Below are 72,089 nucleotides of genomic sequence, written 5' to 3'. Positions count from 1 at the left end.
ATTGCAGCAATGGGTGGATGCAGCCTAAGCTTCAAGAATATCCTGGAACCCAGGAAACTTGGCATCATGGCCATAACATCTTTCTCTGAAAAGCTATGTTCAATCGTCATCTATACACTAATAGTGAAGTCGGCCAAATGTGAGGATACTTAAATCTGTTGATTAGAGCTGTGAACGGGCAAAATGGATCTTTCTACAAACCTGAAAAATGGCCCAAGTTTACAGAAAAATGTGAAACCTAAAAAAAATACATTGGAGGGTTAAAAAAACCAACATGATAACTGGAGCTGGAGCTTTAAGCAACAGATTCCTACAATGGCCGTTGCAAGGCAACTACAGATTCCAGGTTTGGTTATGTCAGTAAATGGCAGGGGGAGAGGCAGGGCCCTTTTCAGGCCTATTTTAACTTTTGAGGGAAGACTCATTGGGGCCAGGTGTTGTGATTCTTGGAGATCTCCAGACCCCACCTGGCAACCCCAGAAGGAGAGAAGGAAACAGGAAAGGGGGAGAGGCTACAGGAGCTTTCAGAAAAGGTAAACGGGTAATAGTGGGGGAAGGGAAATGAGATTCCTCCCACAAGTCCTTGCAAGTTCCAGCTTTTTTATTACTAATTATGTGTTCATGTTATTGAACCCAACCTTTGACTGCCCCTTGTACGGTCACCTGACCTCCAGGAGCAGCAATTCAGGGGGTGTTTGGGGCTGAGGGTTGCCAGCTCCAGGTTGGGAAATACCTGAAGATTTTGGGGGCAGAGCCTGAGGAGGGTGGAGTTTGGGGAGGGGAAGGACTTCAATGCCATAAAGTACAATTGCCAAAGCAGCCATTTTCTCCAGGTGAACTGATCTCTATTAGCAGGAGATCGCCAGCTAATACCTGGAGGCTGGCAACCCTATCTCCAGGTGTACGGATCTCTATCGCCTGGAGATCAGTTGTAATAGGGGGAGACCTCCAGCCACCATCTGTAGGTTGGCAACCCTATTGGGGCTGCAGCAAGACTAGGGAGCTGACACAGTTGCACACCACTGACATTTTCGGCAGGATCCAAGCCACTATGCTTCTATATCACAAATATTTACAAAACTCCTTAGGGACATATGCACATCTCTGGGTTTCAGAAGTGAAACTATGACTGGAGTCATTCAGACTTTTGTCATTCATCTTATCCAAAGACAGTCACTTGAATCAGTCTTCAGTAAATACTAGAAATCTGACCCCATCAAGAGAACTGTACAAAGCAACAACACTCATTTTGATTCTCAGGGACTGTATCTCCTGGGACAAATGCTACATAACCATCAAGTTAATCCTATTACTGTTACATGGTTGGGCTTATTGTATAACTATATTTTCTCACTGCAAACCACGTAGTACCAAGTTTAATATAGCATGACTTTAACTCATCTGAGCCAAAAAGTTAATGAAATAATTGCAAACCAACTTGGCTTAATGCCTCAATTAAATTTTGCATGTTGAAAGTCTTTAAAAAATAAACCCCAGTACAGACATGTCAATACAAAAAAGCTTTTGCTTTCATTTCTGATTTACAGTGCTGTACAAGCCAAGTTCAACCATTCACTAAATAATTTGAGCTTGGAGGCAACGTGAAAAAAATAGATATATCAAACTTACAAACAGTATAGTTTCCCTTTCTGCAGTAAAAATCCTGTTCCCACATCCCTCACAGGAAGACTAGGTAGGTGCTATAGGTGCTATTCAGGCCTATGCTAGTATAGTGCAAATAGTAAAATTAGCTTGGAATGGATATCGAGTATTTTTCTTTAACCTAAGTAATGTTACCTATTCAGAATCTAGCAGGCTACAGAGCAAATGCAAAACTCAAATGAGACAAGTCCAAGTCCAGCCTGATATCTTTAGCTCATGAACAAAGTACACAGCTGTATACCTGGCAGTCTGCCTGTTCTTTGACCTCCATGGGGCCCTTTATCCTTACCATGAAAACCAGCCCCAGAATACTAGTTCAAGTCTTTAATCTCTTTTTCCAGTATCAAACGGAAGTTTCAGTCAGTGCCTAAGAGAGTTGCTGGAGTGCCAACATGCGAGAAAAATATAGCTCCTCTCTTGTTCAGAACTCGATTACGGCATTTGTCGTGAGTGACAAGGCAGGCCATCTGTATGACAACCATGCAGCAGCGTGGGGTGTGTGTGTGACAAAAGTGAAAGCAGAGAACAGAGATCTTGAACTCTGTAAACAATCTGGCAGATGAAGCTACAAAGTCCTCATCCAGATGTTAGGGTTATAGGGGAGGATTTCTTTCTTTTCTTTCTTTTATGGGTAGACAGCAGATAGGTGAGAAGGCATGATCCATTCTTTTTCACTATTAACATAAGATCAGAAGTTAGGCAGAATGCAAGATGATTTTGCATGTTCTCCCATCCTGTTCTCTGTGTTGGTTCAGACATCATGTGAAAACATGACTTAATTAAACTAACTATGGTTAGTATGACCATCCAAACATAGGCCACTCTGATAACTGGTTTGTTAGGATATGCCAAATCAGGATCTGATACAGTGGTTTGAAATTGGTTTATTAGCCGCAGTTAGGGTTGTGAAACTCCAGGTGTGGGGTGATCTACCAGAATTACAACTGATCTCCAGACTAAAGAGATCAGTTCTCCTGGAGAAAATGGCTGCTGTGAAGGATAGACTCTATGGTATGGGGTTGCCAACTTTGGGTTGGGAAATACCTGCAGAGTTTGTGGGTGGAAACTGAGGAGGGTAGGTTTAGAGAAGGGAGGGATTTCAATGCCATAGAGTCAAAATAGTGAAAGAAACAAATAATCTGATTAATAGTAAAGTGAAAAGAAAACCATTATTTTGTTTACTGGGAATACCCACAAACGATATTCATGATCGGGACAGGATCATTTGCCAATATAGTTTTGCTGCTGCAAGGATTGTGATAGCTAAAGTTTGGAAACAAACAAGTAAACCTTCAATTATAGAATGGAGAGAGAAATTGTGGTTATATATGAGGATGGCCAGATTAACGGAAATTCTGCACAGAAATGATTTGGATGAATTTAAGCTAACATGGTCTAAGGCCACCTCATATTGGGATAAGTTGGCAAAAATGGATTTTACTTTGTTATTTAGTGAGCTATAGAAAATTATCTTTTAAGTAATATTAGAATTTAGATAACTAATAAATAAAGCTACCGGACACTTCTACGGAAGTCATGGTGATGGGTCACTTTTGGTGGGTGGGGGGAAAGGGTATTTTTTTTTTGATGAGTGTATTAAAAAATGAAATGTATTCAATATGTTATGTGAATACCCTTTTATATCTATATCTATATATATATTTCTTTTTTTTCTTTTTTGTATTGTAAAATTCAATAAAAAAATTATTAAAAAAATGCCATAGAGTCCAATTGCCAAAGTGGCCATTTTCTCCAGAAATCAGTTGTAATAGTAGATCTCCAGATACCACCTGGAGGTTGGCAACTGTACTATGGTATCATACCCCATTGAGGTCCCTCTTCTCCCCAAACCCCACATTCCCCAGGCTCCACCCCCAAATTTCCAGGAATTTCTCAGCCCAGAGATGGCAAGGCAACTAGGGCTGTCGATTCGGTTTGTCTCAAACCGAAAAACAGCTGAATTTTCCCTGATTCGGCGGTTTCTGGTTCGGATGGAACCAAATTCAAACAAAGCGGGAAAACGAGCCGAATTTGGCAAGTTCGGAGCGATCACTGAATAAATTCAGCAAATCCGGGGGCTCCGAATCAGCAGCATAACCATAAAGGCATTAAAAACACATCCGCACCTTTCCGCGGCTCTGGGGGGGCATGTTTGGAGGTAGAGGTCCCAAACCTTCAGCGTAGCTTGAGGTGACCCTTCTTGCAAGAACCCCCAAGTTTGGTGATGATTGGGGCAGGGGGGTCCCGAGTTATGGGGCCCGGAAGGGGTCCCCCACCCATCTGCCCATTACAGCCTTTAAAAACACATTCGAGTTGGGCCGTACCATTACCCCAGCCCGGGGGTCTGGTCTGGTGGTTGCCTCGGCAGTTGGGCCATACCATTACCCCGGCCTGGTGGTCTGGTTGCCTCGGCAGTTGGGCCGTACCATTACCCCGGCCCGGGGGTCTGACTAAAAAGCAATTAATCCCGAGTTATGGGGTCCCCCCCAACCCACCCATTGGAATGAATGGGAGCAGGCAATCCTTAATGTGCATCTAGAGAGGGGCAAATCCAAGGCAAAACCTTCCGTGCCAGAGAGTATGTGTGTGTGAGTCTGCTAGAATCGTATTGGATAGGATTACTCCTGAGTCCTCCCTGGTCCTGATAGAAGAGAAGACATCCACAGTAAGACCCATTTGGGGGCTTTTCTCTATAATTCTCTATAATTTTTTTCCTCTGTGTGTGTATGTGGGGGGGGGAGATTTTGTGTGAGAGAGAGAGGGGGGGAGGGGGGAGCCAAAGGGGGGTGGGTTTACCTGTTCTGCTGGGGGAAAGGCTTGATTGCCTCTGTGTGGGACTGTGCTTTCTACTGTTTTCACTGGTTGCCAACTTCGTGTGGAGTTAACTGTGGGTCAGTGAGTCTCTCTCTGGCTAGTTCCTATTGTTTCCAATGGGCTGTGCAGCCGCTCCTGTTGTTTCAAATGGGCTAGCCTGTCATTCGTTTTAGTACATCCCCTGTAATGTATTTCAGTGGAGTCAATGCAAGTCAACTGACATTCCCCTCTCCCATTATCTTCAATGGGCTGGGCAGCCTCTCCCATTGCTTCCAATGGGCTGACTTGTCATTCATTTTAGTACATCCGTTTTAATGGCTTTATTCCAATGGGAAAATGGGGGGACCCCTTCCGGGCCCCATAATTCAGGGCCCCCTGACCCAATCTTTACAAAAGTTGGGGGTTCTTGCAAGAAGGGCATCCTCAAGGTACGCTGAGATTTTGGGACCTCTACGTCCAAACATGCCCCCCCCCAGAGCAGCAGAAAGGCGCGAATGTGTTTTTAATGCCTTTATTCCTGTGGGTGGTTTGGGGGGACCCCTTCCGGGCACCATATCTCAGGACCCCCTGACCCAATCTTTACAAAGCTTGGGGGTTCTTGCAAGAAGGGCCCTCTCAAGTTACACTAAAATTTTGGGACCTCTACCTCCAAAAATGTCCCCCCCCCGAGCCGCGGAAAGGAGCGAATGTGTTTTTAATGGCTTTATTCGGCCGAATTTTTTCCCGAACTCGGAAGTTGGCGCTGAATTCCACAGATCTGAATTGGGGGAGTTTGGACTTTGACATTTCCTGAATCAAAACGGGCCGAATTTTGCCGAATCTGAATTTTACCCCAAAAAAAATTGTCAACAGCCTTAAAGGCAACCCTGTTTATGTTAGCTGATGTTACTCATATTTAAACATGGACAGCGTGGCTTGACTCCTGGTGTCTCTGTCTCCACAGTGCAAAAGAGGGGGGGAAGCAAAGATAATGAAATCAACATTTGTTGAGGCAAACCATGGTTTGAATGATCATCTGCAAGGAAAATCCTGGTTTCCCAAATCAACCATAGTTATGGCTTTTCAGAGAACTGCAGAAGGAAAAGGTAGGTAGCAAGTGTCTCTTCCTCAAACTCATTCCATGATGATGAGTATGATACTATTCTGTTGGCAGTTGTTTTTCCATGGATACAAATAACTATCTAAAAACTTTATTTTTGCAAAACACTGGATTTAACCATGCAAAAGAAGGAGGAGTATCTTTTCATGAGACTTCACTTACAATGTTTACATGGTTACCATCCCGTTTGGATTCTACTGACCTAGTGCATTGCCCTAAAATTAATCTCCAAGCATTGTGAATATAAGGACCTCCAAAGAGGTCTCTAATACATTTTGAAATTTGTCTTACACCATTGCCATGTAATTTAATTAGTCTGCAACACCTCCAGCTTGATGTAGTGGTTAAAAGCGGTGGTGTGGAGTGGTGGATTCTAATCTGGAGTACCGAGTTTGATTGCCCACTCCTCCACATGAGTGGCAGACCCTAATCTGGTGAACCAGATTGGTTTCCGCACTCCTACACATGAAGCCAGCTGGATGATCTTGAGCTAGTCACAGCTCTCTTAGAGTTCTCTCAGCCCCACCTACCTCACAGGGCGTTTGTTGTGGGGAGAGGAAGGGAAGGTGATTGTAAGCCAGTTTGATTCTTCCTTAAGGAGAAAGTCAGCATATAAAAACCACTTCTTCTTCTCCTTCTCCTTCTCCTTAAGAATTTAAGAAAGCTACAGACTACATACACTTACAACATTCTCTGAAACAATTTATTTTCTTCCCCCTTTATTTACCACCTGATCTGGTGAAATGTTTAATGCTTAGACATCGGACCTTAAAGGTTGAAGCATCAAATATGCATTACAGTAAAATATCCCTCTCTTTTTTAAAGAGCAAAGCAACTTCACAGAATTAGATTGGCTCAAGTGGGTCCCTTAAATCTTTTTAATATAATACTCTCTGCATTGGACTACAGCAACTCTGTGGCACAGCACAGATGTTTCTGAGTCACTGTACCTGCCGCTTGTACTCACATGGAAGAAAATGCACCTAAACACTCTAATTGAACGGCTCATGCTTGAACTGCAAGCAACCCCTTTACATGAGTTTGGGATTAACCTCCCTTCACTCCCCTCCCCACCCATGTTTTTGGCCGCCTTCCCAACTGCGCTCATTTCTTTCCTCACCCCAGTTGACTTAGGTAAGCAATGTCCTCTATGTGTAAGCAGCCTTGGGCCACACACCTAGGTAGCATTTCACAAGCATTGAAAGCCACAAGTTCTCTAGGTATGGCAAACTGGGGTGTTTCTTTTTTAATGAAATCTGAGAAACAGATTGCGGATAATTCTGGACTGAGGCCTCTGATCTCAGGTGCAATAGGCTCAATTGGGAATGAGCATTGCCCCGCCCCCCCGCTAATGCATATCCTCTTCAAAGTAAAGGCTGGCCATTGGGTTGTTCCTTGGATTGTCTTCTTCTCCAAACTTTATGAGGCCTCTCACTAGATTGTGGCTTCAATCCTAAACACTGTCCTGGGAGTAAGCCCCGTTAAATAAAATGGGACTCTCTTCTGAGCAGGCCATGCTTACGATTGTTCCCAGTGTAAAGTTAGGTCTAAATGCACACAATGGTAGATTAAAATTACTTTTAATATGAAATTGTATTGGATAGTTAAACTTGTGAATCACAATGGTTCAGATGCATTTCCTCTTAACAGAGTTGTGTTGAAAAATGGCAGTGTGAGCAAGCTGGTGTTTTCAAACATTGCCAGCCAAGTTTCATTGTTATATGTCAGTGGCCAAGGCTTATATTGTGTTACAGTGTATTCTACACCATTCCTGGCCCCCTTAAAAACAGGTGTGGAGATCATGATGGAATTCAAACCTGAAACATATAATTGTGTCTAGAAAGTGCATAATACTTGTTTTGCCAATACCTCACTCTTCAAAGAAGATATCCTATTACCAGATATTTGCATTCTCCTTTCCCTCCCTTTTGAAAACAGGTGAGTGAATCAAGCTGCTATTTGAACTTGAGAAAGCAAATTGTGTCTTGAATATGTACACTAACTTTCACTTCAGTATCTCATGTTCAACAGAGAGATCATAAGAAAGGCCATACTGGATCAGACCAAAGTCCATCAAGTCCAGCAGTCTGTTCACACAGTGGCAAAGCAGGTGCCGCTAGGAAGCCCACAAACAAGACAACTGCAGAAGCATTGTCCTGCCTGTGTCCCAAAGCACCTAATATAATAGGCATGCTCCTCTGATCCTGGAGAGAATAGGTATGCATCATGACTAGTATCCATTTTACTAGTAGCCATGAATAGCTCTCTCCTCCATGAACATGTATACTTCCCTCTTAAAGCCTACCAAGTTGGCAGCCATCACCACATCCTGGGGCAGGAAGTTCCACAATTCAACTATGTGTTGTGTGAAGAAATGCTTCATTTTATCTGTTTTGAATCTCTCACCCTCCAGCTTCAGCAGATGACCCCTCATTCTAGTATTGAGAGGAGAAAAGCCTCTCCCTGTCCACTCTCTCCATACCATGCATATTTTATAGACCTCTATCATGTCTCCTCTTAACCGCCTCCTTTCCAAGCTAAACAGCCCTGTTAGAAGAAAACACACAAACCTGGAAACAGAGAATGCTGACATGTGAAGTCAAACTAAGCACACACCCAGTCAATTTTTAGGGCTGCCAGTCCCTTTGTGGAGGACTTAGAGTGGTGGTGGGAGAAAAATAAAAGTTGCCATCGTGCCGTTGCATTTTACCAGAGAGTTTCTGGTGATTCTAGGGAGAAGGGACATCACTTCCATGGGTTTCCATTGCAGATGGGTATGCCCTCATGTCCCTCCCCCCAGTCTCCCACTGGTTACCAGGCCTGGTCAGGCCTGGCTACCCTACTAAGTTATGCTAAACCATAACAATTACAGAAACAAATGTCCAGAAATAACAGCATACTTTATCTTTGTTAAGGATACTTGGCTGCCTAAAACCAATGGGCCTTTTGCCTTGTATCTAACAACACCCTACAGTATATTATTAGACAGTAACAAAGCAGTACAGTCCTAAGGAGAGCTACACCCTTCTAAGATCACTGAGATTCATGGCTTGGAAGGGTGTGACTCTGCTTAGGACTGCACTGTAAGTCATTTTGAATCTATTAAGAGAGTCATGCAAAGATTATTACTAAGGGTGATTAACTTGAGTGTCTTTATGAAATGGTCACAGCCATGGGACAATCTGAGACAGCTGACTTATTCGTATATGTTATATATTATGTTATAGGTTCAGGAGTCAAGGACCACTTTCTCCAGTACAAACGGACTTGTACTCAAAAAAAGCAGCTGTAAGTAGCTCTGCTTAGAATCCTACCCAATTCTCCCAGGAAAGTGTTCTTAGCATTGCACTGTAAATTCTTCTTTGGGAGTTCTGGCCTGTGTTTCCCCACTGCCTGAAATGTGATGAGAGTTACATAGGATGGGGGTCTTCTCAGTGATGGTACCAAAATGATGAAGCTACATTATTATTTATTTTAAGTGCTTATGTCCCAGCTTTGGACGCATCCATCTTCAAGGCAGCTTACAATGATAAAGGATCTTCAACTTTCAAAACAATGCAAGAGCCGTGTCTTCTTCCGGACAGTGATTCTTAGCTCTTCTCTTGGAGGTGAAGAGAGAAATTGGGAGCTCAGCGTCTGAAAGCCTTTCCCCTCTGGTGCTCCTGCTGCTCTCTTTATCAGAACACAATGAGACGGGGTGGGGGAGAATAGCCCCTCCAAGAAGTCTGCTGACAAGCAACACCAGTTACAGTTGTCACTAGTGGGCAGAGTTTCTCACTTGAGCGATCTAGATGGAACATGGGTCCCAGTTCTTCTCTTGGTGATAAAGAAAGATGTTGTGGCCATGTGATCTTAAAGCCTTTCCTCAGATCCCTGGTATTGCTGCAGCTGTTTTTTTAAAGATCACTACTCACGTTTTTGAAACAACAGTAGACCCAAATCCAACTTCTTTTTTTGCTTATCCAGACTACAGAATGCCAACAAGAAGGAAAAGCATTGATGAGAATGTTGTATAAACTGAACAACTGTGAGCTGAACAAATAACCTCCATGCTATTATATTCCGTTTCAGTCCGTATGATGGATAATTGCTTCCTTTATTTTTTTTTATCAGCTCTGCTTGGTTTGTTTTATAATAAATGTATTCTGCGTCTGAATACCGAGCCATGGCAATGCTGTGTTTCTGTTTGTTCAGGTTTCTATTAGTTCTCACCCACCTATCCACCCATTTTTGCAGACAAGAAGTCATTAGGATTGAAGCGTATGACTTTTTAAAAACGTGTCTTCTGTTTATCCAGGCCAGTTCCAAAGTAATATTTCCCACATGGGTTTTTTCGCCTTCTTTTCCTATAGTATATTTGAATATTTGCCTACAAATATCAAACGTGCAAGCACCGCATGATGAACCCTTTTGACTGACATCACCCCATCAATTCTTGACAAACAGAAGAAGAAGTAATTTTGTAGATAGCTTTCAGTGGCATTTTATTCTATTTCAGATGTGCTGTAAAGCCCTATTTCACTTGTTCTGGACCCTAGGCAGAGGATGTGATGCAGACTGGGGGGAGGATGAAAAGTTGGCTGTTAAATGTTTAAAGGGACCTGTGAGATCTCTCTTATAAGGCACATGTGGGGCACTCTGAGGGTAGTAGGCTAGAGGTTTGCCGGCAGTGTGGTTGTTTGGTGGCACAGAAGAAACATGTGATAGCCTCCCTCAATGACCATGAAGGCAATAGATCTGTGACTCTATATACGCCAGTAGCTCTAGATCAGCGGTTCCCAAAGTACCACCCCCTGGGGGCAGTGGGATTACCTAGGGGGGGCCCTAAGAGGCAAGGGGGCAGCAGGGGGGCATTAGAGGTGGGCCCCTTCAACTGTGTTCTTCACTAATTTACAATAGATCAAGCTATGGCACCGTGCTGGCAAATTTGGTGGAAACTATTGAACTTTTCCCCCCAGACTTTGAAGAGCTGGTACCACTGGTATCAAGTTCATCAGTTTTGTTGAATAAATTTCAGCTAAAGAAGTTTTAACTTGATTTTGAATAGATGTGCAATTAATTGTTACTGTTTTGAACGGTTACTGTTATTATCTTCTTCAGTGAGTCATGTAATCCCCTATTTTGAACAATGCTTTTTATAGGGTAGGGGGCGCTGGGGTTGAGTTTGTAGAACCAAGGGGAAGGTGGCCCGAAAAGTTTGGGAACAACTGCTCTAGATGAATCCTCTAGGGTCACATGATTTCCCTGGCCAGGAAAATTATGGGCTACTGTGCAAATGTTTCAGCAGGCATTCATCCTCTTACCAGTGGAGCAGGGAGGCAGTGTCCATTCCACAGGGCTCCCACTTAGAATCCCATAATGTGTGACACTATTACACCAAGAACACTAACATGGTATGTTGGACTATGCATCCCTGTGAAAATAGTGCTTTCACCGTGCCCACAATAACACATTCCAGGAGAATGCCAGTTTTTATGGCACTTGCTTGCTCCACCTGTAAAAATATAGGTGTCTGTCAGAGTGCTCCTAAGCAGAGTCTCACCCTTCTATTGAAGTCAGTGGGGCTATAATGGTAGAACTCTGTTCAGGATTACACCACAAATCCCCTCCGATTTCTCAATGAATGACAGTTTATTGTCTGAGTTGTCTAACACAGTAATATTCCCCATTCTCTCTTTGGCTAAACCACCTCCATCGCCAAAGCTACAAACGAATGTACCCCCAGAACACCAGATCCCAGCTGGAGGAGTACCAGTGAACTGTTACTGAAGAAGGCTAAGCTGTCAAAATACACCCAGCACATAACAATATTTCTCTGAAACTGACATGATTAATCACATCTTGGTTTTTTTTAGCTTCTGTGTTCATATCACATTGTCCTTATGTACAACTCAAGTGATTTTAAAATCATTAGATGGCCGCTAATATTATTGGAAAGAGGAAAGGAAGGATATAAATGTTTTAATAAATAAATGAAATGAATAAAAATAATAGAAACCAACTCTCCAAAGCTTATTCTAATGCATTAAGGATCAACAGACAGTGAAAAGATAATATTATGTACAGTGGCAATACATGCTGTGCTGGAAGCTTTAGTTGCCATAGAGTCAAACGGATATTGGATATACCCCTCTGGGTTGAAGCAATAGAAGATTTCAGCCGCATGTGTTTTACTGCTCCTTCCATAGCTCTACAATAGAAAGAATACTGGATGTGTATCTTACTATTAAGACAGAGTAGATGGCAACATTGGAATTGCGTTGGTGAGTGACGCCAATAACTTGTGAAGCAACATTATTTAGAAAGGGAATATCTAAGATCTCAAATGGTGAATAATAAATTGGCAAACTTCAAATAAGAAGTGATTAACAGAACCGATAGTGGGTTTTAATGTGTTTTTAATGTAACAGTGGATTATATCTGGGCAAAAATGCTTGGATATTTTTCATATACTGTAAAGCAATGTTGTTGCTCTGCAATAAATTAGCTGATATGAATGAATTTATTTACACCAAAAGCCAGAATAAAACAACCAAATACAACCTGTGAGAGATTAGGATCTTTCTTGTTTAAAAAATATCACAATTTAAAAACAGTTAAAACCAATAATTTACCAGATAAAATTAGTTGATATTAGATCACAGATATCCAGTGCCAAAACATACCTTCTTGGTCTCATTAGTTAGCTCCGCTAGTGGATACTTATCTTTCTTTCCTAACATAGGAAACATATACAGAGCTCGGCTTTATCTTTTGCTGCAAGCATGGTATTTTAAAAATTCAAAATGCCCATGATCAACAAATGTCAAAAACAGAGGCTATTTTAAATAGGAGTATATTGGAATTGTATCGCCTTTCCACAACTGAAGAAGAATTGGTTTTTATATGCCAACTTTCTCTACCACTTAAGGGAGACTCAAGCCAGCTTACAATCACCTTCCCTTCCCCACAACAGACACCCTGTGAGGTAGGTGGGGCTGAGAGAGCTCTAACAGAGCTGTAACTTGCCTAAGGTCCCCCAGCTGGTTTTGTGTGTAGGAGTTAACCTATATGTAGATTATATGGTGTTTCTTTTAAGAAGACAGAAAGTTTGTTAAATCTACTACTATTTATAAAGGGGACAAAGAGTTTCTTTGCAAAATCAATGTCAGTGAAATTATTCAGGGTTGTAATGGAATATAATTCCAGTGGCATAAATACATTACAATACCTTTATTGGCATCTTAAAATAATAAAAAACACGCAGAACAGCCAGCAAGGATAGGTTAAGATCGTTCATATAATTCATTAATACTGATAATTTATTGATTAACATTACAGATTAAAATACAATACTTGAGCTCTCTTGAACCCGATGATCTTTGGGGGCATAAATTCACTTCTTCCCTGATTCTTGTATTAGTATAAACTCAGACCCTTCTTTCTGTATTTGTAAGGCTCTCAGGCAACTGAGCAAAAACCAACCAGGATGTACAACTTACATCATTTTCATGTTTATTGTCTTAAGCAGAACTTTCATAAGGTCAACCCTTGTGATTCAGGGCCAACCTGGGGTCAGTTATGAAGGTATCAGATGGACGAGGGCTGTGGGAACAGAATTTCCTCTTTCACATGCCCCCCCTGTTTGAATTCTATTTCTGCCAAACATCAGAAAAGCAATATTAGGAGTGACCGGAAGAGAAGCAGCAGACAGGGAAGGGAAGATTAACTTTTCTCCTGTCCTACTTCTCTTCCCCCAGCTGATTTTCCCCCCAGCTGCGTCTCAGATGGACATAAAAAGATTCCCTTTGTTCCCAACACTAATATCATTTGAAAGCAAATTGCTAGTCCAGTTCCATGAAGCCCTGGGTGACCAGCCCTTGGCATTTTTGTTCCACATTCCTGTAATATATTGAATGTGCTCAGGCCAATTAAAAAATCTTTATATGTCACTGAAAGATTAGGCCTATGTTTGGCCAACCCAGTACTGATTTTCTTGGTGTTAATCACCTGTATTGTAACCTGAGGGAAGGCAGCATGGTATAGCCCAATCTTATCAGATCACAGAAGCTAAGCAGGGTCAGCCCTGATTGTATTTGGATAGGAGGCCACCAAGGGATACCAGGGTTGCTATGCAGAAGAAGGCACTGGCAAACCACTTCTGTTAGTCCCTTGCCTTGGAAACTTCATAAGGGATCACCATAAGTCAGCTGCAACTTGACGGCACTTTACACACACACACATTCTAATCTGATGGTCAGCATATATCCAGGGATGATACAACATACTCACAAACCTCAGCGTCAATTCTTACAAAATGTTCAGTTGTGTGCCAAAGCAGATATATGATCACCAGCTGTGGTTTGATAGGAGGTGTGGAGGAGCCAGGGATAACGTGACACCAAGGATTATGGGAGGGAGACATTACTTCCAGTTCAATAAGATTGGTCTAATAGCTGGGTTGCTTCTATAGCTATAATTACACTGATGGGAATTCTTCCAGCTATTTTGAAGTCTATCGAAGCACTAAGTTATAAAAAATGTACAGGCTGTTTTTCCCCCTTTTCCTCACTACTTCTGATGACCAGCCTTTGATGACCGGCCTTTGATGACAAAAGCATCTACCCTTCTTATAGCACTGTTTCTGCCCATGATTGTCAAATATATCTGGGACCATCTTTTAACATTTTTTTCTTATTTGTCAGATCACTGGATGAAAATTTAACTTCAAAAAATGCATCCAATCCAACCTTATGTTTGCTCTTCTGCAATGTTGGGCCTTAAGAATAATTTTGGCAGTACGCCCCATTATTTTTATAATCTGGATATCCCTATCCTTCATAGAGTATTCTCTCTTGCTAGAGTTAATGCTTTTCCATCAAGGATGCTTCGTGGAAGGTACCATCAAATTCCAAAACAGGAACGGATTTGTCCTTGTGGTTCCAATTCCCTGGATACAATTGAATATATAATGTTTGATTGTTCTTTATATGAAACATCCCGTGGGAAATGGTTAAAAACCTGGTTATATTCAAAATGTCACTTGTCTAATCAAATAAAATGTCAATTTTTATTGAATGATTCAATTCTAGAGATTACTGAGGATGTTGCCAATTTTTTAGCGGATGTGCTGAGAGTGCAAAAACTTGGAAGTCCTGATCTTTGATCATATTGTTCATTGTTTTCTTTTCTTTTCTGAATCTAGTTTTAAATTATTGTTATTAAGTTTTATGATCCCATTCTTTTGTAATAACTGTTATGCCATTAAAGGTCAATGAAGATGATGATGATTCTCTTCCTTCATGCAATTCTTAATGTTAAAAGGGAGAGAAGAGGTTGATTTCTCCCAGGAAGAAGCTGCGACGGTGTCCCGTCCCGTCCCCCCGCCGGTGTCCGGACTACTTATGCCACCATAAGTGGCCCCAAAGCCGGTGGGGAGGCCTGAACGCTGGCCTCCTGGCGCTGCCATGGCAGTGTCACCCCGGGACACTGGCAGGGCCTTCCACCAGCGTCCCATTGGCATAAAGGCCCGCACCGGCGTCCCAGGGGGGCATTCCAGCATGCCAGGGGAGTTCCTGGGGCGTTCCAGCCTCCTGTCCCCTTTTGTCCCGGGTAGGCTGGCGGGGAGAAAAGCGAGGCTGCAACTGCTTTTTAGCAGGCACAGCCTCGCTATTCTCAATGGGGCAAAAAGCCCCATTTTAAAAGAAAAAAAGCCGCAAAAAGGCTTTTTTCAAGGTTTTGGCGGTTGGGGAACTGCTTAGGAGGCATTGCGGCGGCGCCTCTGCCACACTGTCCCAGCACATTGAAAGCTCAGGAATGAACTGTAAATCATCTAATTGGTGGTTGCAACCATGGACTGTGGGGGATGGGGCTTACAATGGGGCTTACGCTACATTTACACTGTAGCGATATAAAATAAAAGGCAACCTAACCAGTAACCTCAGGTATACATCCAATCTATTTGATCATTCAACCCATAAGGTGCAAGTGTTTTAAAGGACATCCCTGCTTGGTTCCTCTAGCCAAAGGGAAGTTTCCAGAATCAAATCCATTTACTTGCACTCTAGCTTTAGATTTTTGATAGACTGACTGTATTGCAGTCATGAAATATTGCCCAATATGTAATTTTTTTCAGGAGTCCAAAAATAAAGCCCCATTCCAAATGATCAACTGCTTTCTGTGCATCAAGGGATAAAATTGCTAATGGCATCACTTTCTTTATTAAAAGAAAAGAAAATGGCCCCATTTAAAACAGAGAGGCTGCACCACCAAAAATGGTGCAGCGGCAATGCCGTAGTGCAAGAGGGCATTACCGGGGTGAAAGGGGTTAGGAAGCTGCCTAAAGGTAGCTTGGCCCCCAGGAACGCCCTGGGAAATTCCCCCCATCCAATATATGTCAGTCAGAAGAGAGTGGGGACAGGAGAGTTCAGGAAGTGATCCTTAGAATGAAAATTTGCATACTACAAGCATGTTTCTACCTATTAAATATCTGAAGGTACGGCACAACAAGTAGGATCATGTTTTAAGAAGAAGTTGGTTTTTATATGCCGACTTTCTCTACCACTTAAGGAAGAATCAAACTGGCTTACAATCACCTTCCTTTCCCCTCCCCACAACAGACACCCTGTGCGGAAGGTGGGACTGGGAGAGTGTGACTAGCCCAAAGTCACCCAGCTGGCTTCGTGTGGAGGAGTGGGGAAACCAACACGGTTCACCAGATTAGCCTCCATCGCTCCTGTGGAGGAGTGGGGAATCAAACCCAGTTCTCCAGATCAGACTCCACCGCTCCAAACCACCGCTGTTAACCACTACACCAAGCTGGCTCTTTCAGGGAACAAGTGCCAGCATCATACCAGACATAGTAGGTTTGTGCCAGCTAAGTCTGGAAAGGGAGAAAAGCCACCTCTTTGCTCCTCTCAGCAACATCCTAAAGGCCTTTCATGCCCCTTTATGGCAAAAGGGGTCTCATACAGAGGTTTTCCTGCCGTTTGTGTATTAAATTGCCATTATATTTCGCCAAGCTTCCTGACAATATGGTTTCTTCCATTGTTAATCTGTGCTTTCTCCAGCCATCTTTGAACCAGTTTGAGAAAGCATGGGGAAATGATGAAAGACCACAAAGAGAAAAAGGACATTCTGCGGAAGCTAGCAGAGAAAAAACTGCAACTCAGCACCTACATTTATTCATTTAATTTATACCCTGCCTTTCTCCTTAATGGGACCCAAAGCAGCTTCACCTTGTTCTCCTATCTCCCATTTTATCTTCACAACAGCCCTGTGAGGTAGTCTAGGCTGAAAGTATATGACTGGCCCTAGGTCACCCAGTGTGCTTCTATGGCAGAATGGGGATTCAACCCAGGCCCTATCAGATCCTAGTCTGACCCTCCAACCACTATACCAGACTGGAAAACCTCAATGTGAAAAGACCCCAAATCACACAACTCTCTCTAGCCTTGTAATAAAATGTCATTAGCATAAGGCTTGAAACACCATTTAAAAAAATCTATTGGCAGTATATATCTGCAATACATACTTTCTCAAATCCCTTAAACGTGCGTTTGAGACAAGATCGTAATTAGTGTTGTAAATTATTTTTAAGTAGTCTTTCCTGTGATGTAAGTCACTGAAGCAGTTAGTTGAAATGTGTGCCATCCCGGTCTCCTGTTCCTTTTTTCCATTTATTGGCTGCGATAAATAACAGTTCTGTGAATGCCTTGTAAAAGTTTAGTTACTGCAAGTCATCCTCGGGGTCACACGAGGACACAACCCTATGGATTTTCCTCTGGCTCATTTTCAAAGGTCACTTCACACACGGCATTCCTTTCGCTATACTTTCTCACTGGCCCTGAGAGCCATATTTAGCTTGACAGAATGTAACAAGGTAATGAATGCCAAGTAATCTAAGGCTGCAATGCTAGGCACACTTTCCTGGGAGCAAGCCCCATTGAACTCAGTGGGACTTGCTTCCAAATAAACATGGTTAGGATCTAGCTGCTAGATAAAGGGAAGACAGGCAGCAAACAAACTGGGGAGAAATCAACCTCTTCTCTCCCTTTTAACATTAAGAATTGCACGAAGGAAGAGAATCAAACACACAGCAAGAGAGGGGTGGATGACCCAGCAGACCAAAGGAGGACACATTAAAACCCTTCCTTACTTGTAATAGCACAATGCACATTGATGGGGTTGTGTTAGGGTTGCGTGAGATTTTTGGGCGGAATCTGATGAGGGAGGGGTTTGGGGAGGGGAGGGACTTCAATGCCATAGAGTCCAATTGCCACAGAGGCCATTTTCTCCAGGTGAACTGGTCTCTATCGGCTGGAGATCAGTTGTAACCAGCAGGAGCTCTCCAGCTAGTACCGGGAGGTTGGCAGCCCTAGGTTGTGTAAATAATCAAAATGACCGGTAGTTCAATGCAAGCAATTGTGTGGATGAAATCTCAGCGCAGTATTTTCTGGACAGAATATTAACCCTTGCACCTTCATTGCTCTTCGGCTTGTCTTTTCTTTCTTTTTTTCCTTTTTTTTTTTTTTTTTGATGTAGCATTAAGATATGAACAGGAGAATGTTAGGAGGGACAGTGAAGTGGCCAGACTGTTGGACTAGGATTTGGGAGACCAAGGTTCAAGACCCCATTCTGCCGCGGAAGCTTGCTGGGTGATCTTGGGCCACTCCTAGACCCTCAGCCTAAGGGCCGATTCAAACTGCCTTTGTAATCCATTCAAGCAGCAGGTTGCTAATGGATTTTTTGGTGTCAGTTCAGACACAACCGCTTTGGCTCCTGGCTGCTAACCGATTTCTTTTATTACCTGTCAAAGTCGTTTGAGTCCCATTTGCAAAGCGAGGCTGAGGCTTTTTTTATGAAAACTGCTTTCAACCGTTTTCAGTCTACCTTTCGCCTCTGAGTTGCTCCAGTGTGCTGTCTAAACTGCCTGGAGCGCTCTGTGAAGGACCGCGATTGTTTCCCCACCTTTTTTGCAGGTGCGTTCATTTCCAGGTGGAACTTTTTTTGGGGGGGTAACGTTCTGAGATTTGTGTTCAAAAAGCCGGAAAAGATCACACCCGCAAAAAAAGCGGGGAAACAATCACGGTGCTGTCTGAACCGGGCAGAGCGCTTTAGAGACGGCTCATAGATGGATGGAAATGAGCTGTATGAATACCCATCTTTGTATTGCTTTATTCCAAGATGGGCCAACAACGGATGACATCCGGTTTAGAACAGTAATCTGAACAGGGCCTAACCTACCTCACAGGGTTGTTGTTGTAAGGATAAAATGGAGGATGCAGTTGTAAGCTTCTTTGAGTTCCTGTTAGTGAGGAAGGTGAGGTACAAATGAAGTAAATAAATTAAAAAGGGACAGCCCGTATCAAGTTAATGAGAGGAAGGTCAACTGTTATTTATACTCTTCAGCATGCCCCCTTGCTTCAAACAACACAACACCATTCATTTTAGATTTTTTGTTTCCTTTTTCAACTCCTTATAACAGTAGAGAGCCAGCATGGTATAGGGGTTAAGAGCGTGGTTTGGAGCAGTGGAGTCTGATCTGGAGAACCGCGTTTGATTCCTCACTCCTCCACATAAGCGGCGGATGCTAATCTGGTGAACTGGGTTGGTTTCTCCACTCCTCCACATGAAGCCAACTGGGAGACCTTGGGCTAGTCACGCTCTCTCAGCCCCACCTACCTCACAGGGTACCTGTTGTGGGGAGGGGAAGGAAAGGTGATTGTAAGCCGGTTTGAGTCTCCCTTAAGTGGTAGAGAAAATCGGTATATAAAAATCAACTCTTCTTCTTCTAGAAACCATAGTAATGTTCTCCCATTGCTTATGTCAGGAAAATGTTTATATGCTCTTATAGTATATATGGCTTCTGGTGGCAGACCTTTCCTTGCTTACAGACAGACCTCTCCCCAAAATAGTTTCTTACTAACAACAGTGGACCACAAGAGGCACCACCCAGCGACCAGACCCTGCAACAGACCTAGATGCCAACTTTGTCCCATATTCACTCAGGCTATCACTGGAACTAGTATTTATTTATGTTATTTATAGTCCCTTTTTCTCATGGAGACCCAAGGTGGATTACACAATGTAAGTCAGTGTAACCCACATAATAAGCCATCTGATAAGCAAAGTAATAAGACTAAAACTACCTTTTGAATCTTTCATTACTTCCAACACTTTAATGGTAGGGTCTCTAATGTATATTGCTATACCTCTTTTTTTTTCCAATGCTGAAGACGTATAAACTGTTCCAAGACGCTTATCATTTAGTAAATAGTCCCTTTTTCTCATGGAAACCCAAGGTGGATTACACAATGTAAGTCAGTGTAACCAGCATAATAAGCCATCTGATAAGCAAAGTAATAAGACTAGAACTGCAGAAATCTGAAAATAAAGCCAAGTATCGCCATTTTGGGCTCATCCACTTGCTCGTTGTCCAATGTGATTTATACCACAATGAGTCAACCATGCCTTTCTGCTCTCTGCACTGGGGAAACAGGTCAGTCCCTATGAACAGATATCTGACATGCTAAATATCATGAAACCAGCAGAAGGACATTTCAGTCTGCTGGGACACAGTTTTTGATCGAAGAGTCACATCTCTTCAACAAAAGAATGTCAGAGTCCAGGATGAAACAAACAAAACAGGATTTCTTGGAAGGTTTCATACTACTCCCCACACACACACACACACACTGATTTTTATCTCACTGTAACTGTGATTCTCCATCCATTTCTGGTGTTCACTAGGTTATCATAACTAGCAAAGGGTCTTAGTATTTTTGTTCCTCATTAGGAATTTTACATAATTACATTTCACCATGTACTTTTGGTATTTCACAATCCATCGAGCCCGTTGTTCCTTTTTCCCCCAGCCTCCTATCCTACATAAAACAAAGACAAAATGAGGAGTCACTCATTGTGCCTACAAACGTGGTATCTAGCCTATGAAAGCCGGAATGGAGTCTTGTTACTCTTTAAAGTGCCACAAGACCCGTTTAGCTTTGCTGCAACAGAATACTCCTCTGGAATTATTACATATGGCTAGCCTCTCTAGACGAGCCTCCCTCTGTATAACTATTTCAGAGCCACACCTTCTGAAGATAATTCACAGTGGGTAGCCGTGTTAGTCTGTCTGCAGTAGTAGAAAAGAGCAAGAGTCCAGTAGCACCTTAAAGACTAACAAAAATATTTTCTGGCAGGGTATGAGCTTTCGTGAGCCACAGCTCACTTCTTCAGATACCTGAATCTGAAGAAGTGAGCTGTGGCTCACGAAAGCTCATACCCTGCCAGAAAATATTTTTGTTAGTCTTTAAGGTGCTACTGGACTCTTGCTCTTTTCTACCTTCTGAAGAGACTCCCTGAACATTTTCCTAGCGGATCTTCCTCCTTTTTGCAAAAGCCATGCAACTCCTCCGAACCCTCACTTTACCCTTTGCAGTAAAATTCGATGCACTTTACAAAAAGATGATGCAATCCCCCATCAAGGCTTGAAACAGTGGGCGAAAACGCATGGGAGGTTTTGCCTTGGATTTGCCGCTCTCTCGATGCACATTTTCCCCATCTGAATTCTCAAAACTCTGCATGGGGGCTTATTTTTGTGTTTTGAGAATTTGGCTGGGGAACATGTGCATTTAGAGAGCGGCAAATCCAAGGCAAAACCTCCCATAGTGTCTATTACCACTCCCCCCCCTTCCTCCTGGGTATTTCTGTATGTATATATAATATGCTAATCAACAGCTGCACTTTGGATTCACATATTAACATACTGGTGAATACCTAAAAACTCAAAGAGATACATTAATGATGATAGTTGACAAGTCACCCAAATGTGGCTGCCAATATTCACCAGGAAAAAAAATACAGAAATTAAACAGAGATCCTCGCTTGGATGCAAAATTAATCTAAGATCGCCAGCTTTCACAAGTGAATGTTAACAATTTGAACACATGAAGCTGCCTTATACTGAATCAGACCTTTGGTCCATCAAAGTCAGTACTGCCTACTCAGACCGGCAGCGGCTCTCCAGGGTCTCAGGCAGACGTCTTTCACACCACCTGCCTGCCTGGTCCCTTTAACTGGAGATGCCGGGGATTGAACCTGGGACCTTCTGCATGCCAAGCGGATGCTCTACCACTGAGCCACGGCCCCTCCCCAAATTGGGGGACTTCACCGCAAAGATACGTATGAGACAGAAAGAGGGTGCATGGTACCCCCCCTCCCATTCCCTCCAAGCCCCCCCCCCGCTTCTCTTTGCCAGCCTGCAGCATGCACATCGCATTGCTCTCCCCGCGTTGCCCCACTCTCAACCCCCCCACCGCCTTTCTAAAACGCATGGGAGGTTTTGCCTTGGATTTGCCACTCTCTCGATGCACATTTTCCCCATCCCAATTCTCAAAACTCAAGAATAAGCCCCCATGCAGAGTTTTGAGAATTCAGATGGGGAAAATGTGCATCGAGAGAGTGGCAAATCCAGGGCAAAACTTCCCATTGTTTCTCGTTGGCTATTTATGCATGGGAGGTTTTGCCTTGGATTTGCCACTCTCTCGATGCACAATTTCCCCCAGCCAAATTCTGAAAACTCAAGAATAAGCCCCCATGCAGAGTTTTGAGAATTCAGATGGGGGAAATGTGCATCGAGAGAGTGGCAAATCCAAGGCAACATTGTTTCTCGTTGGCTATTTATGCATGGGAGGTTTTGCCTTGGATTTGCCACTCTCTCGATGCACATTTTCCCCCAGCCAAATTCTGAAAACTCAAGAATAAGCCCCCATGCAGAGTTTTGAGAATTTGGCTGGGGGAAATGTGCATCGAGAGAGTGGCAAATCCAAGGCAACATTGTTTCTCGTTGGCTATCTATGCATGGGAGGTTTTGCCTGGGATTTGCCCTCTCTAAATGCACATTTTCCCCATCCCAATTCTCAAAACTCAAGAATAAGCCCCCATGCAGAGTTTTGAGAATTCAGATGGGGGAAATTGTGCATCGAGAGAGTGGCAAATCCCAGGTAAAACCTCCCATTGTTTCCTGTTGGCTATTTATGCATGGGAGGTTTTGCCTGGGATTTGCCACTCTATTGGCTATTTATGCACGGGAGGTTTTGCCTTGGATTTGCCACTCTATTGGCTATTTATGCACGGGAGGTTTTGCCTTGGATTTGCCACTCTCTCAATGCACATTTCCCCCATCCCAATTCTCAAAACTCAAGAATAAGCCCCCGTGCAGAGTTTTGAGAATTCAGATGGGGGAAATGTGCATCTGGAGAGCGGCAAATCCCAGGCAAAACCTCCCAGTGTTTCCTGTTGGCTATTTATGCATGGGAGGTTTTGCCTGGGATTTGCCACTCTCTCGATGCACAATTTCCCCTGGCCAAATTCTCAAAACACAAAAATAAGCCCCCATGCAGAGTTTTGAGAATTCAGATGGGGGAAATTGTGCATCGAGAGAGTGGCAAATCCCAGGCAAAACCTCCCATTGTTTCTCGTTGGCAATTTATGCACGGGAGGTTTTGCCTTGGATTTGCCACTCTATTGGCTATTTATGCACGGGAGGTTTTGCCTTGGATTTGCCACTCTATTGGCTATTTATGCACGGGAGGTTTTGCCTTGGATTTGCCACTCTCTCAATGCACATTTCCCCCATCCCAATTCTCAAAACTCAAGAATAAGCCCCCGTGCAGAGTTTTGAGAATTCAGATGGGGGAAATTGTGCATCTGGAGAGCGGCAAATCCCAGGCAAAACCTCCCAGTGTTTCCTGTTGGCTATTTATGCATGGGAGGTTTTGCCTGGGATTTGCCACTCTCTCGATGCACAATTTCCCCTGGCCAAATTCTCAAAACACAAAAATAAGCCCCCATGCAGAGTTCTGAGAATTCAGATGGGGGAAATGTGCATCTGGAGAGCGGCAAATCCCAGGCAAAACCTCCCGTGCGTTTTCGCCCTCTGCTGCCAGCCGCCTAAGCCCGCACCTCCAGGCGCCCCAGGCGAGGAGCCGCGTGGAGCACGTGACGCCTCGCCCCGAAGCGGCTCTTCCGGCAGCCGCCGTTCTAACCCCGCCCACTCCCTGACGGCGGGACTCTATGATCCGGCCCTCCGCCAGAGCGGCCGCGCGCGCGAGGACAGCGCGCGCCGACTCCCGCTCGCCCCGTTGCCGCGGTGCATGCCGGGCCATTCCTCCCTCCTCGCGAGTCCTCCGAGGCTGCGCCGCGCCGACCTCCGTCTCTCAGTCTCCCTCTCTTTTTTTTCCCTCTCCCCTTTTCCCGCCGCCCCCCTCGCGATGGTGGCGCCGGGCTCCGGGTGACCCGAGAGGGCACGAGGCGGCAGCGCAGCGCGGCCCCGCCCGACGGCCGCGCGCGCGCCTGGAGCGCCAACGGCCTTCTGGCTCCCAGGCCCGGCCTCGGCCTCGGCCTCGGCCTAGCCCCAGCGCGGCCCCCCGCGGCCCGCGCCACGGCCTGAACGGGAAGGCGAGCCGCGCAGCCGCCGGGCCCCTCCTCCTCGCAGGCCCACGCCTCTCCCCGGCCTCGCTGGGCCCAAGGCGGGAAGCAAGCGGCGCCAGGAGCCCCGAGTGCGAGGCAGGTAGGAGGCCGCACTGGCCCCGCCGCTGACCGGGGGGGGGGGTGGAGTAGCGGTGGGGGGGTGGGTACGGGGGGGGGTTCATAGGTCCGACCTATACTGCCTTATTTGGACACACACACACGCACCCCCGTTCTCCATCCATGCCAACATCTCGCCCCGTCATCGGGGTGGCCGCCTGGCCCTCCTCGGTCGAGGCATCGGGGCTTTGGGGGGAGAAGAAAGGCCCGCTTTCCTTCCCCCACCGCCAGTGTTTGCACCTGGTCGTGCAACGTAGAAGGGAAGCTGCTGCTTCTTCCAGTGTGTGTGTGTGTGTGAGTGTAAAGTGCCGTCATGTTGCAGCCTTGAACCCTTGAAAAACCTTTAATGGCATAAGAAGTTGCAGCCGACTCATGGGGACCCCTTTTTTGGGGTTTTCAAGGCAAGAGACTAGCAGAGGTGGTTTGCCAGTGCCTGCCTCTGCACAGCAACCTTGGTCTTCCTTGGTGGTCCCCCATTCAAATACTAACCAGGGCTGACCCTGCTTTTGTGTGTATGTGTAAAGTGCCTTCAAGTCGCAGCCGACTTATGGCGACCCCTTTTTGGGGTTTCCATGGCAAGAGGCTAGCAGAGGTGGTTTGCCAGTGCCTGCCTCTGCACAGCAACCCTGGTATTCCTTGGTGGTCTCCCATCCCAATACCAGGGCTGACCCTGCTTGTGTGTGTGTGTGTGTTGTGTGTGTGTGTGTGTGTGTGTGAAGAGCCATCAAGTCGCAGCCGACTTATGGCGACCCCTTTTTTGGGGTTTTCATGGCAAGAGGCTAACAGAGGTGGTTTGCCAGTGCCTGCCTCTGCACAGCAACCCTGGACTTCCTTGGTGGTCCCCCATCCAAATACTAACCAGAGCTGACCCTGCTTGTGTGTGTGTGTGAAGAGCCTTCAAGTCGCAGTCGACTCATGGCGACCCCTTTTTGGGGGGTTTTCAAGGCAAGAGACTAACCGTTCCTTTTATCCCTTAGAAGCTCCTTGATCAATTGATCTTGAGTAGCATATATCTAGTGTTGGAGGGATATAAGGACTGAAGCAAATCTTGCCACTGACAATGTAGCCTTGGGGTCCCTATCACTTAGTAAAAAAGGCATTATGTCAGTCACAGAGGCATTGGATTTGTATATTAAAAGGGGGGAAATATAGTGCGATCGAAGTTCCTCGTAAAAGCGGCATTCCAAAAGGGCATGGGCTAAAGCAGGGGTGGGGAACGTCAGGCCCGGGGGCCGTATAAGGCCCGCGAAATCATTTGGTCTGGCCCTTCGTGGGTCCTGGCAGATCTCTAGCTCTAAGAATCTAAGACTGGCGATTCCCCCCCTCCCGTGGCCAGAGATAGCCTCTATTCAAGGTGGATGTTTGTTTTGCCGAGAAAAGAAATCTTCTTTTCCCCTTGCAGGAGAGTCATTAGCTATGGAGCTGCTAGGACCACCCAAGAAACTATGTTAACCCTTTCCCACCCTGGCTGTGGAGAAACGTATTTCCTCTGCACTACAAGAGGGCTGGGGGCAGAAGTGGTGACAATGGAGGGGTTAAAGGGGGCAGGGCCAGAATGTGTGGCCCGCAAATGATGTTATAAATATCCAAATGGCCCTTGGCAGAAAAAAGATTCCCCACCCCTGGGCTAAAGAGTCAATAGAGCCAGAAGAGCAAGGGCAGATCCTGTCAGAGTATGGTATATTCAGAATTCTGCCCTGCATTACCATAGAAGGGTTAGCATTCAATCTAGCCAAGCAAAAAGCTCTACAGAGACGAGGAGTTGTTAGATAATATGTATAGGCAGGCAGACCACGTGGAGGGGGTATTCCGAAGAACTGGGATGAACAGACACGACGAGCACGAAAAGTAGTGCTGTTGTAATCAAGCTCTTTAATGCGCTTTTTAATTTTGGCAAAAGCTTCAGTTTTCCCAAGATCTGATAACATATCACAAGAGACTAACAGAGGTGGTTTGCCAGTGCCTTTCTCTGCACAGCAACCCTGGACTTCCTTGATGGTCTCCCATCCCAATACTAACCAGGGCTGACCCTGCTTTTGTGTGTGTGTGTGTGTGTGAAGAGCCTTCAAGTCGCAGCCGACTTATGGCGACCCCTTTTGGGGGGTTTTCATGGCAAGAGACTACCAGAGGTGGTTTGCCAGTGCCTCCCTCTGCACAGCAACCCTGGACTTCCTTGGTGGTCCCCCATCCAAATACTAACCAGAGCTGACCCTGCTTGTGTGCGTGTGTGTGTGTGAAGAGGCTTCAAGTCGCAGCCGACTCATGGCGACCCCTTTTTGGGGGTTTTCAAGGCAAGAGACTAACAGAGGTGGTTTGCCAGTGCCTTCCTCTGCACAGCAGCCCTGGACTTCCTTGGTGGTCCCCCATCCAAATACTAACCAGGGCTGACCCTGCTTAGCTTCTGAGATCTGACGAGATCAGGCTAGCCTGGGCCATCCAGGTCAGGGCCTTCTTCCAGGGAGTGGCTTTTAATCGCTTCCATGATCTGGAGTAGCACCTGTCAGGTGAAAAGAAAGGGGGGGGGGGAAACAGTGGAAGTAGTACTGGAGGTTGGGTGCTGAGTGTTTGCCTGCGAATTAGAAGTGCTGCACTACTGGATCAGGCCAAAGGTCTTTCTCGTCCGTCATTCTCCCCAACACTGGACAAGTAGTCTTTATATATATATAATTTAAAACTGGAGGTGAATGTGGCTTACCTGTTTTTTGGTCTTATATATAATTTAAAACTGGAGGTGAATGTGACTTACCTGGTTTTTGGACTGCCTGCTTTGTTCCCGTTGCACAAGGCTATTTCACTGCTCTTGATGGGTAGTGAACCGCTTGCCCACGTGCTTGTGTGTGGCATCCATGATTTTACCAAGGGATTTTGTTTTTAGTTTGCACTATATTGTGAGAGGCCTGGTTTCTAAGCGAAATCGGGAATTTTAGATTTGCGAAGCCTTCTCAATGGAGAGGTTCTCAGCTGGTGTGGTTTTGGCTGGGAATAGTGGGACCCATATTTTTAGACCCTAGTTCAGTAACGTAATTTAAATTTCAGTGTCATACTGCCTCTGAATATTGAGCGTTCTGGCTTAGCAACTATTGAGAGGCTTGTCCTCCGCTTAGAATATCTAAGCTAGTTGCTGTCACCATGTCTAGTGGCGGTGAATTCCATGCATTATGCATTGTATCAAGAAGCCCTTTATTTTATTAGTCTTGACCTACTGTTGATCAGCTTTATTGGGTGATTCCAATTACTTGCATTATGGGAGAGGGAGAAAACTCTGGAATGTATCCTAACAGTATTCTGGTTTGAAGCCTTCCTCCTACTTCAGTGGCTCTTCCAAGAGCCACTTAGGCTGAAGGAATGCTCCCTTAGGCTGGAAGAACTTCCTCCAGCTTAAAGTAAGATACATACCATTATGTGTAGCTGTTTTGTTCATGTCATTCATAATTCAGCATGTTTCTGACCTTACCTCCTCTCTCCAACCCCCAGTCTCTTTTTTTTTAATCAATTAAAGAACTCCAGGTACTTTAGCTTTCTTCTTAGGGAGAGTGTTCCAGGTCTTTGAATCCTTTGCTGTACTGTGCACCTTTTCTAGGTGTTTGATGACCCATTTGAGAAGGGCAATAAGGATTACACATAGCATTCCAAATACAGTCACACAGTACCTTTTTATATAAAGGCATTAAGGTGCTGGTAGTTGTATTCTCAGTTCCTTTCCTAATAATTCCTGGCGCAGAATTTACCTCTTTCATTTCTGCTACACATTCAGTTGATGTTAGTGTTTCATTAAGCTAATAACTGCAATTCCTGGATCTCCTGGTTAAGCGCTGCCAATTCGTACCCCTTCAGCACATATGTAAAATTAGGATATTCTGTACAAATCACATCACTATATATTTGCTGAGTTTGAACTTAACTTGCCATTCTTTTGCCATTCACCCACCTTAGAGAGATTCCTTGGGAGAGTTTCACAATCCATTTGGGTTTTCACTATCTTTAATAACTTGATGTCCTTTGCCATCTCGGCATTTCTAATCACCCCTGATTCCATATCATTTGTGAACAGGTTAAAAAAAAACACATTCCCTTACAGCTCCTTTGTGGATCTCTTGCTTACTTTGCAAGTAAACTGCAAAACCACTGTTTATTCCTACCCTCTGTTTCCTGTTGTTTCACCAGTTACCAGTCCATAGGAGGACCCTTCCTCTTATTGTATGAATGCAGTTAACATCTATTCATAAGCCTTTGCTGAGGGACTTCCTAAAGCTTTTTGGAAGTGAAGTATATGGCCTTTATGAGATCACCTCAACCCACATCTGTGGTAACCTTCAAAGAGCTCCAAAGAGTTGTAAAGCTCCCAGCAGCAATATTAGCTGAATGCTGATAATATATACTGCATGCACTCCAGACTGCAAACCCCAAATAGTGCAGAGCAGGAAATGATCCTTTCTTACTTTACCAGCCTGCCATACCTGTTCCCTTCACTCAGCTGTCTCCTATACTAACCACACATTCAAGTTGGCTTCTGGGTCATTCCCAATGACTTTAGGCTACCAAGGGTACACTGGCCACCATGGAATGATTTTGAGAGGCAAGGGGTTGCATCTCACTCTGAGTCGGCGAGGGCATCTTGGAACAGACGGGTGATTCCTCTTCCCGGTGCTAGGGTAGGCAGGAAATGATTAATCTTTAACCCTACCTCCTGTTACCTGGCCGGAATCACTCTCTGCTTCCAGTTTTTCCTCCTGCCTAGCTAGGGGAGGGCAGCTCTGAAGGTTTCTCCTGCAGCTTCACTACCACGAGGAAGGCAAACCAGGGCAGCAACCCTCCCTTCCTCCACCGATCACAGGATCCTTCTGGACCCTCCTCTCCCCCCCCCACCACAATCCAGTGGGGGAGGAATGGCGTCATTGGAGCCAGCGATTGACGGGTACCTCGATCCCAAGGACCACGTCGCAGGCCGCCTCCTCACCAGTGTGGCAGCCAGCGGAATGACCCCACGGCTCTCCGGACCGGGCTCCCGCGGACGTAGTGGAGCCCAAGGATGCCTTAAAGACAAAGAAGAAGAAGGAAGATTGGGCTTCCACAGGGGCGGTAGAGCCCGGCACCTCCAATGCCACAAAGAGGAAGCAGCAGCAAATTGTCCAGCTCTAAAGGGGCGACCTCTTCCAAGACAGCTACCAAGGGTACACTGGCCACCATGGAATGATTTTGAGGGGCAAGGGGTTGCATTTCTCTCATTCTAATATTGGGTATATTGCAGTTTTTCCTGCAGAAAACAAAAGTTTTTATACTTTCAAGTTTCATAAATATGTCAGATAATGCATGTTAGGTTTAACTACGTTATAAGTTATGCCTTCTATGTTGTTAAAGCAGAAAAAAAAGTTCAGTTTTTCAGGTTTTTCCCAAAATTTTATTTTTTTCCCCTCTATGGCTTCAAAATTACTGGAAACTGCACCTCACAGATCCTGTGTACATTTAAAGACACTCAAAGCCAGCTTAACGGAACCCAAATGAACACCATATGAAAAGATATATTTCCAAACTTCATCTGATTACATAGCCTAGAGTCTTGTTCAACTTATGTTGAAAGGTAGGATTAGAGCTAAGATTGGTTCTAATCAATATGCTATACAGTCTAGGTAAGAGATACTTACCACCCTACACCAGTAATTTTTCCAACTCAGAATTGAGTACAATAACTCAGAATTCTATTCCTTGTAATTAGACTAGACAGAAAACTTTTCATTTTTAAGAATTCAAATCATTGGATTCAACCATTGCTTGCTATGGAGACCTGTTGGAATGTAATCACGCTATTACCAACAATTACAGATGCATACATGTCCAAATATTGCTTCCTCGCTTTCAATATATATTTTGCTAGGTGGGTGTAATGAGTCCTAAGTTGTCTTAGTTGGTTCTCTACTAGAAACAAACTGCATTTTTTGTATCGAGGTTTCTGTGCATTTTCCTTTGAGGCAAACCAGCCAAGCCCACCTTCAGTTTTAATGGTCAGTGTTAGTTCTCCTGACTGTTCCTTTGCATTTCTCCACCCCTGCCACACTATCCATTGTCCTGAGGCCATGATAGATCAAGTGTGTACTAGAACCAGGGCCTTTTCCACTCCCATGCCTTTCCTAGAATGTTCTGGCAAGCTTTCAGTAAGGAGCCAAGAATCTCCTTTTTTAGAAGGCCTTTATTAGTTTATTTATTTAAAACATGTATTGGCTGCCTTTCTACCTTATGGAACTCAAGGTGGCTTACAATGTAAATAAAATAATTATTATTTATAAAAATACATGAAAGTCATCACAACTAGGATTGCCAGTAAATCAAATTAGTCCAATGGAGTCCTCAATAAAACTGTTTATAGTGGCCTCCTAAAGTTAGGGGACCAGTCCCACCTCCTTGGGGAGGTTGTTCCATAATTGTGGGGCTGACGCTGAAAAGGCCCTCTTATGTACCCGCCAAATGAACTTTGGTTGATGGGAACATTCCCAGGCAGGGACATATGAGAGAAGATGGTCCTTCAGATATCCAGGTCCCTAGCCTTATAGAGCTTTAAAAGACAAAACCAACTCCTTGAATTAGGCTCGGCAGCAGATTGAAAGCCGCTGTAAATTGCTGTTGTATCAGGGCCACGTGCTCTGGGTAACTGGCCCCGACTAGCCTCAGCATTCTGCACTAGCTGCAGCTTCTGAACACTTTTCAAGGGTAGCCCCAAGTAGAGCACATTACAGAAGTCCAGGCTAGATTTAATTAAGGCATGGATCACTGTGACTAGATCTAACTGTCCTAGGGATGAGTGCAGTTGATGCACCAGCCGAAGTTTAGTTGTCCTGGTGGTGGTGCAGGTTTTTTTTAATCTGATGGAGACAGCTTGCATTTTTGTCGAGCTTTATTTTTTATGGTTGCTTTGATTTTCAGTTGTGTTTATCAATTTTGTGGTTGTGGAACCAGTTTGATTGAAAGGTGGAATATAAGTGTCAAGAATAAACAAGCTGTCTTCCAAATCCAATTATAGTCTTGTAATGAAAGCTTGTAATTCTTGTGTGATTCTTCCCTAGCGAATGCTCTAGGTTTTTTCCCCTTTATATCACCTGTTTGTTTGTTTTGTTCCTTAGTGGGCCAACTTATCATTGTGATCCTTAGAAGATATTGTATTTGGCAACTTGATATTCAGATCTCTGACTTGAAATTTTCTTGAGTTTGCCTTATAAGCCCTTCAGTTTTGTAATGTACTCTATCTCCCACTGTTTTTAAATATATATTCATATTCCTTTTCTGGGTTTCAATGAGATATTAATATTTTCAATAAAAATGCCTAGGGCAGTTGTCATCAGGCTAGTAAAGGATAGTTCTCCATTGTTAAATACTCCACCAACTTTCCTCCTTCACCAGTAATCACTTCTTTATCTGTGACTCATTATCTCTGCAGAATGCTATAAAAATCTTTACCCATCTTGGCTGTTGATGGTGCTCTATCCATAATTACTCTTTTGACAGCACTAGATGCTCTGACTAAACCGCTACCTCTCTTTGTCAACATACTATCTTGTAAGGTATAGGAGCAGCTTAATGCTTGGCCAGAAGGCTAATGCAGTTAAAATTGGCAGGCAGGGCTGGGAATGGAAGAGAGCTGTATACAGGGTGGTAAATAACTTTGGAAGAAGGCTCAACTGGTAATGGAGGATAAAAAAAAAATTGGGAGAAACCCAGGTGTTTTTTCCCTTCCCCCCCAAGCCCATTAAAAAAATTCCTATGGAGAATTTGAAATGTTGGGGTGTATTTGACAAAAAAACTCCTTTGAAATATATTCCCTTTTAGAATGAGTTAAGTGCTTTCAAAGATCGGTGGGGCATGTTGTAATATTCAATTCTTCGATACAAGAGGCATTTCTGCACCTAGAAGGATACCAAATCCTATGAAGGGACCATGCAGGGCTTTCATTGCTTTTCAACTGTTGTGTAACTTCTGTTGTCTGTTTGACCTGATGTGGTTGATCTTTTAACCTCACCCTCAAACCACTGTGACCTACATACTTACAGGTTGGGAACAAGTAGCTTATTGCCCTACCTTGCTGGAGGGAACAAAAGATCAGAAGAAGGTGGGGCAGAAACTATACCGAAACCTCAGAGGAAAATTCTGAAAGTTCCATTGAGAACTGAGCTCTCTCTAACCAGATAGCAAAAGTCAAGGTACATGTGCTTAAAATATCATAGGGTATATCAGCTTGCAGTTTTCTCTGAAGTATTGGGTATATTTGTAATTTTGCTTATGGAAAACTAAGGCATTTATAACTTTTAAAGTCCATAAACATGTATATGTTCAGTAAGTTACAAACAATGCATTTTATGTTGTTAAAGCAATAAAAATAATTTAGGTTTGATAGGACAAGTATTGCACATATTTCAATTTTCCTAAAAAAAAAATTTAAATTCTGGGGGGAAATGGGGGAGGGGGTTTCTCTGCGGCTTCAAAATTTCTGGAAATTTTGCATCTCTAGATAGAGGCAAAAGAATGCTTTACTGGTCTTCAAGGAGGACTTGAAGTGAGAATGTTCCATGCATTCAGAACATGCAAAGCATTGTACTGACGTAGTAGGCTTTTATTTATTTGCTTAATTTATTCATTTTAAATACTTATATCTCACCTTTCCAAGGATCTAGTAGAATCTGAATTTGTATCGAGTGGGAAGGAAAAGTGCATGTGGGAAGAAGAGAAGAAAATTGCATGTAGACAGAGGTAGACTCCAAGTTTGGATTGATTGCAAGAAGTGACTTAAGGGGGAAAGTGATGCTACAACAGCAAAAAAGATGAGGCATTCTAAATTGCCTGAATGCATGCCAAAAGAAAGAGCCAATGAAGAGGAAGTTGCACTAGGCAGGACACAGGATGCTCAGAACGTTGGTACATATCGCATATGTGTGCTGAGAGGGCAGATCTTGGAAATATTTGCAAGGAATAAGCAGAACTTGACAATGTCTTTTGAACTGAAAAGGAAAGGGATAGATTTAATTGTGAGGGTGAGATACCAGGCAGTTGATATCATTGTGGGAATAGATGAGTTTGGATAGAAAGGTAAGAAATTACTTTCTGTAGTCAGCTTGGCACTGCAAACCTGGCTGATAATACATAGATTACTTCTACCCTGTCCAGCCTGGTGTTTCTGCTGGTGGGGGCCCAGAGAGCAAGGCTTTTCCAGTGGCACTTCTTTTTTGGAATGCCCCTCCCCCTTGAGGCTTATGTGGCACCTACTTTACTGTTCTACTGGCACCATGCCAAAATGTTTCTCTCTACTCAGACTTAAATGGTAGGTTCCATACTTTTTGGGTTATTTTATGGTCTACTTCTGACTTGAGGACTATTTTATGGGTTTAATTTTAGGCTGCTTAATATTTTTATGCCCCTGGCAGGCACTTGGCTTGCTTTTGTGGTTTGGTTTAAAATTGATAATTTTAGGGGTATGATTTTATGGTATTTAATTTAAGTAATCTTGAGCAGGTCTCTGAAAAGATGGCATAAACGTGTGTGTATGTGAGCAAGAATATATATACAGTCTAAATAATAATCCTATTCTATTGTAAATATTAGCATAGTTTTTACTATTTCAACACCCTGGAATTTGCCTATTAATAAGAGTTGTTTTGCTTCAGTTTATTCAAATTGATTTTAATCTTTATTTAATTTTCCAAAGGGTTTGGATGAATATTGGTAATGTACAGCTTTTAAAATAGAACCATAGTGACTTAATATTTTACCATGGAATGTTCGGAAACATCCAGCTTTTTCAATAGAACATAAATGTTCAAGCTTGCTCACTGTTTGGTTTAGCATGTTTGCAGAATTCATATCATGTACCAAAGTTGGATATGGTCATACTACAGGCTGGTACGCATCCTTCTCTCATGTGCTACAATTCCTCTCTTCATTGTATTATTTCTTTTAACCATAGTTTGTTACAATGTCTAAATTGGGCAAAGTTTGGGATGTTTCTATCCATAGTTTGCTTAGTATGGTAATTCTGCCAAACCATGGTTAGAGAGTGCCTAGAAATGGAGGCGGTGGTCCACTTTTGAGAGAGGAAGAGGGAGCCCTTGAAATGTGACATCTGAATTGGGTAGTGTTACGATGCCATATAATGTTCTACTTTTGACGCTTACACGGGATTAATCTTAAAGTAAGTTTACAGTGAATGGCATTATCTTGCCTGGCATCTTAAGCCACCATTTTAAAATATACATATATTGTATCCTAGGTCTGTAACCAGTTGAAGACCACTTGGTAGCTTGCAAGACCAATCCACTGAAGTGCTGATAGAAAATGGTATGTGAAAAAGTCCTATTTTAGATGTTTTCTTTCTAGTAGCAAAAGTTGTTGTCTTAATAAGCCTGATAGAGGCTTTTGAAACAAAATACATTTTTATGAGTACAAAGTGTTTCCTTATATTCATTCAGTGGATTATTGTCTAATGTACACTTATTAGAAACTTAGCAATTGCTAGAAGTTAACACTCTGATTAAATGAGTGATGTATTCTGTAAGTTGTTCCGTGAGCTAAGTTAACAACTGTTTGCTAGTTGTTGGTGCATAGAATAGAAATTGAGTCAGCCTTTGTTTTATGCCCTTGTAGTGTGGATAATAAGCTGTGTACCTTCCCTAAGTCTAGCATTTTATTTTTCCATGGCAGTCTATTTGTGTATTCTGTTCTTACACCATATTTTTATCTATTGATTAAGAGTCATATGAAAATTCATAGTGCTGTCTGGTCCCAAACAAATGTCTTAACTCATAATATTTTGTAGCTTATTTTGTTACTTTATAAAGTAACTTCAGCTTTGGCCTGGCTTAAGTGAAGAAAAGAAACAAAGCACACCACATTTTAATCCGCAGTACAGTGCTATATTACGCTGGCAGCAAAATGCATTCTGAAATTCAAACTCACTGATTGTTGTACTAAGGTGTTTTTTTCCTAACTCATGGTACTACATCACCATTTAATATACTACCAGGCCTTCTAAATTGCCACTGGATTACTCTGTAGTATTGGAATGATTCAGAAGTGACATAAACTGTGGTTTATCGTTACATGAATGAGCCTGGTAAAAAATTGGCTTTGTGTGCTCCCTTTCCTTTCTACACAGTTTGATTATTAAAAACGCTAACTCTCTCAGTAAACTATAGTTTGTTGATGTATCTGAACCAAAAGTCATGGCTGGCTCTATCCCATATTCTGGTGCTGTCCTTGTTCAGGATCTTATTTATAGGGGAAAGAGTTTGGCCATTGTGCACATTTTGGTCACCAGGCCTTTAGCAAATGACTGGATATTGGGCATATGTTTAAAATACGTTTTGGGTCTGAAGTGGTGTGTTACCTAAAATGAGAGTTATGGTAGAATGATATTTATAATGAAAGTTGAGGTTGGACAGAACTTACCACTGACTGTAACAGTTGTGCTGCTTTCATGCATACAATCTGTAGTTCCTACAAGACTTCTAAGGCTGTAGCCTCAAGAGGCAGCCAGTGACTGCTCAGCAGCTCTCGCACTCACAACATCTCTGGTCCAGCCCATCTGTTTCGCTGTCTAAAAAGTTACTCTTCAGTCTCAGTCAGACAGATGAAGAAGATAGCTATAGCTCGTGTTCCTTTTGACTAGGAAGTCTGAATTCTTATCTTGTTGTTTTGGATATCTAAAAGTTTATGCTCTTCAGATACTTCATAAAAATTCAAATTAGGGATCTTGCCCTACTATAAGAGTTCTTGTATAATTAGAAGAAGAGTTGGTTTTTATACCCCGCTTTTCTCTACCTTAAGGAGTCTCAAAACCTTCCCTTTCCCTCCCCATAACAAACACCTTGTGAAATAGGTGGGGCTGAGAGAACTGTGACTGGCCCAAGGTCACCCAGCAGGCGTCAGGTGTAGGAGTGGGGAATCAAACCCTGTTCTCCAGATTAGAGTCTGTCGCTCTTAACCACTACATCATGCTGGCCGACACAAGCATAACAGCTCAATATCTTTAGGTCTAGGTAATAAGCATGAGTTGCTCTCTTAGAAAACCTGTTTATTGGTAGAAAAAAATGAGAGAAGATAAAACTTGGCTTCTAGCTCAGGATCACAGCTTTTAAGTACTATATGTCTAATAGTTTTAAAGGACTAGGTCAGTTTGACATACTCCATTGTGTTGAACACAAAGGCCAGACAGGGTACCAAAATTTTTAAAACTGCTGCATATAGCCCCTTGTGATTCACGAACTTATATGATGCACAAGGAATTTTTCTAGAATGCTCAGCAGTCTGTTTCTCTTCTAGAGTAATCCCTTTTTAAACATCTGTTAAAAACTGCTAGTAAGGCCAGTTGAGATTATAGCAGCAATAAGGGCTTCAGGAGTGTGAATGACCTCAGAGCACAGAAAACGTTTCTGTAGGTCTGTCAGCTACAGCGAAACCCTGGAAGTTGATCTTTCATTTTTGAGTGAACAATCTTCTGGCAATCATAATGTCAGCAAAAACGTAAAAGAAAAAAAATAAATTAAATGCATTGTCAGGTTCTGCAATAGGCATAAAAATTCGGGGTTGAATGGAACTTTTAGTTACCAAGCCTCAGATAACGTTTCACTGGGCAGAATTCATTCTCTCCCATATTCTTCAGTCATCACAATACTGCAGCTGCTCCTTGAATCTCAGCATTCTAGAAAAATTCCAGCATCCTTTCCTCTGTCCCTGTCAATATTTAAAACAAATTGTACATTAAAATACTTTTGCGGTGAAATAATGTGCAAATTAGGTATTTGCATTAAATTTAATTGTTTTTCATAACTTTGTTGTAGTCGAGAAGCTTGTTTTCTCATTTACACTTGTAGATGTTTGGCTATTCTCCAGCACAGTAGAAAGGCATTTGCTGCATAGTGCTGTGCTCACTGGCAGCTGCTCATATTGTAATGTTTAAAAGCAGCTGAAGTCCATCTTTGAAAATAAAGAAAAAACATATGTTTACTGTGTGTCATACTTAAGAACATTGTGTGTGTCTCTGCCAGAGGCATTTTTCTGCTATATTTTCCGACTTTTATAGTTTAAGGTGAAACTGCCATTCTCGTTTTGGCTCAATATCATCAGGAGTTCTGAAAGTACGAGGTGAGACCACAGGGACCCTTTTTTGGAATGAGGGTTTAGAATTTTATGCTTTAAGTGTAGGTAAGAATAAGATCAGACTGTAGAAGTAGGTAAGACATTAACTGGTTCCGTTTCAGCAATGGAAATCTTCAGCTGAAGAGCAAAAAGCCAATGGGTGGCTTCGGGGTGCTGTGGGTACGAGTGTTGCTGAATAATCGCTGGCTGGCAGCGACATGACAGAGTAGAAGATCAGCCCTACATCTTATACCAGTGAAACCAGATCACAGGAGACAGTTGACAGGTAAACTTTTGAAATAGAAATTTCCACTGCAAATAGGGTAACTAAACAGAAGAGAATTGTAAACTGCATTATTTTCACGCTGTGCATTTTCCTTAGTTTATCTGAGGGCAAAGCTCGGCAGCGGCTGTCAACCCTTGGCTGAGCAAACTTTGTCAAGAGAACAGGCTTTTAAAGTAAGAGGGATGCATGATAAAGTGCAGAATGGCTGTGGCAGTCATGCTTTACGTTGTTAGATGTACAGTTAAAACATCTTCTGTGCATGACTAAAAAAAGTAGTGTGAAGTGGTCCTAAAACACTTGGTTTTGTGGTATAATAGGTGTTTGCTGAGATTTAAATGTTACATACAAACAAATCAGAAATGTTATGAGATTATTTTTATTGGAATAACACTTGTGGAAAATTTAAGGACAATCTAGTATGTTCTTTAGAACGTTGCTTAAACTAAAGAGGAAAAAGGCACTGAAAACTGGTGACGCGCAAATGTTACACTGCCAAAAGAAAAGTGCGTGATATAGCGTAGACTTGGTTGTCCACTCTGCTGTTTCAGCAAAATTTGACTCTATTCCGTGGAGGTCACTGGGGCAGCTGGCTTTCACTGTCACTCTCCACAGCACTGTTTGCATTACTTGTTAGTTCTATATCAGCTGGGTGATTACAGTCTCCTTTCTACCATCTGAGAGGAGAAGTAGAAACAAGAATTTTAGCATTGGATTTGGTTTGACTTGCACAGACAATCTGGTGAATGCATAACTTGATTTTTTTACATTTGTATTAATATATATATATATATATATATATATATATATATATATATATATATATATATATATATATATATATATATATATATTTTGTAGGTTTTAACCCCCCTTTACACATCAGTAAATCATACATAAATTCTCTCACACAGTTGCTAAGGGTAATTACCTGAAAAACATTAATTAAACTTTAGAAACTAATAAAATCACACAAGGATGGAAGAGATCACAAGGGCCATCCAGTCCAACCCCCTGCCATGCAGGATCCCACAATCAAAGCACTCCCAACAGATGGCCATCCAACCTCTGCTGAAAGACCTCCACAAAATCACACAAGGTTGGAAGAAACAAGCTTGCCCGACATTGTATTGACAATGTCATTATAGCGTTATGAAAAATTATTCTTTAGAAATGAACACTGTTCTTCAGGAAAATAGGGCACTGGAAACTTTTCTGCCCTACATCTTTGGAGACAATCCATACAGTCACTCATGTTGTTCTAATTGGGAAAGAGGAAGTTAGCGTTCTACCTACTAGCTTCTTCAGAATGCCTACAAAACTGGTCTGGTTAGGGTGAGGAAGCTCTTCTATCACCCCCAGCGGTTCATGGAGGCCTGTCTCATGGAAGAACTACAATTTTGGATTAAATATGCCTCTTGTAATATATTGTAAATTTCCTTTTGAAGTTAACTATTAATACCACCTAAAGTTAAACTGTTCTGTGGAAGGTTGAAGAATTACTAATGAATAGTAGAATTGTTGCTTGTGTTTGTATGATGTTCCCTTTTTTAAAAAAAAAAACTTGACTCATCGCATTCCCATCCCACACAAAACCCTTATAAATGTTAAAATAATACTCTTCTGCCATCCTGTCTGTGGCTATCAAAAGCAAACCAAAAATATTATGTACGGCTTCTAAAACATGTTCAGACTTTGAGTTTGGCAATTCTCCAAGGCAGTTGTATTCTGCAAGTACAGGTAAAAGGTAAAGGTCCCCTGTGCAAGCACCGGGTCATTCCTGACCCATGGGGTGACGTCACATCCCGACGTTTCCTAGGCAGACTTTGTTTACGGGGTGGTTTGCCAGTGCCTTCCCCAGTCATCTCCCCTTTACCCCCAGCAAGCTGGGTGCTCATTTGACTGACCTCGGAAGGACGGAAGGCTGAGTCAACCTTGAGCCGGTTACCTGAAACCGACTTCCGTCAAGATCGAACTCAGATCGTGAGCAGAGCTTTTGACTGCAGTACTGCACCTTAACACTCTGCGCCACAGGGCTCCTTACAAGTACAGGTAGCCACCAAGAAAACTAGGTATATAAATAATTTCAGTGTATATACTGTTGAGATCAGCCTTTGGAGTCACTTTAATACATAGGTGTAGAGGTTGTTTTGGCTGGATTGAGGCCTAGGCTGTTCATTGCTTTATTCAAATTGAATTGATCGTGGTGGACAATAGGGAACACTTGCTGGTATATTGTACTCATTATCTGTCCCCATCAGAAGGCAGGCTCTAGCATTCTGGTTCATTAACGATCTCTTATAGTCTAGCTCTGAAAGTTTGAAGGAATACAAGATCGTTTATCAGTGAGATTGATAGAACTGCAATTTAAGTTTCCAGGTGCACTAATAAACCCAAGGCAGCAAGTTCCAAGTGAACAGATGCGGTTGAATCCTCTCAGTGATGAATCTTATACCTCCCACAAACCTAGGCATGAGGATCAGTCTTAATTCAGCTCAGATACAGTAACTTTATCACGTCACTAATTGTGGTTAGACACTGGGAGAATACAGAGATTGAAGGACTAGAGGGCAAGATAAAAAGAACGTAGAGGCAGACCTGGATGCTGTTAGCATGAAGTCCAATGTTTTCTTGCCTCTTTACAATCCTCTAATGCTGTATTTCACTAAAAGTTCCTCTGTCAGGCAGCGTCTTTCACTGAGTTCACATTCTTTCTGGCTCACTCTCCCAAATCAATTTGTGCAAGCCAGAACGTGAGTAGAATTCTGACATGTGGATTTATTCTTAGGTTCAGAGTGCATCAGCTAATGTTGTTATGATCATTGTTCATTAAAACATTGCTTAAAATATGAACCTGATATTTAACTAAACATAAATTTATTTGTTTAGCCCCATTAAGCTTATGCTTGGCTCAGCACAAGAGGACAGGCGAGAACCTATTTTTGATCAACAACACAAAACTGTGATCACCCCAATGTCACCGAATGGCCACAGCTTGTAAAAGGTAAATGTCAAGATATTGCGAGCTTTTATTAACTATTTCAAATGCAAAGTGTGCTTTTTATGATTTGTTAATGTCTTAATTGGAGTGTGAGTAATCTTTAGGAGCACACTGTTAAGACAAGTAAGTTGGATGTGATCATCCTTTCTGTACTGGTTTGAACATATATTTAATATTATTTAAATGTTATAATTCCAGCGTTCCTCTTTAAGAAGAACTGTTCAGTGTCCAACAGATGCCAAATGTAACTCGTAAACTTTAAAATAGTCTGAATACTTTTTTTTAAAGAACCAATGAAAAATCTTAAGGCCAGATTATATTAAATGTGGTTGTGTAGCTTACTGAAGTTTTATTTTGTTCTTTTTTTTAAAGGAAACTTTAGTATTGCTAAGTGCAGCAGACTTGCATACCTTTGCTTTTCTCTCCTAGGGAGTTACAGTGGAGGTAAAAGGAGTGGCTTGCAGAATGGAGAAGTTGCTCCGAGGGTTGTTGGAAGTGAGCCCACCATTTGAAATTGCTAGCTCATGCTGCAGTGTTCAGATTAGTGGGTGTGTGTTGTGATCCCATTTTCTGCAGTCTTAATTCAGGGCTGACAACTGTAAGAGCGCTCGTGTTGAGATGATGATAAATATATGTAACTTCTGGCTGTTAGGATTTTCTAATACTGAACGCTCTGTAGTTACACAATGTCTTCTCGACTGTTTAAGAATGACGAAACATGTAGCGTTAAAAAAAACTCAATTTTAAATTGGGAAATGTGTTGTACATTGCAGCTGACTGCTCTGTTGTAGAATAATGTTTTGTGAAGTGAAGAGTTCCTTGAATAAACTTTCTGCAACAATAATAAACTTAATAAGTCATTAGCAGCTAACAATCTGTAAACCGACAGACATCAGGTCCATTTTATGTACAGTGGCTGAAGGCTACTTCTGTTCTACAATTCAGGGATTAAAGTCTTAGCTGGTATTTGGGGGATCAGCAAAGAGATGAAGTGGCAAATTCCTGATTCAGCTGAAAACTTTCCCCCTTCTAATTGTGCCCTCCACACTGCCCCATCTCACACCATCCCCAGGGTCCTCCGACCCTCAGGAGTGGCTGCAGAGGAAGGTGGAAAATGACTCCTCTGAACTCATTTTGTTTACAGTATTGTTGTAATTGTATTTCATTGAAATAAATGATGTTCAGGTATAAACTGCCATGTTAAGGAGTTGTAAATTATAACTGTATCTTAAGTAAACACTTAATGTGATATGACCATTCAAATCATACTGGTTAATTTCAAATTCTACCCTTGTCATAGACACGGAGAGCTTTTTCTTGAGCACTTATTGCCATACATTCAGTAATCTGAGGAGCATCTGAATTTCTTTGGCTAAGAGCCATAATATCTGAAAATTCCTGCATGGGTCCTTGTCAAACCATTCAGTTTGTGTAGTTTAAGCTTATTCAGTATAATCATACGACATTCAATATAATTGTCTATGTGATTAACTTACAGTGCTGTTAGCCAAAATGCACAGTGCAATCCTGCGTAGAGTTACTTTAGTCTAAACCCATTGATTTGGCTTAGACTGGTCTAACTCAGCATTGCACTGTTAAACAAAATGGGAGGTTGTCCAGATGGCTTCATACTGAGCATTGCAGTTATAGCAAGAGGGGTAATGAAGTTAAGGCGTGTAGTGGATCCGGGGATTGATGCGTGAGATTATTTCATGGAACTTTCAGGTGAGCATGTTAGTCTGCTCCTGTTCTTGCATTTTTCTCACTGGCCCCTGATTCTGGGTAGCTGCTGCAACTTTACCATGCATTTATTTCATGCATATAAACATAGCTTGTTGAGACGTATACAGGAATGCTTAGAACAGATGTGAAGACTGTGCACCTGCGTTTGGCAGAATGACATTACAGCCTTGTCATTCACGCACTTAATATTCTAGTGCTAACTCAGAATCAAGAATGTTGAGGCTTATGTAGGCTTAGATCAAATTTTCTTTTATGAGTATTTGTCATTATAGCCCCTGAGTGGCTTAGAGCAGGTAACCAAAGCACCCCCACTCAATCTCGGAAATTAGAATATAATTGAAACTTCCCTATCCTTTGTTGTCTTTTTCATCTTTTTCATCTTTCACCCAAGGAAAGCACAATGGTGCATGTGCTTCTTCTGCTACTCATTCCCATTTTATTATCATACCTGCTCTCCAAGGTATATTACACTGAAAGTTACTGGCCCAGGGTTCCCCAGAAACTTTTATAAGGAGGAATTGGAACCTGGGGTCACCAGATACTGTTTCCCCACACGGGCTTATCTGAGTCACAAAGGCCTGCCCAGACAGTTTTAAGCAATACATCCAACAGATGCACAGGCTTGGACTTTGGATCTGCAGTGGGAAGAAGCTCAACTTCTGAGTGGCAGGCACCAAAAATGCCTCTTTATGCAATAAAACTGAACAGAATTCAGAAACAGAAACCAGACCATATATAAAGCAAACACTATTCTAGCTTAGATGTATAATGCTAATAGAGAAGGTAAAATTTTCAGATAATTACTAGCATTCCAAGAAACTGCTAGTTCTTTTTCAGGCAGACCTGATTTTAGTCTTAGAACACATTTTAGCTTTGTGTCTTCTAGGATCTGGCATGCTGGCTCCCCACAGGCATGTAAGACTGAAAACCAAATAACACCAAGGGTAGCCAGGGGCATCCATTTTAAGGAATAAGAACTGTTTCAGGTTTAGTGTCGAGTGACGTCATGTCCCATTAGATTTAAAACCTGCTCACATTTCCACTGTTTCAGAAGCAGAAAGGGTCAATAATTAGGAAGGTTGTCTAGTATAGCAGCAGGTGTATGATGTCTGTTGAATCTGTGCAGATCAAATGTTGGGGACATGAGGTGATTGGCTGAGTGAAGCTGAAGTTTAAAATTTGATAGTGGAATAATATGGCTGCGCAGAAATGAAGAGAAATATCAGAACAAACTCAAGTATTAGTCAATTTGCAACAGACTAACACGGCTACCCACTGTGATTTAAACTCAAGTATGTTTTTGTCACAAGACCATCATATATTATCTGTCCTCCATGTCCCAATATAAAACTGAGTTCCTACTCAGACACTGGGCAGAACATGACTTCATGCTTCAAATGCAAAGACAGCTCTTGGTTTGTCACTATAAGGAGCAAGCCTGGAGAATCCTTGCACCTGTATGCTCTTCTTCATCCTTTTACACACAGGCAGCTAATGTCACTTCCAGATTTTATAGCAAACAGTAGTTTGCTGTTTCTCCTTTACTGACAAAAGCTGTGGATTCTGCTTTATTTGCAACCCAGGCTTCCAAACCAAGTTTAAACTGCTTTTTGAAATCCCATGTTTGCAGGAAAATCATATTCCATGGCTGGTTCAGATATGATAACAAACTGGGCTGGATCTAGCCTGGTTTTCCACTGGTGTAAAAGGGAGGAGGAGTTCCCTTTGACCACCAAAAAGGCTATAATGGCAGTTATGGGACCAGCAGGTGGGATGGATGGAGGCTGTAGTATCGATGGGAATCAGGGATGTTTCAGTGAAACAGTTATCTGGTACTAGCTAGCCCAATGGTAGAAATAAGTAGAAATAATTATTTGGCTGCCAAGTGCAAGGAGAGAGGGGGAGCATGTAAACAGAAGTTTCTCCAGGCGCCTTCACATAGCAGCAAACCATACTTTACTGTTACGGGTGATCCATGCCAGTAATAAGATCAATCTTTATACACACTGACATTCTGTATTATATGTTTTGCCATAGAGCGTAGCAGGTGTAAAAAAATTTTGCATTAGGAAGGCTTCAAGAGGTCACTTTCTTTCATATGTGGTTCACAGGGACTCAAAACTGAGAATGACTGTGCAACTTGCAGCCTGGTTTCACAGTTCATATTACAAATAGTGTTTGTGTGTAAGCTGATAAATTTCTTCTGTTAAGCATAGCACCAAGCTGTAGGCTATAGGTCATGCCTAAAAGGTGGGTAGCTATGTTCTTTGCCTTTCATGCATAATTGGGCCCTTGGGCAGTGACTTTGGTGAGAAGCTGAAGTAATCTAAGGGGAGCACTCTGAACAAGGTCTGTTGAGAAGTAAGTCTCATTTTACTCGGTGGGGCTTACTCCCAGGAAGATGTTCTTCAAGTTGCAGCCTGAGAGAGCCTGGCTACTGAACTGTTCTTGAGAGCAAGTCTGCAACACTAGCCTACTTAATTTATTACTGTTCAAAACCTTCCTTTGGCTCCATTATAGAAAAAGGAGCAAAGATACCCAGGCAACCGCTTTTGTCACTTCTACCAAAAAGTCGTAGCTCTGTTCCTAAACATTTTGACATTGTGTCTGCTTGAAATATACTTGCAGCATATTATAGTTTGTAGCTATTGAACATACATGAGCAGCTAGTGTTCATTCCATCGTCACAATTTACCTGCCGATACAAATCAAAGGACTTGGCTTTAGGGATACTGTAGGCTGGGTCCGTCTAGTCCAGTATTTTCTGGCCACAGTGCTCGGTGGTGTTTCCCCCCCCCCCAACCCTGCTATCTTAACTTCTGTAGTAAATAGTGAGAAGATTTCTGAAATGTGACCTAACTTTTTTTAATAGAAGCCATTTTTAACAAGATTTACTTGGCTCAAAAAAAAGCTTTAAATATGTGTAGTTGTGAGAATTAAGGCTTACGTGGAAGTACTTTTCAATGAAATCACTGATAGTGACTTCTAAGGATCAAACCAGATGTGATGGACATCATGGGTCTTCCCTGCTTTTACAACCATACACGGCCTTGACTTGGATTGAGGCCACCGGGTGGGGGGGGATTTAGCCTCATTAGTCTTCTGCCACTTTTGTTAATTCATCTTTGAAAGATCTTAATTGTGGATCTCCTATCTTGTCTATTTTAACCCTAGTACCGCAGTGCTAATGATGTGTTAATACACAGTTGTGCCACCTAGCTGAATGCCACATTGCTTAACAGTTTTTATTTATACCTTTCAGATCACCAGGAGAACCTCACTCTGAAACCATTGAAGCTAGCCGAATGTGAGTATAACTAGCATCTCAAAGACTGAGTTTGGCATACTGCATGTTAAAGCCAGATGCAGCATCAGTATTGCTTTAATGTAATTCTTTAACAACCACCTTTAAGTTGTACTTGAGATAAATTATTTAATGACCAATTCCTCAAGGGTAATAGTTTGCCCAGAACTGTACCTTTGAAAGCCCTGTCTGATACAAGATCTTTAGTTTTTAATTTTTTCTTCCAGCAGATGGTAGCATAGCAACATCCTTAAAATCTCTATCCCCATGTAATATTTTGGTAGCGTACTAACTGCAGTCCAGGTAAAGCTTCCACTGATTGAAGCTTCTGTAGCCTAAAAGGCTAACCTCCTTTAAAACTGGCTGCCTTGAGCCCGACCTTGATTGGGAAAGGCAGAGTAGAAGTCCAATAAATTATAATAATAAAAGTAATAATTGTAGAGCAACTGCGCCAAGTGAGAATGTTGTACCACCAAGTGTGTGCATTATTTACAGTCATAAGTTGCTCTTGTGGATTGCAGCCACACTCATCTACCAACTAAAATTAAGCTCTATCCAGTGCCTTAGCGATACAGAAAATGCTGTAATGCCATCGGTGGGAGAGCTGTGAATAACAAATTTGCGACATTATGCTTGTGGTTTCTATTTTCAATATTGTAATTTGAAATTACATGGCTGAAGGTTAGCTAATTTTTGACACTCCAGATGCATTACAATAACTCCCATCTTAGGTATGATGCTTGAATAATTTCTAACTGATTCCCTTGATTTGCCAGAAGTGGAGCTACATTAACTGCAAACATCATGGGATTAAAAACTAATGCTCTTTATGGACTACTTTTTAAAAAGAAACTCTTAAATTGGGTCCAAACTAAATTAGTGATTTCCACTGGTCCCCCTTCCTGCCTCCACTCCCATTGTTTTTTCTGGAATCCCTATCCCAACGGCACCACTCTGTGGAGTTAAGGGTGAGCAGGAAAGTTCTCTCTGTATATGGAAAATTTAGACGAGATCCAATCCCTTCTTGGTAGGATGGCAACAAGGCAACAGTGCTGTTGCTCTGTAACCTGGTAGAAAGAAGGAAGAGAAGAACATTAGTCATAAGAGTGAATATTTTTAATGTCGTTTTGTCTTTTATTTAGGAGAGGGGAGGGTAGTTAGTACCAAGATTTGACAGCTGGTGACATGACATGTGTTGATTGACTCCCTTACCCTTGTGTAACACCAATTTATTAGATTGTAGGGATCCATTATTTGTGTGCTCAAACAGTGATATTTCACATTTGTAATAGATCAGGCCTAATACTATTTTTCTAAAACTTTATAATTTTCATGCCAGTAACTTTCTCATGGATTTTACTATGTTTAGCGTAACACTGGCTGCAGGGTTTGGGGCCCTTGGGTGTTGTTCACCCACAGTTGCCCACCAGTCCTGGGAGGGCTTATCACTGACTGCCCCTGGCCAGGGACAGACATTTGTGTGAATAATCAGATACAGCCTAATGCTTAAAGGTTGTCTTCATTTTACAGCATGGATAACACCAAATAACACTCTCACGGTAGAATGTTTACCTTGCATATGAACTTTTATAATAGGTCAGAGATGTACATGGAATAGTTTTATTGGATCAGAAACCTGTATTTGGTGCCTTTATTCCTAGCATAATCTGTATGCTCTGAGAAATCCAGTTTCAATAGCAACATAAGGGCTGAAATGCATTTATTCAGAAACATGTGTGTGTGTTTTTTTAAGAGAGTGTATAAAACACTTTCAGCAAGGGCGAATTGAGGCTGAAAGACAGCAGTTTCTTTTTTAAAAGTTTCCTTGATTACTGAATAAATAATTGATTTGGACCCTACATTTAGTACCAGATAACATGCAGGCCTCTTGGTCTGGGCACTGAGTTGACCCAGAGCATCACTTTAGCATCACCTATAATGATTGTTGGCCAAGCTAAATGATAGCAACACATCCTTCTTCTTTCAGTGTGATGGAAAGTGCCATCAAGTCACAGCTGACTTTTGGCAACCATGTAGGGTTTTCAAGGCAAGAGATGCTCAGAAGTGGTTTGCCATTGCCTGTCTCTGCTTAGCAACCCTGGACTTCCTTGGTGGTCACCCATCCAAGTACTAACCAGGACCAGCCCTGCTTAAATTCTGAGATGGGTTGAGATCAGGCTAGCCTGGGCCGTCTTTCAATGTGGTCTGTCCAAATAATGTGTTGGGTAGAATTTCAGACTAGGGACAAAAGCATGAAGATGCTAAACCTTGCTTGTGATTCCCCACGTTTCAATAAAATGTGTATGGAGCGTATGGAAACACCTCCTCCCTCCCAGCCTTACCTTTTATACATATTTCAGGCAGATTGATCTGGTTTGACCTCAAGTTAGGCTGAGTGAAACTCAAATCAACTTTGTTTAAGGAAATTTATGGTGGGGCATGATGTCCTAATTGGCAGGTTATGGTTTGTGATGAGCAGCAAACCAGAATCTGCACTTCATTTGAAGTTATTTTGCAAGCTGTGCTTTGGATAACAAATGTGTGGATATAACAATTCAGTAGCCATTAAAGCCCTCAAGCATCATAAGATTATGCAACACTTTGATCTTCATTCCCCCAAGAAAGGGCAGTCTTCCTGAGGACACTTAGTGGTCCTGTGTGTCCAAGTGAAACCTGTTAGGTACCCAATGGTGTTCTGTAAAGCTTAATCAATTGACATCCTTTCTAATACACTAATTACAAAACTTTTAAAAATACAGGGCCAGGCTCGCTTTCCCCGCTGCCCCCCCTCTCCCAGGCACAGTCAGGCTGCCCATTGGTTTGCATGGCAGTAGACCTGGCCTCCTGACTGAGACAGGAGGCCAGGTCTACTGCCATGCAAACCAATGGGTAGACCCGGTCTCCGTGGGGGGGGGGTCTCCCATTGGTTTGCATGGCAGTAGACCTGGCCTCCTGACTGAGACAGGAGGCCAGGTCTACTGCCATGCAAACCAATGAATAGACCTGGCCTCCCTGGGGCATTCACTCCATAAAACAAGTTTTTAGAGGAGGAAAACAAGATTTTTTCTTGTTTTCCTCCTCTAAAAACTAGGTGCGTGTTATGGTCAGGTGCGTGTTATGGAGCGAAAAATACGGTAGCCTCCCCATAATAAATTGTGCAACAGATAATTTTATTCAGCTGCAGCTTGCATTTCAGGTTCTCTTTATATGTAGTATCTCTTGAATTGAGAGAAATTACTTCAGTGCCTTACTAATCTGTGCTTTGCTTGTCAGTTGAATGAGCTTGGTATATGAAAGCCATACTAATCCTTGTGCTTACTTGTTTGAATGTTTGGTACAGGAAGCGAGCAGCTGCAAAGCATCTAATAGAACGCTACTACCATCAGTTAACTGAGGGCTGTGGAAATGAAGCCTGCACGAATGAATTTTGTGCTTCCTGTCCAACATTTCTCCGTATGGATAACAATGCAGCAGCCATTAAAGCCCTCGAGCTTTATAGGATTAATGCAAAACTCTGTGATCCTCATCCCTCCAAGAAAGGGACAAGCTCGGCTTACCTAGAAAACAATTCCAAAGGTGCCCATAACAACTCCTGCACTGACAGAAAAATGAACAAGCGGGAAATGCAAGGCCCAAGGGATGACTTTAAAGGTAAGGTGCTTTGGGATTTCCAACGGTACTTCGGAACCTTCCGTCTGTATTTATCTTGTAACCGTGCAACTGTTCTAGTGGTTCTGCTGCCGTTTTGCACACCTGTTATGATGGAAGTAGACACTGGATATATCGTGGTTCTTTTTCACAGCACAACAAAAATCCAGCCTTGCCTCCATTTTAATGGCTTGTGTCACTGGCAGGTACAATAATACAAATGTCAGGGCCCCACATCGCATGTTAAAAACAGGTACTGCCTTCTAGATAGCTAGACATCAGAATTCTGCAAAAGTGGCCAGCTGGGTTCCTAACTAGCTTCTTGAATATTTAGGATTAAAGAGTTCTTTCTCCTGAAGCATACTGTCACGGTAGGTTTCTGAATTATCAGATGCACCCTTGTGATCACAGCATACTTCTCCTGCAACAAGGATGAAATTGCATACCTTGGCCAAGCAGAGTCCTGCCACCAATATGTGTGAGCGTGCTCTGTTTTCTGACAGGAAAGTCAGATGATACTTGCTACAAGGGTTGCCAGCCTCCAAGTGGTGGCTGGAGATCTCTTGGGTATACAGCTGCTCTTCAGGTGACAGAGATCCATTCACCTGGAGAAAATTGCCGCTTTGGAAGGTGTAATCTATGGCATTATACCCCTTAGAAGTCTCTCCCCAAGCCCCTCCTTTCTCAGGCTCCACCCCCAAAATCTCCAGGTATTTCCCAACCCAGAGCTGGCAACCCTCCTTGTTACAGCCTCAGTTCTCCTCTGTGTTTTCCAGATGTAGAAATGTAGTTCAGTTCTGTGGCTGCAGTAAAAGAGATGTGGATATTGGAGGGCTGTGATTTTGCCAGTTGCCCAGTTAAAGAACCAGTATCGTCCATTGTGGCTGCTACTTTTCCATCTGTTTTCTCTCCTCTTGTTGACTATGTCTGCAGTCTCTTTGGATCTTTGACAGAGAGGCTGTCACAAGCCAGATTGGTAGGAGCAATAACATATCACTATGTTTGCTAGTTGAGGAATCACTATGGGGTCTGGCAGCTTTATGCCGTTGCACAAGTACATTCTGGTCTCCAGTAGTGAAATGCAAAAGTTGTATGCCTATTGAGGTTGGCAAATTGTGATTCTCTTAGTGTCTTATACATTGATGTGTCTGACATGAGTTCAAAAAGCTTTTCCGGTTTTGTTTTTAACTTTCTAGATGTGACTTTCTTAACAGAAGAAAAGGTATATGAAATTCTTGAGCTATGTGGAGAAAAAGAGGACTATTCCCCTTTAATCCGTGTCATTGGGCGAGTGTTTTCTAGTGCCGAGGCATTGGTACAGAGTTTTCGAAAAGCCAAGCAGCATACTAAGGAAGAACTAAAATCTCTTCAAGGAAAGGATGAAGATAAGGACGAAGATGAAAAGGAAAAGGCTGCTTGTTCTTCTGCCATGGAGGAAGATTCGGTTGCACCATCATCATCATCCAGAGTAGGCGATAACACACAGGGGGATAACAACCTACAAAAACTAGGCCCAGATGAAGTGTCTGTAGACATTGATGCAGTCAGACGGGTCTATAACAGATTACTTTCTAACGAAAAAATAGAATCTGCCTTTTTAAATGCACTTGTGTACTTGTCACCCAATGTGGAATGTGACTTGACTTACCATAATGTGTACTCTCGAGATCCCAACTATCTCAACTTGTTTATTATTGTTATGGAAAATGGTAATCTTCATAGTCCTGAGTATCTGGAAATGGCACTGCCGTTGTTTTGCAAAGCAATGAGTAAGTTACCCCTCGCAGCCCAAGCAAAACTGATCAGATTGTGGTCAAGGTATAGCGCAGACCAGATTCGACGAATGATGGAAACGTTTCAGCAGCTTATCACCTACAAAGTCATAAGCAACGAATTCAACAGTCGAAATTTAGTCAATGATGATGATGCCATTGTTGCTGCTTCAAAGTGCTTGAAAATGGTTTACTATGCAAATGTAGTAGGAGGGGATGTGGATACAGATCATAACGAAGAGGAGGATGAAGAGCCTATCCCAGAATCCAGTGAGCTGACACTTCAAGAACTGCTGGGTGAGGAGAGAAGAAATAAAAAAGGGCCTCGAGTAGACCCACTGGAGACTGAACTTGGAGTAAAAACTATAGATTGCCGAAAACCACTTATCCCCTTTGAAGAGTTTATTAATGAACCACTGAATGATGTTCTAGAAATGGACAAAGATTACACTTTCTTCAAGGTAGAAACAGAAAACAAATTCTCCTTTATGACGTGCCCCTTCATATTGAATGCTGTTACCAAGAACCTGGGATTGTATTATGACAACAGAATCCGCATGTACAGTGAACGACGCATTACTGTACTCTACAGTTTAGTTCAAGGACAGCAGTTAAATCCGTATTTACGGCTTAAAGTGAGACGTGATCATATCATAGATGATGCGCTTGTCCGGGTAAGTAGCTCTACCTTGTGGGTGTGGGGGGAATAGAAGACAGTATGTTTCTTCATTATCTCTTTATCACTTTATTATCACTATTATCCTGGATTTATTTAAGGTGATATGTGTCTCGTACAGTTACTGTAAATAGTATTAGAGGGTTACTGCTGCTGTGGAAGTCTCTGGCTATACATGTATGTAAGATTGCTCCCACAATTTGACATGTGTTTATGAATGTGTTTGTGTAATGATTCTTTGAAAATAGCATCCTTGCTTACTGCACTTACGCTACAATCAAAGCAATTCATTAAGAGTCTTAACCTCTGCACAAATAGTCTGGTACACATCTTGGCTTTTGTCTAGCATTAGCCTTTCAAAAAGATATTTGAGATTTTTCACTCAGGGAAGATGAGTCTTTGGATAAAAGTATCACACTGCATATTAAATTATAGATTACGTCTTTTTACTGTAAAATCCTTTAGGTGCTATATTTTGTTATACATTTTTTTTACAGTGGCGATGCTTATTTTTATTGTTTTTAGGAAATTTTCCAGCATTGTCCACATAGTTGCATCTGAAGGATAATGAGCAGGATCCTTCTCTCTAGGATACTTGAGGCATACATAGCATCATGGCTTTTCTTCCTTCCATGTAGTATATGCTGCTCCTTCCTATAGGTTCTAATGTGTAAGTAAAGGAAGCATAAAATATGTCTTAGTCCTATGTGTCTTGCAGTTCAGAGTCCTAGTTTGCAGGCAACAAACAAATTGCAGTTTGTGAAAGCACCTGATTCAGGTGTCACAAGAAATTGTGGCTTATTGAAGATTTCTTGGTTTACAGTCTCAGGAGGGATGGTGGAAGGAGTGCACGAGCCTGAGAACTTCGATATGTTCTTGCCATAAACCATCTGAATGTAGGCAGGAGGCGGGAAAGTCACACCATGCAGAAATACTCCAGTGGATCCAAGCCATTACTTCTACTTTTTAAAACTTATGAACTGATATTTTTCTGCATTCTGGGGAGCCCCCTAAGCACCACAGGCTTGGATTGCATTATTCCCCTCACACTTCGCTCCAGCTGCTTTTAGAGGCTGTCCTCTGCTGGGGCACCCATTTCTTCAGCCCCTGGCACTTCCACTTACTCAAGACCTATGTTTTTTAAGGAGCCCTTGGGCAAGCGGAAGTGCTGGCAGCCGAAGAAGTGATTGCCACAGCAGAGGACAGCCTCCACAGCATCCAGAGAGAAGCACAAGAGGAACAGTGTTGTAGGATCTGAACCATAGTAACCCCTGCTTTTTCTGTGGATGGCCCTGTTTTGCTGCCCTCTGGTAGGCACAAGATCAAGTGCGTTATTAAGACTGACAAGCTGGAACCAAGAGAGCATTCCGTATTTCCTGGAGTACGTTCCGTTTTCCTCGGGCGGTGGTATTCATTCTCTCTCCCCTGCCCCCAAGTATGTACAAACCCCTAGCCCTGTTGTGCTGCATTTGTAATTATACTAGAGGATAGCCAGCTTATTTCAAAAACAATGCTTACAGTTTGTATTACTAGTGTATAGTTCAGCAAGAATAATATAAATCCTTAAATAACTTTTCCAGTTAAGCAATTGCTTTATTTCTCTGGTACTGGCAGAGCACTCTTATTTTAATCCTCATATAAATAGTCTGGAAGTTGTTGATTTTGCCCGTACACTGGTTGGCACCTGTAGAAAACCCTGCTCTGATGAGCTAAGCTGTCATGGCGGAGTGTAGGGAGAGAGGCAGTCTGCCGATATGAGGATCCGTGGCCATGAAAGCCTTTGTATGCAATACCTTAAATTGAGCCCAGTAACTGATAGGCAGCCGGTGAAGTGCCCTGCAGGATGGGAGTAATATGCGTGCTCCATCTAGCTCCTGATAATAGTCAAGCCATGGCATTCTGTACCAATGGGAGTTTCTGAATTGGTTTTGAAGGGAAACCAAAATACAATGATTTACGGTAGTCTAGTCTTGATGCTACTGTGGCATGAATCCAGCTGGCCAGATCAGCCATATCAAGGTAAGAGGCCATCTTTCAAGCTAAACTGAGTTGGAAGAAAACCTTTTTTGCAGCTGCATTAACTTGCTGAACGTTGGGTCTAGTGTAGCCCCAAGGCTCTTAACCGAGTCAGCGAGGGTCAGCTGAACTCCCATCAAAAGTGGGGAGGCACAGCATCCTTCAAGAGCTCTGCCTTTTCAGGGTTTGGTTTCAATTTCTTAATTCTTAGCCAATTTACCACCACGGCCAAGCAGCGATTCAGGACCTCTACCACATCACCAGGGGATTTGGATAAGGTTATGTAGAGCTGGGTATCATCCACTTATTGATGGCATCCTACCCCAAAGCAAAGAATGGTTTGTACTAAAGGCTTTACATAGAGATTGAAAAGTGGGGGATTAATCCAGTGTGTGACTTTGTATGTGGACACATCACAAGTTTCACATGTTGGGCCCATCAAAATTTGATAGAGGCCCAAGGCTGTCAAATAAACTGAAATCCTGAGCTGGTTCTGGCAAAGTATCTCAAGTTGTACAACCCATTTGCTTCACAACATCATCAGAACAAAATCTTTCTCTGAATCTAACAACAGGATTAGATTGGTAACACATAACGGATGTGTACGTTCACTTAAAACATGTAGATTATATTGTCTCCAGGAATATTTTGCCTTAACTAGTTGGTTAGTATATAACCGTACTCTATGAAATACCTTTTTGAACTCATCATTTCAGTAAAAACTGCTAGTTTTTAAGGGAAATTCTATCACATCTTCAGATTCAATTTATTAATATGGCAAAGCCATTGAAATATTCATATCGATTACAAGGTAGAATTAAAAGATACAGTATCTAAAACTATAGGATATATAATTCTTAAATAGATAAATAAATTAGCTAAAAACCTCAGTATCACATCTTCATATTTAATTGCTCATATCATATTCTTGGTCTTTGATTTTAATGACTTTGTTCCACATGACTGAAATTTATGAGGTGCCTTACTGCAGTCTAAAAATAAAACGTTGACCCAATTTTAATGTTGCCTATAAACTTCGTTATAATGGAACTACAAAAGTTTTCTTTTTTAAAAAGTATGTGTTATGAGTTTAAAAGGAGTATGTTGACTCAGAAGCTGCATTAATTGTGACCTGTGAGGGTCAGGAAGGAGTCTCACCAACCCAATGACTTCTTCCTCTGCCAAGAAACTGGCAGTTTCAACAAGCCATCCAGTTCAGCTTCTGCAAGAGCAAAGAGAATGTACTCTTGATTATACTAGTGCTTATGTCCAGATCTTAAGTGACTACTATATTAGAAGTATAGAAAGATATTCTGCTAGGTTTCATTTATCCAGTGATGGTAACTTGTTTTACCCATACCGATAGTGTAGGAGCATGGCTCACTTGCTTTGTACTGTCTTCAAGCTGAATATTGAACTGTTATTGGGATCAGTTTGAATTCAAGGGCCCATTTTTATGGCTGTGTAAATAGGTGCTTAAACATTCTCCTCTAAACGTAAAAAGATAACTGCATGTACAACACCTCTGCATTCCAGAAATGCAGATAATACAGGGTTCACTGCTAGATAAACAGTGTAGTCCTAAGCACTCTTCTAAACCCATTAACTTCAGTGGTGCTAGAAAGGTATAACTGCTTATCATTGCACATGGTGAGTGATGTAATATTTGGAGTTTTATGATTGATGGTTTGAAGGGTTGTTTATATTCTGTGTGCTGGCAATAAAATTTATGGCCACAAGAGCATCATTATCTCTAGCTCAGTTTTGTCAAATGCACAGGAACTATTTTACGGGGGGTGGGGGTGGGAGGTGTTTCTGTGTTGAAATGTGGCCAGAGGGTTATAGGCAGCCAGGGTTACAATGATACCATAGGCATTGCTCATCAGGGGAAGTACCTTTCTTCTCTCCTCCTGCACATTCTGTCCCAATTGACAGCTTCTGACCTGTTGTATAGTAGGGTTGTCAAACCGGTCAGCTGATTGGTCAAATATGCTCAATTGACTACCTATTTCACTGTATTAAAGCACTGTCAGATATTTTTGAAGTCAAAATTGTGCTGTGTAGGTGGTTGCTTATCGTTTAAAAACATCTGTTGTGTTATTTGTAAGCAAGGTCAGCTTCTAAACTTGAACAATGAATGCTGGGTTGAACTGAACTTGTGTAGATTTATATGCAAAATGAAACTAGCGTTTCAGGCCTGAACTAGAATGACTTTCCTCTCATAGTGATTACTAAATTATTGGGAATATCAGGACTTTGTGCCAAAGTGAGACGCCTGGGGGTCTGTACCTGCACGACTATGACAATTAGGAACGTCTGCTATAACAAACTCATGGTACCAGCTTAATTCCAGAGTTTTGATGGATTTACCCACAGGTAGCAGTTAATACTGCAGCACTCTTCCTGGATCCCAGCTGGCTTCCTGCAGCAGCAGCAGCACCCAAAGATGGCTCGTGGTATCTCACCCTTGCACGCACCCCCCCCCCCCTGCATTTTAGCTGGGAAGCCAGGACCCAAATAAGCCACAGAACTTGGATGTGCACAGCCTTAATAGAGATCTTGGGGGTAGGCACAGATCTATAGAGAAGCCATGGCCTAGAAAAGGCATTCAGTTTCTACTTAATCCAATCCAATTATTAAGGTATATATTGGAAATTAAAACAGTGGCTGTTTCATCCTTGTGGTACCTTGTGTTAAAAGATAAATTATCTCTTTGGTATATCCAGCGCATATAAAGAGGACGTACTAAAGAAGTATGTTGTTTTTCATCCAACAGTTAGAAATGATTGCCATGGAAAATCCAGCAGACTTGAAAAAGCAATTATATGTGGAATTTGAAGGAGAACAAGGAGTTGATGAAGGAGGAGTTTCCAAAGAGTTTTTTCAGCTAGTTGTAGAGGAAATCTTCAACCCTGATATTGGTATGTACTCAATTCCTTATGTTATTGTGCAGATGGTGGTTGCTGTCCATTGATTCTAGCCAGTTTTTTCCCTCTGGGTTTTCATTCCTTTACGGGAACCCATCATCTACCTTACTTCCAGACTGTGCTTCTAAGGTCTTATCTGCCCATACTTGTTTTGAAGTGGTAGACTGGACTGGGCCACTTTAGAGTGCAGGCAGGTCATGCTATTTTTAACATTGCTTTGTGTAAACATATGTACCAACATACCTTAAGGACAACCTTCTCCCCTACAAACTTACCTGTTCACTCCAGCCTTCTTTGGAGGCCCTGCTTTGGTTGCCCTTGCTATATGAGACTAGAGAGGTGGTGACCTGAGAAAGGGCTTTCTCAGTCGTAGCACCAAAACTTTGGAACTCCCTCCCCAGGGAGATTCGTCTGTCTCCCATTATTGGTGTTTCTATTTTACAATTTTAAATGTTGTTTTAATTGTTCAAATATTTTTATGTGCGCCATCTCCGGGACCCCAATTAGCATTAAAATGTTTTAAATAAATTAATTAAAGTTAACAAACAAAAAATCACTGCAAGAAAAAGTAGCAGCCTCCTCTCTTTTGTACTAGTTTTCTACTTGGAGGGAGTTTTTCTATATGCACGAGCATGATCTCTCTCTTCTTCACTCCCCCAGTTTGAAGAACACAATCCATTCTGTCTCATTTTGCTGCATGTGTAGACCAGGCTTAATATCTGTTAAGCAAGTCTATGACCTGGAGAGGCCAGGTTAGCTCAATCTCATCAGATCTCAGAATCTAACCAGGGTTGGCCCTGGCTAGTATTTGGATGGGAGGCCTCCAGGGAATAACAGGGTAGTGACAGGGTCTGTGGAGAAAGGCAATGGCAAACCACTCTGAACATCTCTTGCTTTGAAAACCCTATGGGGTCATCATAAGTCCGCTGTGGTTTGATGGCACTTTCCATCACCACCGAGTCTCAGAGATTATCTGTATTCATACCAGAGTTGCTTTTTCCATGATGCCCTTACAGTCACTTTTTTGCTCTCTAGCCATTGATACAACCTTGTGACAATTCAGCAAAATCACATGGAAAGCCTTTTTGTGACTGCACCTACTGTTCCGTGGAGGTGGAGATCATGTTTGAACATTTACTACATCAAATTACTTGTGGGTAGAGAACTAGCCCTGACCTTAACCATCTACCTGAAATATTACCTGTTCTTGCACAGGGCCTTTATACAGTCTCCCCTACCATCCTGGCTCCTTCCTGTGAGCTTACTCAACATCCCCATGAGAGTTGTACTCTGTTAATATATAAACAAAGCTATATAGATAGGCCCTAAGACACGTTTGAAAGCCTTTTCTTTTTGAAAGTCTTAATTTTAGCCGTGTAGAATGAGAGATCAATGTTTATATGTTTCCAAAATTAGAAAAATGTCTTGCTTTCTTTTAGTTTTCAATACATTAACATTTTTTACAGGTATGTTCACTTATGACGAGTCAACAAAATTGTTTTGGTTTAACCCATCCTCTTTTGAAACTGAGGGACAGTTTACACTGATAGGAATTGTCCTGGGTCTGGCCATTTACAATAACTGTATTCTGGATGTTCATTTTCCGATGGTCGTCTACAGAAAGCTAATGGGCAAAAAAGGAACGTTCCGTGATCTGGCAGACTCTCACCCTGTAAGTTCAGTGTGTTCCAATTTTCCTACAATGTGGGGGAAAAATATTGTACTTGTTTTTATTATACTTGTTTTTATTGTATGTTGTTTGATAAGAATAATTCTCAGTATTCGTATAGCATTTTTGACTGTTCAGAGCACTTCATGCTATTACCATAATCATGCCTATAGCCTTCTAAGATCAATATACCTAATATATCTAATTCGCAACGTGACCTCATCTGCGGTTATTTAAATCCACAGATAGGGGCTATGTAGAGAGAACAGAGATACCTCAACAAACCTAGAAAGACTTCCAGGTTTGCAGAAAAATTAAAAAAAATAAAGAAAATTGGGGAGGGGGTGTTAAATTCCTTCTGTCGGCCTGGCACAAATGGAAGATGAAGAGGGAGGGAGGGCTGCAACCATGTGAGTCAGATAGGCAGAAACAGTGGTGATATTGCAAAATATTCAGAGTTAAATTTTATCTTAAAAGAATAATGCACTGATAAAAACAAAGTACTGCTTGATATTCTCAGTGTAGCTTCCCCCCCCCAAAAAAAAAATAGGAGAAGCTTGCATGTTTTAAAAAATGACCTTAAGTATAATTTAAAAGATCTTGCATATGGCCCTCTTTCCTGAGAGTCTGCCAAACTTTTAGGTATCTTTTTGAACTCTTGGGACTAAGCTAAACATTACACAGCAAACCCACGAAATATTCTTGTTATATGCTGTCATAGATAGGAAAGCCACATAGAAAAATTTTGATTGGAAAAAAACCTGCATGAAAAAGACTGATGTCCTTCCTTTCCACTGATTGAATTCGCAACTTCCCACGGCTAAAACTTTCACATTTTAAAAAAGACACATTTTAAAAAGGCATCAGCTTATGTGTGTCTACCATATAACATTTAGTTTGGATCTCAGTATCCATACTCACTGCAATCGACAAAATAGGCTCCAGTCCTCAAAAGTTTATACAGGAATAAAGTCTTGTTCGTTTTAAACTGCATCTAGATTCCAGATTATTTTCTCATATACTCAGTTACCAATATTGTGACGAAGGTTTTAAAGCTATGTAAAGTATGCCTCTTTCATTTTAGGTTCTCTATCAGAGTTTAAGAGACTTATTGCAGTATGAGGGGAGTGTGGAAGACGATATGATGATAACCTTCCAGATATCTCATACGGATCTCTTTGGTAATCCAATGATGCATGATTTAAAGGAAAATGGAGATACAATCCCTATTACAAATGAAAACAGAAAGGTAATACGACAGGGCATGCCTTCAACTATGAAGTGATTACTTGAGCATTACCCCATAATTGCAGTTACACCAGAGCCAGCCCAATTCTGTCACCTGGCTATATTATGCAAATTTAATACATTTGCATGATCTGTTAGTCTGCATAATTCTGCAATGTGTTTGCATATGCTGTTCTTCTGCAGGTCATATTGAGGCACAAATAAGCTATTCACAGCATAGATGTCTCTCCCCCACCACTCTGAAAATGCTGTTTAGTCCCATCTCTGCCTTCCAAGACTTTTACAATTTGTTGTCCACACATTCCAGTATATCTTCACAGCCTTTTACAGCAATCAGAGCTAGGGTTCTGAGGAAGATTTTTTTTCCCCTGAACTTGGCAGGGTTTATTCTATATATTCAATTGTGTGCAAATAAAGTATATTAACTAATGGGGAGAGTGCAGGCCACAAGGTGTTGCTGTTCCCCATGTCTTTGGGGTTGGTGTAGTTCTCTTGTACCATTGAAATAAGGGATGCCAGCTCAGCTGTGCTGGAAAGTTCTTTTGAAATGACAGTAATCCAGGGTGGTTTTTAAATACTTTCAGCCCTGTAGAAGTAAATGTTGCAAAAGATTTGGCACATGACAGAAATAATGTGGTTTGCTTGTTTTTGAGAGTAATCTGGTTCATAGGAGTAAAACAAATGCTTTGAAGTGGGTTCAAAATTACCACCATCTTTAATTATTGAAATCCAAGTTAATTAATTTTCTCTAATTATCTCTGTGTTATGAAGGCAGTGTAGAAACAGGAAAAAGTCAATATTGGAGGGGGGAATTATATGACCTTTTCTTTGAGACCACTAAGGACAATTGGCATTGTTTTTGCTTCTTATTGAACAGGAATTCGTCAATCTGTATTCTGACTACATTCTCAACAAATCAGTGGAGAAACAGTTCAAGGCCTTTCGAAGAGGGTTTCACATGGTAACCAACGAGTCTCCCCTAAAATATTTATTTAGACCAGAAGAGATTGAATTGCTTATTTGTGGAAGTAGGGTAAGACATCTTTTATGTGCATAAAAATGATCAATTGCCTTTTGCTGCTTGATCCTAAAGCGAGAGGTTGTAGTGGTGATACACTGTCTTGTATTTCCAGAATCTAGACTTTCAAGCACTAGAAGAAACTACAGAGTATGACGGCGGCTATACCAGAGACTCTCTGATTATTAGGTATGGGGTTTTAGCTTTGCATCAGCAGAATGTAAAAACCAGTGTGTCTCAAACATGTCATGCATATTCCCAACTATGATGACCATAAATGACATAGTGGTGAGTGTTAGAAGGGGGATATTAAGGTGTTTGCAGTGTGAATCTTTCATACAGTTAAAACAGAAAAATTTGTCCTTCCCTTTATTATTACACTGACCAAAGTTCTTGAGCAAAGTCAATACAGATACAAGATAAAATACAAAACAGTAAAATACAGCATAACAAATTAAAACCCATCTCTTGAACAACATAAAGAAACCACAGGCCCTAAGAATTTGGCAACAGAACACATTATTTCCAGAATGGTATCTTCCAGCAAAAAAGTGATTTGACAGGCAGCTATTTACTCAGGATAGGTGTAATCCAGAGATCTCTGTGTGGTGTCCATTGATCACAGAATAAGATGAAGTGATCTATGGTCTCTATTACTCCAGATGCACAGCAACAGTAGCGGTCAGAATATGGACAGAAAATGTTGTGTGTTGTTTAGTCAGCATGACTATTTGGGAAGGTCAGGGTTTGCTCAAAACAAGGGACCAACAAACTCCCAAATTCCATAAGGTCTTCAATAATTGTTACTGAAGACAAGAGACTCTCCAGTGACTGAGAGGAACATCAGGTAGCTTAGAAGGGAACGGTTGGCCAGAGTCCTGAAACACACAGAAAATACTGCTAGAATGGGTTCGAAGGGAGAGACCAGGTCAGCTGCCGCTTCCCATGTCTTTACTGCAAGTGGGGCAGCTAACCTATCTAGCCTGTTGTTAGTGTGAGGGACCATGTTCGAGTGAGATGTGTGTACTCCAGAGATCTCTCCTGGCAGTCATATACAGGCCTCTCTGCAGGTAGGTCCCTGCTCTAGACCTTATATTTGATGTGGGTGATTTCAGGCATATCAGTTACTTGCACTGCTGAAATCCCACTCCTTCCAAGTGTCTGACACATGATCTCTCTGAAATGCAGTTGCTGATGATCTGACCACAGTTCTGTTTAGGCTGCAGCTCGCTTCTGGAAAGAGTATTGCTAAGAATACGCATGTGGAAACTTCCTTCTGGTTCTGTAGGTTCATAACTGGATCAAATCATCAATGTGTCTTCCTGTGTAGGATGCCCAAGAGGTAGTACAGTTTGAGGGACCAAAAGAGTGCAGCTTTATCCAAGTTATCTCTAGGAAATGCAAGGTATTATTTATGCAAGTAATCTTTTACTGTTCTTCTGCCCAGCATTTTTATGTTGTTTACTTTTCACCTCTATAGGGAATTTTGGGAAATCGTCCATTCATTTACAGATGAGCAAAAAAGACTGTTCCTCCAGTTTACAACAGGCACAGATAGAGCACCAGTAGGAGGACTTGGAAAACTAAAAATGATTATAGCCAAAAATGGCCCCGACACAGAAAGGTAAGAATTTAGATGTTCTAAATCTCTTTTTAAAGACACAGATTTTTAAAGAATCTTTCCAATTCTTTTGCCGTTAATGATGCTGCTTTGATAAAGTGGTGTGTTAAAAAGTTAATAAAGGCATAATTCAAATCTTGCCTATAGAATAACAGTGGGGGGTTTTTTCAAGGCAAATTATGTTTGGAGCAAATCAGCACATTCTCCTGGAAGGTAATTCTTTTCTCTTCTGTTCCCTAGGTTACCTACATCTCATACATGCTTTAATGTCCTTCTGCTTCCGGAGTACTCCAGCAAAGAGAAACTTAAGGAGCGATTGTTGAAGGCCATCACATATGCCAAAGGATTTGGCATGCTGTAATAAAATAAATAAAAATAACAAAAGGGATAAAGAGATTGGTGGTGATGGTGTCCCTGTCCCAAAAAATAAATCAAGCCCCCATAAAAGGCCATAAGATATAACAAGCTACAGTAGTCACCTGTGTTTGTGCCTCCCTTCTTCACTTGGGGACATTTGGGCTGGAACAGCAGATTTCAGCTGCTTCTATGAACAAATTATTTTCTTTTAGCGTGAAAGTGTTACATATTCTTTCACTTGTATGTACAGAGAGGTTTTCCTGAATATTTATTTTAAAGGGTTAAATCACTTTTGCTTGTGTTTATTACTGCTTGAAGTTGAGCCTTTTTTTGAGTATTTACAAGAAAACAAAACTGTACTCTTCTCCCACCCCCACCCCACACAGAAAATATTGCCATCATTTGTAGATCGTGTAACCTTTAAGTCTGTGCTACATTTTTGTCCCAGTAATCAAAATCAGGAACTGTACTTTTTTGAACAGTTTTGCTTTTGAAACTTGAAGTCTTGCGGGGTGGGGGGGGAAATGGTATGATGCAATGACTGCTGTTCTAGCCCCCAAAGAAATTTGTGGGGGGGGGGGAATCTTTAAAATCAATAAAAATGGAAGGGAGAACTTGGAATGTTAAGCTGCAGCCTTGAGAATTTGACTTTAGTCACAGCACAACAATTAAAAAAAATCTCATTTCACTATATATGTTGTCTTTCACATGTCTTGTCTTGTAGCATACTGTATTTTTAATTAGCAAGGTTTTTAGCTATATGAAAAGCGTAAACATAGGTTGGGATTTTTCTTTTTTTAAAACAATGTTTACTGGGGAAAGTGCATTTTCAGCCAAACCGCATTAGAATAGAGTGAAATGTGTTGTGGAAGAAAATGGATAGAAAGTTGGGGTCTATAAACAAAAGCATGTGGAAGTGCACTTAAAATGAAATTTTAATTGCCTATTATGTTGACATTTTAACTAGACAATCCAGTCTTCCCTGCGAGTTACTTTAATTATTTGTTGTTCCTTTATCAAGGCATACGATCAGTGCTGCAGCATAGGGATGCCCCACCACCCACCCCACCCCCATCTAGCAATAGGGGGGGGGAAATAATATTTTAAGGACACATTTGCATTGTAATACTTTAACATATTCATTGTACGTGTAGAAAGTAAATCCTGAGGTCACTTGTCTATTGCATAAACATACCATAGGTTTGGAATGTAAATCCGCACACCATATCAAAGGATCCCTTGACCTTTCTACAGATTGTTCCTGCACGCTGGTGATTGCTGCTGTTGCAATATAAAAATTAAAGGGACTTTGCATTTTACCCAAGGAAATGTAATTGGCATACCTCTTCTTAACTGCAAGCAAGTGACAGCTGATGTGCAGAACTGAGCTTGTGCCTTGGTGATTGCTATGCCTGACTACTACTACTACTACTACTACACAGCAAATCAACCTGATTTGTGCAAAATTGGTATCTAAAAGGTGAAATTTTTAAAATCATTGGCAGGAGAAAATATGTCTTTCAGGATTATTTTATTAAATTCTTTTTTAGTAATAGAAACAGGCAACTGTTATGTAATTATAATGCTGAATAAAACAGTGATGTTTTCCACCATGGTCCAGTGAAAAAGAAGAAAAGTGATTTTCTTAGTTTGATAAGTTACTATTGGATAGCATTTGGAATTATTTGGAATTATTAATGTAGGAACTCTGATTTAAATTAAACAGCATGTTGAGCCTTGGTTGAGCAGTTCATAACAGCCAATGTTGAGCAGTTCATAACAGCCAATTCACCTGAAACCATTCAAGAATAAGTATCCGTTGTTTTACTGGCAGAGACAGATGTTCTATAGTTATGATGTCCATGGCTATTTGGTGTACCTCTCAAAATTGGTCATAATTTACAAATGCCATCTGAAGAAATGAAACACTAAACGGATGGAATTTCTTTTGGGTAAAATTCTTAATTAATATCTTTAAATATGTAACCCAAACTTGTCAGTGCTCTGAAGGAGGTACTAGGAGATGCATTTGTTTCTTCTGTGTCCCTTTTCATTCATTCATTTGAAGGCCTTGCTACACTAGACCTTTTCCGATACTGAAAAAAAATGCTTTTTTCTCTAACAAGCTGTAGAACGACTTCCAAGGAAAGCCCAGTTAAGCAACATGCTTCTTAACATTTCAAACATTGGAAAAGGCCGTAACGTTGTGCTGGGAATTCTAAATTTTGGTCAGATACATTCTTGAGGCAGCTGTGATTGCCGTCTAGACAAGAAAAGAAGTCCTGCCCCATTTTTGTCTTTGTAGTATAATATTGCTGGAGCAGTAAAAAATGTATCTGAGTGGTGGTATCCCTCTTTTTAGGATTTGCCTTTTTATAGAAAGTGAACCTGGAAAGTGGAAACTCTGGGTATAAACATGGCACATTCAATGCAACAGCATAAGAAGGTATTTTTCCATGGCCTGGCTTTATCAGTGCTCCTTTGCCCTGTACCACCTGAGATACGTCCTACATTTTTAGCATTTTGCTCATTTGCCAGGAATGAGAGATGGGGAAGCTATCCTGCATGAACTCAGTTGAGGCCGTTTCCATGCGGAGAGAGCTCTGAAAGGGGACTTTTCACACACTTAATGCACTACCTTTGATGCCAGGCAACCTGCAGGGTAGAGTGAAGAAAGAGATTGTGCCAACAAACAAGGTTCTTTGATAAGGCAATTGTAGAGAAAACCCAAGCGCCCCCCCCCCCCGCCCCAATAAGGAAGACCAGCTGAACGCATGTTGTAACCATCTACCCTCCCCACTCCTACCTCAGCTGCTCTTGTGCTCTTGTACAAAGAGCGGCTCTTACAGCCCTAGATGGCACCAACCACAGGAGACCTCAGGACCCCAGTGTGTTGCCTTACAGCAAACGGTAACAGGAAACAGTGGTGCCCTCGGATGGTTCGGTTCCAGTGCCTGAAGATAGTATGGTTGTTGATGCAGAACAAGGTGAAGACCGTGGGAGGCCCTGAGCAATTCAGTTTGATACAAAAAAAGTGGTGAGAAAAATTGAAGGGGAAGACTGCGGTGGATTATCCCATTGTGGATAATGGCAAAATGGGAACGAGATTCCCGTACATCAGATTGCCCTTGTGCCAGATATCCTTTTAATTTGGAAATGTATTTTCCTTAACACGTTTAATGCTAAATAGAATTGTCCACGATTGCTGCCAGGCAGGGCATTTCGGTGTTTGAACTAGGAATATTTTTATTCAAGTTTCTTCTACTTCCGAAATTTTACAAAACGCATACTGTTACTGAATCATATTACACTGCATGTTTTCCATAGCACCTATATCTTTTCTGAAGACTTAATAGCAGTTGCTGTTATACCTTTGGAACTGCAAGATTGGATACATGCCATTGTCAATACAGCTTTTTGGGCAGACGGGATTTTTTTTTTATTTGAGGGAGAAAATCATTAGGACTAATGGGAAAGTATGGGTTGCATGGGCGGTTCCTAATGTTTAGATCAGCTAACTTTTCTGTTTTAAGATAAAATCTTCAACATAGGCTTTTCTCAGTAAAATCTCCTTTCAGAAAAAAATGATAGCTGAATTTCCTAACTGGGAGGGGAGAGGGTCAACCAGGATTCTGCATTATACGCCATTTTCCATTCTTTGTGGCTCCATTGCAGGTATGTGGACTTCCAGAGCTCCCTTGACTTGGGAGATGGTCAAAACCAGTGGTATGCAGAATTAGTCTGGGTGAGGTGCAGGGTTTTTATAACAATTACTAGGAACTTGCTCTCCCTTCTTGCCCGTGTTCACCTTCAAGTGTGGCATGCCATGACCAGCCGAACCTACTTGCCACAGGTTATCCATCTGTGACTTGTTGGCATGTTAGTGGTAACCTCGGACACTCTGTGCTTCTCCTAATCTCTCTTTTTCTCCCACACCCATTCCTTATGGCCACCAGCAAGTATCTTTGATGTGCTGCTTCTTGCTGACCCCACCTGCCAGTGATTATCCACTGAGCTTCTGTAAATATTTTTGTCCTTAAAACTTACCATAAATGATAAATATAGTGAGAGAATGCCAGTGAACATCTAAGTGTCCGTCTTTTGGAAAGTGGGCTTTTTGTTTCCATTATGGTGAGACCTGGTTTCTTTGACAAAGTAGTTAGTGGGATATAGCCTATGACATGTAGAGATCCCCTGGTATAGCCCATTTATCTCTGCTCATTTTAAAGCCACAGCTTAGAAGGGAACAGTTGGCTGAAAGCTGAAGCTGAAATCTAGTAGAAATTGCATAGAACAAAAAGATTTATTCTGAAAGGAAGCTTCATTATGATATACTGTGGTACAATTTGAAAGTTAACCATTACCCAAAAAAAAAGTTTTAAAAGTCTTAGAACTGCCTTGCAGTTAGGTCAGACATCACCGTTGCCATGGTACTGTAGCTCTGGCAGATTTCTTTAGAAGAATAATGCCATGCAAGTAAGCCGTCTTATGGCAGGTTTTTCTTCTTCCACTGCTCCCTGTGACTGGCAGTCACCATGGAAGACAATGAAGCCCTAAGTGATGGCCCCAATTCATGCAGTATGTTCTGCTAAACAGCAATAAAATGAGTTGTCATTGGCTGCTTATGCTAAGTGAAAGCATTTGTATCTGTGCTTCCTTTACTACACGCACAGTATTTCTTCTGATACAATTTTAAAACTAAAATCATGTGAACCATCTATTGTAAATTCAGTCACTCCATTGCACATTGTTATGTTTAAAATTATATTAACATGCTATGAGTTGTTGCAGAGGGTCAGCTCCTGCTTGCACAAGCAGAACTGTACTAAGTACACTTCCCAAAGTACATTTCCAGTGCTTATGGGGTTGCTGGATCCAACCCAATACTACCCAAAGCTTAGTTTTTAATCAATTAATAAGGGTTATTGTTTAGCCAGTTTCTTTCCATGAGATTCTCTTTAGTAACTATCTCATTGTAATATTCCCATGTCAGGATCTCGAAGGGACTATCTTTTCCCGTAAAATTTCTGTCCAGTCTCTTTATCGTAATGCTTCGGTGGTTGGCTTCTGGACCTACTGGATTCCATTTGCTTTGCTCCGGCTCGGTATACAGTAGACAATCCGGATTTGCCTGATATTTCTTCCCTGACTTTTCCTGGAGTCGCTCAGAATAATAATCTTGCAAAGGACAGCTTTGTTGGTGGTGTAGATCTGTAATTTTCTGGAGAAAGAGCTTGACTTTATTATTAAAAAGGCCATCATTCTTTAGTATTGTATGATTGTTCATACTTGGGCGTCTTCCAAGTAGTATGTTGTTCAACCCCAAGAAAAGATTCCTAGACTTTGGTCTCTGCTTGTGACGTTCGTTTCTGCCACTCAGACCTTTCAGCTCCAGATCTTTGTCTGCAAACCCTTCAGGGGGAAAAATCTTCACAGGCAGTGCCACATCAGGCGCTTGATCCAGCAGTTCTGATGGTTTTTTCACAAACATCTCTCGATGTCTATCATTCACATTAGACTGCCTGTTTTGTTTTTCATAATTGGCGGTGTAGGGTTTTCTGTGTTCAAGAAAGAGGACAGATCTACTGAAGTCAGTCTCTTTCTCACCAATTAAAGCATTTTTAGCCCCTGAGGTACTCCTCCTTTGCTCCCTTATCTGTGTCTTTCGCGCCTCACTGTGCCCAAGGCATTCCTGTACATCTTTAATCTCTGCTTCCTTACCTTGCAAGTCTTGACAAATGTGCTTCTCGGCAACAGAGACTGGAGTCCGTCGGCCTTGGATTCTAGATGGAGCGGAAAGAACTCTGGAGGTTTCTGCATTCTGTAAAATAACCCTGACAACTTTCTCACTGCCGTCGGTCACTACAGAATGCAAATTTGGAAACAGGCTCTGGGAAAGCAGTTTCACAAGATCTTTATTGCCAAGCAGCCTGGCGTGAGCCAGTTCGGACCTCCTGAGCTTGATGGTGAACCTCTTATATAAGATTATTTGATCAAGAGTGAGTGCATTTTCTGCCTGCTTCTTCAGGGAATCCAGAGTTCTAAGCTTCTTGTTCAACAGGATCTCTTCTTTTGCATTGCCAAACAAAGCCAGCTGGGATTTCTCTCCATCTTTGAATTTGATTCTTTCACCCATCATTGAAACGTCTGGGTATAGCTGACGCCAAGCAAGTGCTTTGATTTCATCTTGCTTGCACTGCTGTGTTTTCCCTCAGTGGATCATGTTGAGCATTCAGCAGTCTACTGCTGGAGTGTGCAAGAAGTTTTTGGATTTACTCCAGGGGTGTTAAGTCTTTAGAAGCCTTGAAACTGTACACCAATCATCAAGGGTGAGATCAAGTTCCTTTTCCATGTCGTTAGGGAAACAAACCTAAAGCCTTCTGTTCAAAGGTGGGGATAATCTCAGAGAGTGATAGCTTTATTGGCTTTCCCATGAATGTCCTGCTTAAGCTGAATAAATATATTTTGCAGAAGAATGCCACAGTTTCTATAAACAGATGAAGTAAACAGATCAAAGGAGGGGAAATCAAATGTGCCATGTAGGCATGAACCATTTTATTGGCAATCTGATGGGTGTTTGCACAGTAAGCACAGAAGGATCACAATGTACATGGTTGTAAGTTGCTATGGTGTCCCCCACCCCACCCCAGTTGTTTCCCTATGCTGGCACTGTATGATGGTGCTTCTGTCAGAAATGAGAAAGTCAGTGATTGCAGAGATTGCCAGCTGGCATCTTCTCAAGGCACATACACAGGCTCCTGCTGTGTGAGGAAGTAACATATGATATGAAGTGTTCCAGCCTTTCAGTTATGGAGTGACAGGAGATATGAATTAAGGGATGAGAGAGCAGCAAAAGGGTTATGCGACTGTTAGGTAACTAAAGATATTAAAGAAATATATAACTTCATACGGAAGCAAAAATATTTTAATCGTGACATTTTTAAAAGTATGCATTAATCTACATAATTTGCAATTAAATATCCTAATTATGGTCATCATCAAGTGCTGCTGTGATGTTATTTAGTGAAAACAGCGTGCAGGTTTAAAGGTTGCTCAAGAAGGTCAAAGATTGGCTGGGTGCAGTGGAACAGGATGAGTTGGCAAGGTAAGAGCATGCTGCCTCACTAAAAGTTTTGCTGAAGTTTGTTTTCGTGAAGGTGTTTAGAGTCCCGCTACACATGAGAAACATGTAATAGAATTCCGACAGACGGGCTCAGTCATTTCAAATCGAAGCACCTTCCGCAAAGAGTGACTTGGAGCAGTGAAGTAGCAGATCTATGTAGTCTTTCCCTGCCCTATCTAAATTGCCTCCTGTACAATTGTTTACAATATCCAAAATTCAGTTTTAAGAGTTGCGCTAGCTTGTCTGAGAGAAACTGTTTTCAGCAGGGGGAGGGGGAGATGTTGCAGTGATTTCACATATATAGCTAATTCCCAACCAGGACCTAGAATAGGGATCAAAAAATCCATGCAATTGAGCAATGGACAGGCAGGGGGGATTTCGCTACAAATTTGAAGGAAGTCCAAGGTTTGCAGGTAGAAAAATACATTTGAGGATTCAAATTCTGCCAAATAAAAGAAAAAAACAAATGTCGCTCTAAGAAATTAATGCCCATTGAGCGATCATGAGGCCATATTTTGATATTTCAGTGGTCATTTTGAGGGTTGCTAGGCAACTAAAACAGTGTTGCCCAGCCTTCCAAGCCTTGGTTTCTGTAAAGCAAAAATGGTTCAGAGCAAGGTTGAGCTAGGAGGACAGAACAGCTCTGGAAAGTGCATCCTCTACACGGTCACAGCTTTTAATGGAAGGAGGGCTTGCTGGCACCAGGCCTGGCAGTAACCATTGGGAACTTGTTACCACAAAACATTCATAACTGTTGAGCCTTTCAGCAGCCACCATGTGATTCAGTCAGATGACTTGCTACCATGCAACTCACCCAGCTTGTCTAGGCCCAGCATCTGCCACATGGCTCACCCAGGTTCAGCCATGGCCAGCAGATGAATTTCCTGTGCAATTTGTGCAACTTGGTTGGGCTAGGCACCTGTCATGGTGTGTCTCACCTGGGTGTCATGCTACTGTGCAGCTTGTACAACTTGGCCGGGCTTGATGTGGGTTCGAAAGTGGAACAGGCCGAGTCCAAACCACCTACTTTTTCCGAGCAATCTGAAATGAGCAAGTTGTATTAAGAGAGCTAATTGCATGGAAGATATGACCATTGTTTCTGAGAACTTGTGTCATAAAAAGACTGAATCTTCAAAAGGTTGATTTCGACATTTAAGAGTTCACCAGAACACGGAGGGCTTTGTCAGCCAAGATGTTACGCCTCACTGCTGATTCTGTAATTATAGCCCGTAAAGCGTTTCATGCAATATATGTTCACTGTGATGATATGCTGCCACTTTCAACACAGTGCATGATTTGGCAGGGTCAGATTGATCCTTTAACTTAACAGGAAACCACTGCCTGGGGGGGTAGCACTGGAAGCCCCTCCGGGAAGGAGGAGCTGCAGGAGCCATTTAGCGTGGGCTCAGCATGAAGGCAATGGCAGTGAGTCTCAGCTTGGCTGGTAAACAGACGCCTATTGCCATGGTCACCAGAGCCCGGGTCCAAGCTGAGTGCCTGTACCTCAGCTGCAGCCTGCCACAGTTGACTGCAGGACCTGGTTAACATTCCAGTCCACTCCTACTACAGACCAACAGAGCTGAGTCCAGTACCACCTTAGAGTTGAACAAGATTCTCAGGGTATAAGCTTTTGAGAGTCAAACCCCCCTTTGTCAGATACCATGGAGAAGCTCTAACACAGGATCAAAACAGAGGATCCAGGAAGATTTGTGATTGGATCTCCCAGCCTTGGGAGATCCTTGCATGGCTTCATGTGTCATAATCCTTTCCTCCATGGTTTTATTAGGCTTAGCAATAAAAAGATAGGGAAAAGATCTAGATCAGGGCCTGAAATACAGTATTTAAGATTGCAGGGTGTCACCTAGTTTGACCCTTACTAAGTCTCGACTGCATTGCTGGGAGTTCATAATGGTAGTTGATGCTGCAGCCAAGGAAAATCTGCATGGTTAACACAGCCTATGTGGTCAGTCAGCACTTTACAATAGCAGAATTGTCATGATGTGGTCACCATGCAGAGGTTATATCAATACCCTCTATCTGGTGATTAGGGTGTGCAAGCTAGTTCTTTGTATTAAAATCGGACTTCTACAACAATTTTGAGTTAACAGGGTCACAAGTGTGTCAGGCAATTAAGTATACATACAGTAATATGAACCAGGGCCTGCATTTTATTACAGCCTGCATCCCTTACTTGGTTTCTATGTTGTAAACAGCCACTGTAGTAAAAGTCTTGCAAGATTCACAAACTTGATGGTATTCGTTAATAATCCTGTTCTTTATTTTCTCATTTATTCTACCTGGAGAAGGATTTTGTACAGTTTGTGGGTGGTGGGCAAACTTTCACATGTCCGGAAAGATCTGTACAGGAGTAGTGCTGGAGTGTTTGCATTAGCAAAAATTAAATTTGCATCAAGAAAAGTATAAT

General features: G+C 42.0%; 1 protein-coding gene across 4 annotated transcripts; it reads left to right on the top strand.

Moving 5' to 3' along the window:
* The first annotated feature begins 34,389 nt into the window (after window positions 1-34,389).
* Window positions 34,390-63,113, top strand: UBE3A (ubiquitin protein ligase E3A). Of its 4 annotated transcripts, XM_056861694.1 has the most exons (13): window positions 34,390-34,459; window positions 37,381-37,544; window positions 40,431-40,545; window positions 45,548-45,592; window positions 48,930-49,240; window positions 50,434-51,683; window positions 56,478-56,622; window positions 58,095-58,300; window positions 59,382-59,546; window positions 60,423-60,578; window positions 60,679-60,752; window positions 62,044-62,187; window positions 62,425-63,113. In XM_056861694.1, exons 3-13 carry the CDS (start codon window positions 40,526-40,528, stop codon window positions 62,543-62,545), a joined length of 2,637 nt encoding a protein of 878 aa, XP_056717672.1. In that variant the 5' UTR covers window positions 34,390-34,459; window positions 37,381-37,544; window positions 40,431-40,525; the 3' UTR covers window positions 62,546-63,113. The 4 variants fall into 4 exon arrangements, with proteins under 4 accessions (XP_056717672.1, XP_056717673.1, XP_056717674.1 ...); XM_056861695.1 differs by lacking the exon at window positions 37,381-37,544; XM_056861693.1 differs by lacking the exons at window positions 34,390-34,459; window positions 37,381-37,544 and adding an exon at window positions 40,972-41,090.
* Window positions 63,114-72,089: the final 8,976 nt, after the last annotated feature.

The sequence above is a fragment of the Euleptes europaea genome, chromosome 16 (assembly GCF_029931775.1).
Source record: "Euleptes europaea isolate rEulEur1 chromosome 16, rEulEur1.hap1, whole genome shotgun sequence".
NCBI lineage: Eukaryota > Metazoa > Chordata > Lepidosauria > Squamata > Sphaerodactylidae > Euleptes > Euleptes europaea.
The sequence above is the reverse complement of the archived record's forward strand: the minus strand, read 5'-3'. Positions and strand labels throughout refer to the sequence as shown.

What these genes read in the sequence shown, in the direction of transcription:
- UBE3A (XM_056861693.1), top strand. Translation starts at nt 41,008, where the DNA reads ATGGAGAAGTTGCTCCGAGGGTTGTTGGAAGTGAGCCCACCATTTGAA. An exon ending in ACCATTGAAGCTAGCCGAAT is followed by an intron (nt 45,593 to 48,929) that starts GTGAGTATAACT and finishes TGTTTGGTACAG; the next exon opens with GAAGCGAGCAGCTGCAAAGC. An exon ending in TTACAAATGAAAACAGAAAG is followed by an intron (nt 59,547 to 60,422) that starts GTAATACGACAG and finishes CTTATTGAACAG; the next exon opens with GAATTCGTCAATCTGTATTC.